General features: G+C 31.0%; 6 protein-coding genes and 2 pseudogenes across 8 annotated transcripts in view; 6 read left to right on the top strand and 2 right to left on the bottom strand.

The window, feature by feature from the left end:
* Positions 1-44, top strand: part of LOC108451595 (7-deoxyloganetic acid glucosyltransferase-like) — a 2,163-nt gene extending 2,119 nt beyond the window's left edge. The window contains exon 2 of the mRNA XM_017749271.2: positions 1-44. This exon is cut by the window's left edge and continues 925 nt beyond it. Within this exon, the coding sequence (XP_017604760.1) occupies positions 1-19 (19 nt within the window). The 3' untranslated portion in view covers positions 20-44.
* Positions 45-2,088: 2,044 nt separating this feature from the next.
* LOC108452108 (7-deoxyloganetic acid glucosyl transferase-like) lies at positions 2,089-4,532 on the top strand (annotated as a pseudogene).
* Positions 4,533-15,063: 10,531 nt separating this feature from the next.
* Positions 15,064-17,415, top strand: LOC108450592 (7-deoxyloganetic acid glucosyl transferase-like; annotated as a pseudogene).
* A 5,734-nt stretch (positions 17,416-23,149) lies between these two features.
* On the top strand, positions 23,150-25,898 carry LOC108450666 (7-deoxyloganetic acid glucosyl transferase-like). Of its 2 annotated transcripts, XM_053020198.1 has the most exons (3): positions 23,150-23,733; positions 24,375-25,225; positions 25,567-25,898. In XM_053020198.1, exons 1-3 carry the CDS (start codon positions 23,226-23,228, stop codon positions 25,615-25,617), a joined length of 1,410 nt encoding a protein of 469 aa, XP_052876158.1. In that variant the 5' UTR covers positions 23,150-23,225; the 3' UTR covers positions 25,618-25,898. The 2 variants fall into 2 exon arrangements, with proteins under 2 accessions (XP_052876158.1, XP_017603878.1); XM_017748389.2 differs by having other exon boundaries at positions 24,375-25,898.
* A 15,891-nt stretch (positions 25,899-41,789) lies between these two features.
* On the top strand, positions 41,790-43,741 carry LOC108450796 (7-deoxyloganetic acid glucosyl transferase-like). The gene is made up of 2 exons (XM_017748569.2): positions 41,790-42,464; positions 42,740-43,741. Exons 1-2 carry the CDS (start codon positions 41,957-41,959, stop codon positions 43,702-43,704), a joined length of 1,473 nt encoding a protein of 490 aa, XP_017604058.1. The 5' UTR covers positions 41,790-41,956; the 3' UTR covers positions 43,705-43,741.
* Positions 43,742-44,871: 1,130 nt separating this feature from the next.
* On the top strand, positions 44,872-47,169 carry LOC108450670 (7-deoxyloganetic acid glucosyl transferase-like). 2 transcript variants are annotated; one of them, XM_053019685.1, is made up of 2 exons: positions 44,872-45,494; positions 46,112-47,169. In XM_053019685.1, the coding sequence occupies exons 1-2, from the start codon at positions 44,987-44,989 to the stop codon at positions 47,065-47,067; spliced, it is 1,464 nt and encodes a 487-aa protein (XP_052875645.1). In that variant the 5' UTR covers positions 44,872-44,986; the 3' UTR covers positions 47,068-47,169. The 2 variants fall into 2 exon arrangements, with proteins under 2 accessions (XP_052875645.1, XP_017603883.1); XM_017748394.2 differs by having other exon boundaries at positions 46,103-47,169.
* A 760-nt stretch (positions 47,170-47,929) lies between these two features.
* Positions 47,930-49,655, bottom strand: LOC108452138 (UDP-glycosyltransferase 76F1-like). Its single transcript, XM_017749892.2, has 2 exons — positions 49,068-49,655; positions 47,930-48,987 (listed from the first exon to the last, which is right to left on the bottom strand). Exons 1-2 carry the CDS (start codon positions 49,564-49,566, stop codon positions 48,074-48,076), a joined length of 1,413 nt encoding a protein of 470 aa, XP_017605381.1. The 5' UTR covers positions 49,567-49,655; the 3' UTR covers positions 47,930-48,073.
* A 5,250-nt stretch (positions 49,656-54,905) lies between these two features.
* On the bottom strand, positions 54,906-57,168 carry LOC108489953 (H/ACA ribonucleoprotein complex non-core subunit NAF1-like). Its single transcript, XM_017794721.2, has 5 exons — positions 56,610-57,168; positions 56,202-56,525; positions 55,775-56,117; positions 55,576-55,689; positions 54,906-55,496 (listed from the first exon to the last, which is right to left on the bottom strand). The coding sequence occupies exons 1-5, from the start codon at positions 56,940-56,942 to the stop codon at positions 55,399-55,401; spliced, it is 1,212 nt and encodes a 403-aa protein (XP_017650210.1). The 5' UTR covers positions 56,943-57,168; the 3' UTR covers positions 54,906-55,398.
* Between the last annotated feature and the right edge of the window lie 14,921 nt (positions 57,169-72,089).

The following is a 72,089-nucleotide window of genomic DNA, read 5'->3' as shown; positions in this document are numbered from 1 at the left end:
GATGATTAAAAATTGTTAAAAAAGGGAAATTTTGAGATAGGGACAACAAAATGAGGGGCCTTTCCCATCCCCACTTTTTTTATTAAATTATTTCCTAGGTTCCTGCTAATTTCGAATTAAACAATTTGACCCTAGTTTCTTTAATTACCTCTTACATCCTTGTCAACTTTTAAATTAATAATCGTATTTGTTTACTTTTATACTAACAAATGATTTTCAATTGATAAGATAAAAATATTAAAAATTAGTTTAAAATATTAATATCTCGTATTAATTGATACGAGTTATGATAATCATCAATATAAATAGATATTGATTGAAACTAATTAAAATATATTAAATTTTTTAATTAAAATTGAACTTAAATTATTTGGTATAAAAATGGTAGGGACTATTATCCTCTAATGTATTATCTTGATTCTGTCCCTGCCCGAAGTAGCTAGTGAAGGGGAATAAAGATGTTTCGTATAGGAAAACTGCTTTAACGAAAACGGTGAATGAAATTGATGGTTGAAAACAAAGAAGAGATTGAGAAATCTGTCGGCGGCCCTTGCTGCAATTTCGATTGTTTTATTAAAGATATAAAAAAACATGTTGTAATAAATTAACTTGCAGTCACATGGCATGCAATAAAGATAGGGTTTTTTTTTAATTAGATCCAAGGTTATTTAATATTAATAAATTTATATTTTAATTAATTCACAAGATATGAAATGATCACTAAATTATTTAAAATTTTTATTTATGTTATTAGCTTTAAGTTTAATTGATGAGCTTCAAACAATAATTCGACAAATAGTATGGTAGATCAGTACCCATCAAAAAATAGAAGAACATATTTTAGATCTAAGTCGATCTGACAGTCAATATTGGATATCAAAGAATAAAGTTATTTAGATTTTAGTTTGTAGATATGAAAAAAAAATTGAACCGTACAAGAAAAGGGGAAGAAAACTTTTCGATTGGTGCAAACGATGCAAATAGAGAAAACCATACAACAACGATTTTAACTGTTCAGTAACTTAAATAAAAAAACTTCAAATAATTTGATGACTATTTTATAACTTTCTGAATTCGAGTGACCAATATTTATGATTTTGAAGCCTATTATTTTCATTCAAGCTTTTGTTTATTTTAATTGCATGAAATAAAAAATTACTTTTAATGAAAAATAAATAAATAAAATCATTAATTAATTTACTTTAAATGGGTGAGTTGAAAATATATATTAGAAAACAAAAATAATATTATAACCATATTTTCTCTTAAAGCTTAAAAAAATTAAAACAAAATTAATTTGCCTATATATAAATTTTAGCTCCAATAAATTATAATACAACTTTTAAATAAACTTTTTAGTTTTTTTTAAACAATTTGTCATATTCGAAAAATAAATATCACGTCAAGCACTTAAAAAAAAGATAGAATGTATTAATCTCAAAAAGAAAGGGAAAGTCATTAAGAATATAAGTAAGTGCGCCACACATCCAATCACATCTTTTGGGAAAAGAGTAATGATCCCATAACAAATGGTATCAAAGCAATCCTTGAATGCCCGATTTCACAATAAGCATATCAGAAAGTGGGATGACATAATGGATCAATTGTGACACAGTAGCTTGTGACTAGGACGTCATGAGATTGAATAGAAGAGAATGTCACACCAAACACTCTAAAGTAGACAAGATGCAATAATTCCACATAGGAATGGAAATGGAAAATAGAGTCACCAAGGATAAGTACATGGGCATGGCTAGAAGGATTGACATGGGCCTTAATTTCCTAAAATAAATTTTATTTTATGTAGGTCTTTTAAAATTTTTAAAATTTAAATTATAAGAGATAAAATTATACTTTTATCCTTGATAAAATTTTGATTTAATTTTTAAAAATTATAAAAATATAAATTATTAAAAATAATAAAGTTATATTTTTATCTATAAAAATTATAATTTAATTTCAGACATGAAAATGTTTTCTAACTTTACTGTTGGATAGATAAGAGCTTAATTGGTTTCCTGAAAATGATAAATGTAACATTTATTTCTTAACCTATAAATTAATATAACGGTCAAATCTTTTGGCCATTAAATAGCTTCCAAATTGTCGATTCTTAAGCACATAAAACTCAAAAAGCCCCTCAAAACAGATCCTCCAATTAGATGGAGCAAGATCGATCCTCTCAATCCCGTCCTCCACATGTCCTCGTCTTCCCCTTCCCATTACAAGGCCATATAAACTCCATGATTAAGCTGGCTGAACTGCTAGCTATCGCCGGCTTCAAGCTCACTTTCCTCAACTCCCACCACAACCATGAACGCTTGGTCAAGTTCAACAATATTGCTGCCCATTTTGAAAGATACCCAGGGTTCCAATTCAAGACCATAACCGATGGTCTCCCTCTTGATCATCCTAGGTCAGGGAACTGGTTCCTTGATATGTTTGAAGTTATGGAACTTACGATGAAGGAAAGTTTGAAAGAGGTACTTGTGAACCGCCAGTAGATTGCATAATTGGAGATGGGACTTCAGGCTTTGCTCTTGATGTTGCAAAGGAGCTTGGAATCCCCATTATTTTTTTTTTGTACCAGCAGTCCTTGTTGTCTCTGGGTTTATCATTCTATCCCTGATATAATCCAAGCTGGGGAGCTTCCTATCAATGGTAAATCCACTTCTTTTTCATCAACTTTGTTTATTGTACCATGTTTAGCACTGTTTTTAATTTAGAATAATACAAAGCCCTAAGCCGAAATGATTTGACAAGCATGTTGAAGAAATTAAGGAGAAAGACATTTGGAATATTCCTGTTAATTAGGTGAATTGATTTGGTTTAAGTTGGATTAATTCGGAATTTAAAAATTATAAATCATTTTATGTTTGAATGATTGTGAATTTCAATTTTTCTAAAAAGTTTAGATTATTTCAAGTTCAAATTACTTTGGGTTCTTGTCATTTAGATTTACCAATTTTACTTTTAAATTTGAGTTATTTCTGGTTGTTTTATTCCGGGTCACTTTAGGATAATTAGTTGGGTTTTTGTGTTCATTTATTGAGTCATTCTGATTACAAATCATTCGAGATTGATGGGTTTTTCAAGTTGAATCATTTCAGGATTTTTTTCATTTAGGTTTAACAGTTAAGTTTGGATCACTTTGGGTAACTTGTTCCCGTTGTTTTTAAGTTCGAGTCATTCGAAGTTGCCATTATGTTTGGGTTTAAATCATTTCAAGTTTGAGTTGTTAAATTTCTATGATTAAATAAATTTGAATCTGATATGAGTTTGAATTAATTGGGTTTGTGATCATTGACACTAGTAAATGGGTTTTTGTTAAACAATTGAAGGAAGTGAAGACATGGACCGGCTAATAACGACAGTGCCAGGTATGGAAACTTATCTTCGATGTCGAGATCTTCCTACTATATGTCGAAAACTGGACATTGAAGATTCAATTATCAAGCTAGTCGTGAAACAGACACGAAAGAGCCTTCAAGCTGATGCCTTGATACTCAACACCGCCGAAGAACTCGATGGGCCTATACTATCTCAAATACGCACCAAATGCCCTCTTGTCTATGCCGTTGGACCCTTACATGCTCAATTTAACACTAGGCTCAATGCAAAACATGGAGAATCATATGATCACTTCTCGAATACACTTTGGGAAGTTGATAAAAGCTGCATCTTTTGGCTCAATAAGCAACCAAATCGATCTGTTATCTACGTAAGTTTTGGTAGCATTACAAGCACGTCAAGGGAGCAACTTGTAAAGCTTTGGTATGGACTTCTTAACAGTAAAACGAAGTTCTTGATTGTTGTAAGGCCAAATTCCGTGATTGGAAAAGATGGTGAAGGGGAGGATGTTGTAATGGAGCTCATGGAGAAGAGTAAGGATCGAGGTTACATTGTAAATTGGGCACCACAAGAGGAAGTCTTGAGCCATCCGGCCATTGGCGGGTTCTTTACGCATAATGGATGGAACTCGACTTTAGAGAGCGTTGTCGCAGGGGTGCCTATGATTTGCTGGCCTCAGTTTGCTGACCAACACGTGAATAGTAGGGTTGTGAGTGAGGTGTGGGAAATAGGGATGGATATGAAGGATGTATGTGATAGCAAGATAGTGGAGAAAATGGTAAATGATGTGATGGTGGATCGAAAGGAGGAGTTTGCAAAATCCGCATATGAAATGGCTAAGGTAACCAATCAATGTGTCAACGTTGGTGGGTCTTCTTATAGTAATTTGGACCGTTTAATTGAAGATATTAGAATAATGAGCTTGAAAACTCACAAAAAATGATAGTTTCTTAAGCAGAACTCCCCTTCGATAGTAGCATCAATACATCCCCCAGTAAACAGAATAGAAGGGGAGCAGACTTTTATCTTTATTTTTTTCTTAAAAAGTGGACACATGATAAGATGGAGTTTTTTTTTTTTACACTATGGGTATGAGGGAAAGGATCGTATGAAACTGTGAAACCATGTCTTTTGTATCTCTTTCCAATAGTTTTATGCTACATCATTACTCTTATCCTGAATTTCAAGATTTTTATCCTTGAAAAAATCAAATCCAAATTAAAATACGTAATGAAGTAGTTATAATAACTGTTTTCCTTGTTCCACCCTACCCATTATATAAAGTTACTATTTTGCTCTATATATTTGTTGATACAACGTATAACAAAAGAAGAAGATAAGGAGGATATCAAGATGGTACAATGGAGGCCTGTTCATCTAAAGAGGTCAAGAGTCAAAACAAGAACAAGAAGATAGGATGACTAAGAAGACAATTGCTTAGAGTAACTCTAGGATGTTAAAAGAATGATCTTTTTGCATCATTCCTTAGAATATTTCCTCTTGTCCATTGGTATGACATAGCCATATAAACATTCAATCCCGCTAAATGTGTTGATGATTCACTAAATTAACTAAAATCACGACAAAGACAAGTGCACCTATCGAATAGTAATATTGCTATGGTGAGTCGGGAATATCATATCTATGAGGACTAAAAGTACTAATAATTAACTTTTTTCTATTATTTAGCCTATAAATTGAAGGGTTATTTTTAATCTAAAACTAAACTAATTACTAAGGACGCAATAGAGAATGAATTAGGAAAATATTTTAAGAAAATTAATGAAAGAGACAATACCCAGAAAAGAATCCACCTAAACTTCATTTATTATTCTGAATCTAAATTAAACGATTTATTTACTTGCATTGATCCATAGAAATCCCTAAAGTATGTTAAAATCTCTTTCGAGAATAAAAAAATTCAGCTGCTGGATTTGCTAAATTGGCTAAAGAATCTGTGAATGTTGGTGGGTCTTCGTATTATAAATTGGACTGCCTAATTGAGGACATAAGAATGATGAATAAAAATGATTAAAAAAGTGAAATTTTGACATAGGGACAACAAAACGAGGGGCCTTTCCCATCCCCACTTTTTTTATTAAATTATTTCCTAGGTTCCTGCTAATTTCGATTTAAATAATTTGACCCTAGTTTCTTTAATCACCTCCTACATTCTTGTCAACTTTTAAATTAATAATTGTATTTGTTTGCTTTTTACTAATATATGATTTTCAATTGATAAGATAAAATGTTAAAAATTAGTTTAAGATATTTTTATCTCGTGTTAATTGATACGAGTTATGATAATCATCAATATAAATTGATATTCATTGAAATTAATTAAAACATATTAAATTTTTTATTAAAATTGAACTTAAATTATTTGGTATCAAAATGGTAGGGACCATTATCAAAGTGAAGGGGACTAAAGTCTAAAGATGTTTCGCATAGGAAAATTGCTTTAAAGAAAATGGTGAATGAAATTGATGGTTGAAAAGAAAGAATTGCAGTCACATGGCATGCAATAATGATGGAATTTTTGTGGGTAAATTACACTAATAGCCACTCAATTTTGGGGTAGCTGATAAAATAATAAATTTGATTTCAATTCAGTCACTCAACTTTCAAAAATAACAAAAAAATCACTATCATTATAGACATAACAAAAAGTTGAGGTGGCCCGTTAACTTGCCATGTTGGCATCCCACGTGCAAATGACGAAAAAGAAAAAAAGAAAAAACTCAGATCTGAAAAAGAAAAATAGTGGGAAAACTATTTTTTTTCTTCTTCTCTGTGTTGACTGTTTTTCTTCTTCACCTTATTTACTTCACCTGTCTAATCACTTTGAATTGAAAGGAGAAGACAATAAAAAGAAATTGAAACCAAAATTAGGATTTAGAAACTGGAGAAATACTAAAAACCCATATCTTTCTCTCTTTATCCTGCTTTATTCTTCTTATTGTCCTTCAATATTTGTTTTTTATTCTAGTTACTTATGTATTGTTATTGACCAAAAATAGGCAAAGAAGGCTTCTTCTTCTTTTTTGTGATTTAGTATTTCAATATTCTCTGTGGAACAAAGTTTAGCCTTGGAAAAATTAGTGAAGTATATATTTGACTGTGCAAGTGCTGGGGGAGGTTGAAAGTTATCCACAACAGCAGCAACTAAGGGAAGAAGAAGAAGAATATTGGGGAAAAAAACCCTAACCCAGTTTAATGGCGGTGCAAGTGGTGGTGGCCGGAGCACTTGTCGTCAGTACTGCGGATTTGTTTATGGGGTTAGTTGTATTAGGGCCGTTAGAGTCATTGAGAGGGATTTTACAGTGTCTTCTTCTTCTTCTTCTTCTTCTTCTTCTTCTTCTTCTTCTTCTTCTTCTTCTTCTTCTTCTTCTTCTTCTTCTTCTTCTTCTTCTTCTTCTTCTTCTTCTTCTTCTTCTGTTATTAGGGTTTTTTTTCAGTTTCTGCTTAAATTGGGTGGGTTTGCACTGTAGACATCCAATGTGGCTAGTAAACTGGTCACGTCAACTAATTAACTGGCAACGTCACCTATCTCATTAGGTCTATAATAGAAACTGTTAGTAGGTAATTGATTTGTCACTTTTCGGTAAAGTTAGTGACTGTTTTGTTATTTTTTTTAAAATTTGAGTAATTGAATTGAAACCAGAGTGACTGTTTTATTAAGTATCCCGAAGTTGAGTGACTGTTGGTGTAATTTACCCCTTTTTTTTAAAATTAGATCTAAGGTTTTTAAATATTAATAAGTTCACATTTTGATTAATTAACAAGATATAAAATAGTTATTAAACTATTCGAAAGTTTTTTATTTAAGTCATTAGCTTTAAGTTTTGTTGACGAGCTCCAAGCAACAATTCGACGAATAGTATGGTAGATCAGTACCCATCAAGAAATAGAATAACATACCTTAGATGTAAGTCGATCTAATAGTCAGTGTTTGAGATCGAAGAAGAAAGTTATTTAGATTTTGGTTTGCATATACATGATGTTCAAAGTTGTTTCATAGAAAGAAATTGAAGTGTACAAGAAAAAGGGAAGAAAAGCTTTCGATTGATGCAAGTGATGTAAACAAAGAAAACCATACAACAACGATTTTAACAACTCAGTAACTTAAATAAAAACTACTAATAATTTTATGACTATTTCATAACTTTCTAAATTCAAGTGACCAATATATGAATTAACTAGTAGTTTTTATTTATGGTTTTGAAGCCTATTATTTTCATTCAAGCTTTTGTTTATGGTTTTGAAGGTTTTATTTGGTGTAATATTTTAATTATGCTCAACATTTCCAACTCACCTATTTAATTTACTTTAAATGGGTGAGTTGGAAATATTAGAAAATATGAACATCACATATATAACAAGGGTAATTACATGTTATTATTTACTATCATGATAGGTTAGCCCAGATTAAAAGTGATCTAATTTGGTTAGAATTTTATTGGGCTTTAATTATTAAATAAAGTATGGGTCAAATATATGTAGATACTCTAATAATTGAGTTCTAATCAAATTCTAATTAATGATGGGCTAATTAGAATTTGATTAGAACTAATATGCCAAGGTTATAAAGATTAGGGTTATAGTCTCCAAATTATACACAAGATATCTTTTCTAATATCCCATCATTAGGAAAAAGAGAACAGATATTCTCTAAATTTTTGTGTGCTAATTTGGAAGATCAAATTCCCAAGGCCAGGTCAAACTTCAAGGAATTCATGGATTCAGGTACGCTTCTGCATTTAGTTTTGTTTTTTATTTATTCTTGATGATTTGAGATGATAGATCCTGGTTTATTCAGTTTTATTTCAGATTTATTTTACAAATCTAACAAGTGGTATCAAAGTCTCGTCATGTTAAATCATTGGGAATTGATTAAAGTTTCTTCTTTAAACAATTGATTCATAAAATTTTATGGGTTTTATATTTCGGATATATATTGATCTTTGAAGGATTATATTAAAGTATATTTTTTCAATTTATAAAATAAAAATAATAAAAATAATTTTAAATTCTTACTTTGTAGAATTAGTCTACAATTCAATTTATGTCTACACTCTTGCATTTGTTTTATAATAAATAAAGAAAGAAGCATGAAAGTTTAATTTGAAGTCGGCCAACGATAATGTTTTGTTTTTATTTTTATTCTTTATATCGAGCACACTAATAATGCATGCCATTAAAATTTTAAGGTTTTCCTTTTCTTTTATTATTATTTTTTGATAGATTAAAAAAAGTTAACGATAAATAGGCATAACTCAGTTCATATTTATTTTTGATTATAAACATATATAATAAATACATGTTGTTTTATAAATATATATAATTATCTTTTAATTTGATTGAAAGATGAAATTAAGGTAAATATTTTGAAACAAATAAATTTATATTTTGGCTTTTAATTAAGGATATCTAATATTTTAAATAAATTAGTTGGAAAAAATATTGCCAAAGTGACCTCTTTTGTGTAGATTAGTTTATTTGAAATATTAAGATGATTATATGTTTTTGTGATTCATGCGTTTATTAATTGACCCAAAAGTAAGTTAATATTTGACATAATTTCAACGACATCTGAGTGATAATTGTGTGACAATTATAAGGTATTTTATGTGAGCAATAAGTTAGTCCAAAGATCAATTCACTGTTTGACATAATTTACTGTCAATGTTTGATTGCTACAATGTTTGATTGCTACAACAAGAGTACCGCTTACTGTTAATATTACCGTCCAAAGACTTGATATTAATGTTGTGTTTGATATCTTGATATAGGATTAGTCATTATCTTGAATTTATTGTTTACTTATGAATACTGATTTAAGCTTGTTTTTGTTCTATATTCAACTAATTCATCTTCTGCTGCCACAATATCTGCTAATATAAATTCTATACCCATGCTTAATGGGACTAATTTTAAGGAATGGAAAAGACACTTACTTATAGTGCTTGGTTGTATGGACATAGACCTTGCACTAAGGGAAGAACAACCTGTACCTCTCACTGCGAAAAGCACCCCTGATGTTAAGAAGGATTTTAAGAGGTGGGATCGTTCAAATCGCATGAGTCTAATGATCATGAAACACAGCATTCTAGAAGCCTTTAGGGGCATAGAATTTAAAGAGATTACTCAAGCCAAGGGTTTCCTTGATGAAATTGAGAAACGTTTTGCTAAAAACGATAAGGTTGAGATGATATCACTTCTGACTTCTTTGATGTCTATGAAGTATAAAGGTCAAGGAAACGTAAGGGAGTACATTATGGAGATGTTCCATACTGCTTCAAGACTTAAGGCACTTAAGATCGAGCTTTTTGAGGAATTGCTTGTTCTTATGGTTTTGGTATTGCTTCCTGCACGGTTTAATCAATTTAAAATTAGTTATAACTATCAAAAGGAGAAATGGACCCTAAATGAGCTCATTTCTCATTGTGTGCAAGAGGAAGAAAGGTTGAAGCGTGATAAGTCTAAAAGTGCTCATTTGGCCAATGCCCCTAAAGGCAAGGGCAAGAAAAGAAAATATCATATTGAAGTTGCTAAGGGCCCAGCTCAAAAGAAACAACAACAAGCTATAAAGAGTTGCTTCTTTTGTAACAAGTCTGGATACGTAAAGAAAGATTGTAACAAATATCATGCTTGGCGTGCAAAGAAAGGTATAATTCTTAATTTGGTCTGTTCTGAGATTAATTTAGCTTCAGTATCTAGAAACACTTGGTGGATAGATTCTGGTGCTACTATTCACATAAGTGTTTCTATGCAGGGTCGCCTAAGTTACAGAAAGCCAAGTGATGGTGAAAGACACATCTTTGTAGGCAATGGAAAATTGGTAGAAGTGGAAGCGATTGAGCATTTTAGGTTGTTATTAGGAACTAGTTTTTATTTGGCTTTAAAAGATACTTTTATTGTACTGTCATTTAGACGGAATTTAGTTTCTGTTTTTTCATTGGACAAATTTGGATATTATTGTTCATTCAAAAACAATCAATTTAATTTGTCTTTAAATTCAAATGTTATTGGAACTTGTTATTTAAATACTTATGACAATCTTTATTTGCTAAAAACAGTTGCATCCTATAATGAAACCTTGCATGTGGAATCACGTGGTATTAAATGCAAATTAAATAAGGAAAATTCAACATCATTATAGCATATGCGCTTAGGTCATATCTCAAAAGTTAGAGTTGAACACCTTGTGTCTGATGGTATTTTAAAGTCCATTGACTTCATAGACTTTGATGTCTGTGTCGATTACATTAAGAGAAAACAAACCAAAACCAAGAGATTAGGTGCCAAAAGATCTTCAAAAGTCTTAGAATTAATTCATACAAATATTTGTGGGTCATTCCATATGGCATCCTGGAATGGTCAACAATATTTCATAACATTCATAGACGATTACTGATGTTATGGGTACCTATATCACATTCATGAGAAATCTCAGCCTTTGGGCATGTTCAAAGCTTATAAACCTGAAGTTGAGAATCAACTCAACAAAATTAAAGGATTAAAAATGTCAGATCTGATCGTAATGGTAAGTACTGCGGTAGATATGATGGCTCAGGTGAACAATGTCCATTCCTAGAGGAATGCGGTATTGCCCTATAGTACACCATGTCAGGATCACCTAGTATGAATGGTGTAGCTAAAAGATGAAACAAAAATCTTAAGGATATAGGAAGGAGCATGATTGCTCATTCTAATTTACCTGAGTCCCTCCGGGGAGAAGCATTAAAGACAGCAGCTTACATTTTGAATAGAGTACCCAATAAAGCAGTTGCAAAAACACCTTATGAGATTTGGACAGGTCAAAAGCCTAGTCTAAAGCACTTTCACATTTGGGGATGTCCAGTTGAGGCAAGGCTTTATAGGCCACATGAAAAGAAATTGGGCTCCAAAACAGTAAGCAGCTACTTTATTGGTTATTCTGAGTGATCTAAGGGCTATAAATTTTTTGATTCCATAATAAAGAATATTTTTGATACGGGAACTGCAACATTTTTTGAGGATGTTGGGTTTAGGGGAGAAATAAGGTTAGAGACATTGCTTTTGAGGAGGAATTGGATTCTAACTCAAATCCTACTATCTCTTTTGACGATGTTTAGGTTCTTATACTTATCATTGATCAATAAGTGAATCCAGAACCTCTACAAGATAATGTTGAACAACTCCCAATTCAAAATGAGGTAATTGTTCCAGAAGAACAAACTCAACAACCTCAAGAACAAGTGCCATTAAGGAGGTCCATAAGAGAAAGGAGAAATGCTATTCCAGATGATTATATTGTATTTCTCCAAGAACATGAGAATGATAATGGAATGATGGAAGCTGATCCAATCAACTTCAATCAAGCCATGAAAAGTTCTAATTCTCAAATATGGATTGATGCCATGAAAGATGAGTATAAATCTATGCAAGACGATAAAGTTTGGGAACTTGTCCCATTACTTGAAGGTGTAAAACCAATTGGTTGTAAATGGATATTTAAAACCAAGAGGGATGCAAATGGTAATGTAGAGAGGTGCTAAATAATATACTCAAAAAGAAGGTATTGATTTTACAGAGACTTTCTCTCCAGTTTCATCGAAAGATTCTTTCAGGATAATCATGGCGCTTGTTGCTCATTTTGATCTTGAGTTACATCAGATGGATGTTAAGACTGTATTTCTTAATGACGATATTGAAGAAACAATTTATATTGTGCAACCAGAAAATTTCGAGTCAGAAGACTCAAAGAATATGGTTTGTAAATTGACAAAATCCATCTATAGACTCAAATAAGCTTCCCGTCAATGGTACCACAAGTTTCATCAAATAATTATTTCGTTCAATTTTGAGATGAATATTGTTGATGATTGTGTGTATCACAAATTCAATGAGATTAAGTACATATTTCTAGTTCTTTATGTTGATGACATTTTGCTTGCCGCTAATGATATAGGCTTATTGCACGAAACCAATAGGTTTTTATTTAAGTATTCTGAGATGAAAGATCTTGGGGACACCTCTTTTGTTTTAGGAATTTAGATATATCGAAATCGATCTCAAGGTATTCTTGGATTATCACAAAAGAGCTATATCGATAAATTACTCAAAAAGTTTGGCATGCAGAGTTGTAGACCAGGTGACACCCCTGTCGCTAAAGGAGACAAATTTAGTTTTACTCAATGCCCTAAAAGTAACCTTGAAATTCAGGAAATGCAAAAGATTCCGTATGCATCAGCTGTTGGGAGTTTAATGTATGCTCAAGTTTGTACGCGTCCAGACATTGCGTACATTGTTGGGATGTTAGGCAGATATTTAAACAACCCTGGTATACACCATTCGATAGTAGCCAAAAGGGTTATGAGATATCCAAAAGGGTTATGAGATATCTTCAGAAAACAAAAGATTACATGCTTACTCATAAGAGATCAGATCTTTTGGAAGTCATAGGGTATTCTGAATCTGATTTCGCTGAATGTCAAGATAGTAGGAAATCTACATCAGGTTTATCTGTTAGTTGGAGAAGCTATATCTTGGAAAAGTGTTAAACAAACACTTGTAGCTTTGTTCACTATGGCAGCAAAGTTTGTAACATGCTATGAGGCATCAAACCATGGAATATGGTTGCAGAACTTTGTCACAGGGTTGCGCATTTTGGAGAATGTAGAAAAACCACTCAAATTATTTTGTGACAATAAGTCAGCAGTACTGTATTCCAATAACAACAGGAGTTCATCTAAGTCAAAGCATATTGACAAAAAGTTCCTAGTTGTAAAAGAAAAAATGCAAAATGATCAAATATCCATAGAGCACATTGGGACAAACTCCATGATACCAGATCCGCTCACAAAAGGTTTACCACCCAAGGTCTTTCATGAGCACACTACTTATATAGGTGTTACATTGTTTGAGGATATCATGATTTAGTGGGAGTTTATATTTTATTTGTTTTATGTTTGTTTTCAGACATTTATGTATTTGGTTATTTTCTGATCAGAAATAAAGTATTCAGTTTATTCATTATGTTTATTATTTTGGTACTGACCTCACTTAAGTTTAAAGAGAACCAGTTGGAAATAGACATGTTTAGATCATATTGCATGTAATTTCCATCCTACACATCCATACTTGATCTATGTCATTTGGTTGTGTTAATATACGTGATCATGGATGGATTTAATTACGATATATGTAACGAAAGTCGTTTTGGTTCTATGTTAACATAATTAATGGACGAGATTGTTCGAAATACTTTTTGGATATAATAGTAAAATTTTGAGCTCATAAGGTAATATAATGACATGTAATTATAGAGTCATTAGTATATATATGTGGTCCAAGTGGGAGATTGTTGAAAAACATAGACATCACATATATAATAAGTGTAATTACATGTTATTATTTACTATCATAATAGGTTAGCCCAAATTAAAAGTGATCTAATTTGGTTAGAATTTTATTGGGCTTTAATTATTAAATAAAGTATGGGTCAAATATGTGTAGATACTCTAGTAATTGAGTTCTAATCAAATTCTAATTAATGAAGTGCTAATTATAATTGGATTAGAACTAATATGCCAAGGTTATAAATATTAGAGTTATGATTTCCAAATTATACACAATATATCTTTTCTAATATCCCATTTTTAGGAAAGAGAGAACAGATATTCTCTGAATTTCTTGTGTTCTAATTTGAATGATCAAATCCCCAAGATCTGGTAAAACTTCAAGGAATTCATGGATTCAAGTACACTTCCGCATTTAGTTTTGTTTTTGATGATTTGACATGATAGATCCTGATTTATTCAATTTTATTTCAAATTTATTTTACAAATCTAACAAAAATATATATTAGAAAACAAAAGTAATATTATAACCATATTTTCTCTTAAAACATAAAAAATTAAAACAAAATTAATTTACCTATATATAAATTTTAACCCCAATAAATATAATACAACTTTTAAATGAACTCTTTAGATTTTTTTATTTTAATAATTTGTCATATTTGAAAAATAAATATCACATCAAACACTTAAAAAAAAAAAGATAGAATGTACTAATCTCGAAAAGAAAGGGAAAGTCATTAAGAATATAAGCAAGTGTGCCACACATCCAATCACATATGTCTTTTGGGAAAAGAGTATTGATCCCATAACAATTGGTATCAAAACAATCCTTGATTGCCCAATTTCACAATAAGCACCTTAGAAAGTGAGATGACATAGTGGACCAAACACAGTAGCTTATGACTAGGACGTCACGAGATTGAATGGGAGAGAATGTCACACCAAACGCTTTAAAGTAGGCAATATGAAATAATTTCACATTGGAGTGGAAATGGAAATTAAGGTCATTGAGGATAGGTCAATGGGCGTAGCTAGAGGGGCCGACTGTGGACTTAATCCCCCTAAAATGAAACTTTTTTCATGTAGGTCTTTTAAAATTTTTAAAATTTTAAATTATTAGAGATAAAATTACACTTTAACCCTTAAAATGATAGAATTTTAATTTAATCTTTAAAAATTATAAAAATATAAACTATTAAAAATAATAAAATTATATTTTTATCATTATTATAAAAATTATAATTTAATTTTAGACATGAAAAAAATTTCTAACTTATTCTTAAATAAGAGCCTAATTGGTTTCCTAAAATTGATAAATATATCATTTATTTCTTAACTTATAAATTAATATATTGGTGAAATTAGACAACATTCTCCACCTTATCCAAAGACATCTTTTGGCCATTAAATAGCTTCCAAATTGTCGATTCTTTAGCACATAAAACTCAAAAAGCCCCTCAAAACAGATCCTCCAATTAGATGGAGCAGGATCGATCCTCTCAATCCCGTCCTCCACATGTCCTCGTCTTCCCCTTCCCATTACAAGGCCATATAAACTCCATGATTAAGCTAGCTGAACTGCTAGCTATCGCCGGCTTCAAGCTCACTTTCCTCAACTCCCACCACAACCATGAACGCTTGGTCAAGTTCAACAATATTGCTGCCCATTCTGAAAGATACCCAGGGTTCCAATTCAAGACCATAACCGATGGCCTTCCTCTTGATCATCCTAGGTCAGGGAACTGGTTCCTTGATATGTTAGAAGATACCATGGAACTTAAGATGAAGGAAAGTTTGAGAGAGGTAATTGTGAATAGTAGCCCACCAGTAGATTGCATAATTGGAGATGGGTTTTTAAGCTTAGTTCTTGATTTTGCAAAGGAGTTTGGAATCCCCATTATTATTTTTCGTACCAGCAGTCCTCGTAGTTTCTGGGTTAGTTATTCTATCCCTGATATAATCCAAGCTGGGGAGCTTCCTATCAATGGTAAATCCACTTCTTTTTCATCAACTTTGTTTATTGTACCATGTTTAGCACTGTTTTTAATTTAGAATAACACAAAACCTTAAGTCGAAATGATTTTACTAGCATGTTGAAGAAATTAACGAGAAAGACATTTGGAATATTCCTGTTAATTAGGCGAGTTGATTTGGTTTAAGTTGGATTAATTCGGAATTTAAAAATTTTAAATCATTTCATGTTTCAATTTTTTTAAGAGGTTTGGATTGTTTTGGATTGGAATCATTTTGGTTCTTGTCATTTAGATTTACTAATTTGACTTTTAAATTCTAGTTATTTTGGGTCATTTTATTTTTGGGTCACTTTAGGATAATTAGTTGGGTTTTTGTGTCCATTTATTTTAGGTTAGTGTCAAACCCAGTACAAATCATTCTAGATTGCTGGGTTTTTCAAGTCGAATTATTTCAGGATTTTTTTCATTCGGGTTTAATACTTAAGTTTGGACCACTTTAGGTAATTTGTTCCCCTTGTTTTTAAGTTCGAGTCGTTCAAAGTTGTAATCATGTTTGAGCTTAGATCATTTTGAATTTGAGTTGTTAAATTTCTATTATTAAATAAATTTGAATCTGATATGACTTTGAATTAATTGGGTTTGTGATCATTGACACTAATAAATGGGTTTTTGTTAAACTATTGAAGGAAGTGAAGACATGGACCGGTTAAAAACGACAGTGCCAGGCATGGAAACTTATCTTCGATGTCGAGATCTTCCTACTTTTTGTCGAAAACTGGACATTGAAGATTCAATTATGAAGCTAGTCGTAAAACAGACACGAAAGAGCCTTCAAGCCGATGCCTTGATACTCAACACCGCCGAAGAACTCGATGGGCCTATACTATCTCAAATACGCACCAAATGCCCTCGTGTCTATGCCGTTGGACCCTTACATGCTCAATTAAACACTAGACTCAATGCAAAACATGGAGAATCATATGATCACTTCTCGAATACACTTTGGGAAGTGGATAAAAGCTGCATCTTTTGGCTCAATAAGCAACCGAATCGATCTGTTATCTATGTAAGTTTTGGTAGCATTACGAGCACGTCAAAGGGAGCAACTTGTAGAGCTTTGGTATGGACTTCTTAACAGTAAAACGAAGTTCTTGCTTGTTGTAAGGCCAAATTCCGTGATTGGAAAAGATGGTGAAGGGGAGGATGTTGTAATGGAGCTTATGGAGAAGAGTAAGGATCGAGGTTACCTAGTCAATTGGGCACCACAAGAGGCGGTCTTGAACCACCCAGCCGTTGGCGGGTTCTTTACGCATAATGGATGGAACTCGACTTTGGAGAGCATCGTCGCAGGGGTGCCTATGATTTGCTGGCCTTACTTTGCTGACCAACACGTGAATAGTAGGGTTGTGAGTGAGGTGTGGAAAATAGGGTTGGATATGAAGGATGTATGTGATAGAAAGATAGTGGAGAAAATGGTAAATGATGTGATGGTGGATCGAAAGGAGGAGTTTGCAAAATCCGCATATGAAATGGCTAAGGTAACCAATCAATGTGTTAATGTTGGTGGGTCTTCTTATAGTAATTTGGACTGTTTAGTTGAAGATATTAGAATAATGAGCTTGAAAAAACTCACAAAATGAGCTTTGAACCACCCAGCCGTTGGCGGGTTCTCTTCATTTTAATTTTTTTTATTGCAATATCTCTTTAAACAAAGTAATTGAATAGCAGTAAAACTTTTAAAAATATCCTTACATGATTGAATATCTTGATCAATAAAACTTTTAAAAATATCCTTACATGATTGAATATCTTGATCAATTACAATCACCCAATTTTTTTATTATTAACCTTAAAAAGATGTACAACAATAGTTTCTTAAATCGTATCAAAATATGCCAATAAAATAGGTAAGTTACAAACAACTCAATTGCAAACTGAGTTGTGACTAACTAAGTAATTGACGAATGATGCAAGTCCCAAGACCCAATTTCAGACTAATGGATGTGATGAGTTCACATTACCTCAAAGCCCAACAATAGTGTCAAAAGTCAAACAAATCAAATCAAAATTCAGTCAAAAATAATATTTGAGGATGAATCTTTTCGAGAAAAGGGGGAATGATTTATGTATGGATAGGATGAAATTTATTAAACTTCATTCACCGATGGTGCCAACTTTCAAGTTTAGAAAATCAACAAACTTGCAACGCCTTTTTGGATGGGATCCAAGCATTTCTGGGTTACGATGCCTTCATGGAGTTCAAAGCTTATCTAACCTGGATTTGATTGCGTTTCAAATTGTGTCAAAATCCAAATTTCTTTCCTAACGTCTAGAGTCCTAAGTCAAATTCTCGACTTAAACAAACTTTACGATCCACTTCCACATTCATCCACCTCAACCTTTATCAATGACACTAACATTCTCACCCTTTGACACTAACAACTAGAGTATTATCTTCATAAAATGAGCTAACATAAAGAAGTAGCAAGTAGCAAACATTATGAATAAACAGAATACTTAAAAGTAATAAGCATGCAAAAGGAGAACTCCCCTTCGATAGTAGCATCAATACATTCCCCTAATAAACAGGATAGAATGGAAGCGGGCTTTTATTTCTTTTCTTAAAATGTGAATGCATGGTAAAGAAGGTTTTTTTTTTTTTGGCACTATGAGTATGAAGTGGTTATAATAATTATTTTTCTTGCTCCGCCCTACTCGTTATATAAAGTTATTATTTTACCCTATATATTTGTTGATACAACATACAATAAGGGAGGAAGATAAGGAGGAGGTCAAGATGGTGCAATGGAGGCCAATTCACCTAAAGAGGTTGAGAACCGAAACAAGAACAAAATAACAAACTAACCAAGAAGACAATTGCTTAGTAACTCTAGAGTGCTAACAAAAAGGATCTTTTTGCATAATTCCTTAGAATATTTTCTCTTGCCCACTGATATGACATGGCCAGATAAACATTCAATCCCGCAAAATGTGTAAAGGATATTTATAGGCGTATATCGTAGGACCTTATCAGTACGAGATTATTGTGCCTAAATGAACTCTTTGTCACATAAAGAGTGCATTCATACTAAGAGAATGTTAATACTTTAAAACGGGTGGGTGGATGGTTCCATCTAAGAGGAACGAGTGGTCTATTGAAGCGTTACTTCAAATGAAGTCAACAAGAGGTCTATGATGCATCTGATATTGATACGTGTTCAAGTGACAGAGGAGTATAGCAACATTAAAAGAGTAAAAATATAAAAATATGTTTGAACCTAGAATTACATAGTTAAGACTTAATGGTTTCTGGCAATGTTTTCATAATCGAACCCGATCAGACCACCAATTTTTAATTTAATTGATTCAACTGATTAAATCAATCGATTCAATAAAAAATAAATTATAAATATAAAATCCAATTATTTATAAATTTTGAAATCTCATTATTAAAGTTTTGTTAATTCCACTTTAAGATTATATATATATAGCCTATTGATTAAAAATTTATAAATCCACCTTTAAAGAACTTAAAAGTTCCTTGCGAATATGCAACTCATCTCTTTGACTCTTTAGACTTATAAATTTCTCTTCCACTTTCTTTTGTCATTCCTCTTCTCATTTATTCTAACTATTCCTTAAAATACCCAAATCTCTTTCGTATCATATCAAATCTCATGTTTTTCTTTTTCTTTCTTTACATAAAAAATATTATTCTAATCGATTTTTTTCAAGTTTCTAAACCCTGTTTAATTGAGTTTTAATTGGTTTATAACAGTTTACTTGTTATCTATTTTAATAAAGAGTGTTGATTGATCATATTTATCAATTTTCAATCTAGTCAATTTAATTAATCAATATAATTCAATTTTAATAACATTAATTTTGATTTCTAGTTGATGATATAAGAAAATAAAGATAAATTAATTGTTAGGAATTTTTAATTTTTAAGGTAAATTTTTCATTCCTTTTTACTTGGGAGGTTGTCCCAAGTAATCAAAATTATGTTTAAAATATTAAAAATAATTAAGAAAAATCAAAATGAAACAACGTATGGTAAAATGAGAATGGATATATTTAATAAATTATAAAATTAAATATTTATGATGGAACGAAATAGATAATAAAATAATTAAGATTTAACAATATTTGCTAGGTGTTGTTACATTTTCATCACAATGGAGAGCAATGTTATGTTGGCTTTACTTTTTGGACCAACAATTGAGAAGTCGCTTTTGTTTGGGATTTTTTTTTTTTTTTTTCAGAAATGGTGCATGAAAGTGTTGGTGAAAATGGTTAAATTGGCTAAATCATGTGACATTGTCAGTGGTCCTTATTATTGCAATTATGTAATAAATAATTGCAGTCACGTGACATGCAATAAATATGTAATCTTTCTGACAAGTTTTAAAAGTACGAGTTTGACAATGTTGTCATTAATTGCAGGCTGATTTGATGCAAATGCAATTTTTTATTTATAATAATTGTCTCTGGTGCTCAATCTTTTAGAATATCTTGAATCTCCATTAGGGTTATCAAACATACGTAAAACTTCAAGAGTAACAATGTCTATAATTTTATTATTCTCTTTAGGAATATATCTTAATAACCATTTATTTTTGTTAGAAAAGATATGTTAAATTCTCCTTGTTAAAGTAGAGTTAGTTTTTTCAGACTTATTACCACTAATAGTTGCTATAACTTTGATGCTATCAAAATAAATGGTAACATCATAGTATTTTTTTTTTTTAAGCATGTGTAAGTTATCTAAAATGTCCCAAAGCTCAGCAGCTACAATTGAACGCTTCCTCAAAAAATAATTATTCCTAGAATCCAATTTCCTTTCCTATTACATATTACTCCACCTGCAGCAGAAAAATCAGAAATAGAATTAACGACGCCTTCAGTATTAAGAAGAAAACCCATATGTTAATTTTGAACGTTCAGAAGACTGTTGCGGATCCTTCACCAAGACTTCATTATTGACTAAGGAATATTGCTTTGCCCAACTGTAAGAAACCTTAATAATTTCCTCCAGATTCATTGATTTTCCTTAGAAGATGAATAGGTTACGATTTTTCTAAATGCACCAAAGTATTATCCCGAATAAGCAAGCCCAAACCAAATCTCTCGTGTTATTATCTGATTGGTCCTGTAGATTCGAGAGCAACCATTCTAAAATATTACCTCTAAAGATTCATTTATTTTTATTGGGGAAAATGATTTGAGTCCAAATATCCTTTGAACATGGACGGCCCCTAAGAACCAGTAAAACATCCTCCGTATAATGACCACAAAGATGACACGACTCATCGTGACCAATTCCCCTTCCAACCCTTTCAGAGTTGGTTAAAAGTCTTTGATTTAGGATTATCCAGATGAACATGTGACGGTGTACCAATGGAGCCCGTGGAAGGGACAAAAGAAAGAGGGTACATAGTGGATTGGGCTCCACAGGAAGATGTCCTGGCCCATGGGGCTATCGGTGGGTTTTAAACTCATAGCGGACGGAATTCGACTTTGGAGAGCGTGACAGCAGGGGTGCCCATGATTTGTTGGCCTTGCTTTGCTGACCAACAATTGAACAGTAGGTTTGTGGAGGAAGTGTGGAAATTAGGATTAGATATGAAGGATGTGTGTGATAGAAGAGTTGTGGAGCAAATGGTGAATGATTTAATGGTGGAAAAAAGGGAGGAGATTTTGAAATCAGCTGCTGAATTTGCTAAATTGGCTAAAGGATTTGTGAATGTTGGTGGGTCTTCGTATTGTAATTTGGACTGTCTAATTGAGGACATAAGAATGATGAATAAAAATTGTTAAAAAAGTGAAATTTTGAGATAGGGACAACAAAATGAGGGGCCTTTCACATCCCCACTTTTTTTATTAAATTATTTCCTAGGTTCCTGCTAATTTCGAATTAAACAATTTGACCCTAATTTCTTTAATTACCTCTTGCATCCTTGTCAACTTTTAAATTAATAATCGTATTTCTTTACTTTTATACTAATATATGATTTTCAATTGATAACATATAAAATAATCACTAAACTATTCGAAAGTTTTTATTTAATTCATTAGTTTTAAGTTTGGTTGACGAGCTCCAAACAACAATATTTAGACGAATAGTATGGTAGATCAGTACCCATCAAGAAATAGAAGAACATATCTTAGATCCAAGTTGATCTGGTAGTCAGTGTTGGAGATCGAAGAAGAAAGTTATTTGGATTTTGGTTCGTAGATATGAAAAGAAATTGAACCGTACAAGAAAAGGGGAAAAAAGTTTTCAATTGGTGCAAGCGATGCGAACAGAGAAAACCATACAACAACGATTTTAACTATTCAGTAACTTAAATAATAACTTTAAATAATTTTATGACTATTTTATAACTTTCGAATTCGAGTGACTATAAATTAACTAGTATTTTTATTTATGGTTTTGAAGCCTATATTATTTTCATTCTAAGCTTTTGTTTATGGTTTTGAAGGTTTTATTTGGTGTAATATTTTAATTATGCTCAACAATTTCAATAATATTAATTTACATTAATTACATGAAATAAAAATTACTTTTAATGAAAAATAAATAAATAAAATCATTAATTAACTTACTTTAAATGGGTGACTTGAAAATAAATATTAGAAAACAAAATAATATTATAACCATATTTTCTCTTAAATTTAAAAAATTAAAAAAATTAATTTTCCAGCCCCAATAAATCATAATACAACTTTTAAATAAACTTTTAGATTTGTTTTTAATAATTTCTCATATTTAGAAAATAAATATCATGTCAAGCACTTTAAAAAAAGATAGAATATATTAATTTCAAAAAGAAAGGGAAAGTCGTTAAGAATATAAACTTATGCGTCACACATCGAATCACGTGTTTTTTGGGAAAAGAGTAATGATCTCATAACAAGTGGTATCAAAGCAATCATTGACTGCCCAATTTCAAAATAAGCTTCTCAGAAAGTGGGATGATATAGTAGACCAACTATGACACAGTAGCTTGTGACTAGGACGTTACGAGATTGAATAGGAGAGAATGTCACACCAAATGCTTTAAAGTAGGCAAGATGCCATAATTCCACATTGGAATGGAAATGGAAAATAAGGTCATTGAGGATAGGTATATGGGCGCAGCTAGAGGGGCTAATAGTGGCTTTAATCCCTTAAAATAATTTTTTTTATGTAAGTCTTTTAAAATTTTAAATTATTAGAAATAAAATTATACTTTAACCCTTTAAAATGATAAAATTTTAATTTAATCTTTTAAAATTATAAAAATATAAAGTATTAAAGATAATAAAATTATATTTTATTATTATAAAAATTATAATTTAATTTCAACCCGAAAAAGATTTTCTAAATTCGGACAGATAAGAGCCTAATTAGTTTCCTAAAATGATAAATATATCATTTATTTCTCAACTCATAAATTAATATAATGGTCAAATTAGACAACAATTTCCACCCTATCCAAAGACATCTTTTGGCCATTAAATAGCTTCCAAATTGTCGATTCTTTAGCACATAAACAGATCCTCCAATTAGATGGAGCAGGATCGATCCTCTCAATCCCGTCCTCCTCATGTCCTCGTCTTCCCCCTCCCATTACAAGGCCATATAAACTCCATGATTAAGCTAGCTGAACTGCTAGCTATCGCCGGCTTCAAGCTCACTTTCCTCAACTCCCACCACAACCATGAACGCTTGGTCAAGTTCAACAATATTGCTGCCCATTTTGAAAGATACCCAGGGTTCCAATTCAAGACCATAACCGATGGCCTTCCTCTTAATCATCCTAGGTCAGGGAGCTGGTTCCTTGATATGTTTGAAGATACCATGGAACTTAAGATGAAGGAAAGTTTGAGAGAGGTACTTGTGAATAGTAGCCCACCAGTAGATTGCATAATTGGAGATGGGTTTTTAGGCTTTGCTCTTGATGTTGCAAAGGAGCTTGGAATCCCCATTATTTTTTTTCGTACCAGCAGTCCTTGTTGTTTCTGGGTTTATCATTCTATCCCTGATATAATCCAAGCTGGGGAGCTTCCTATCAATGGTAAATCCATTTCTTTTTCATCAACTTGTTTATTGTACCATGTTTAGCACTGTTTTTAATTTAGAATAACACAAATAAAACCTTAAGTCGAAATGATTTGACAAGCATGTTGAAGAAATTAACAGGAAAGACGTTTGGAATATTCCTGTTAATTAGGCGAGTTGATTTGGTTTAAGTTGGATTAAATCGGAATTTAAAAATTTTAAATCATTTCATGTTTGAATGATTTTGAGTTTCAATTTTTTTAAGAGGTTTGGATTGTTTCCAGTTAAAATCATTTTGGGTTCTTGTCATTTAGATTTACTAATTTAACTTTTAAATTTGAGTTATTTTGGGTCATTTTGTTTCCGGGTCACTTTAGGTTAGCTAGCTGGGTTTTTTGTTTCAATTTTCAAGTTGAATCATTTCAGGATTGTTTTCATTCGGGTTTAATACTTAAGTTTGGACCACTTTGGTTAATTTGTTCCCGTTGTTTTTAAGTTCGAGTCGTTCAAAGTTGTGATCATTTTTTAGCTTAGATCATTTTGAATTTGAGTTGTTAAATTTTTATGATTAAATAAATTTGAATCTGATTTGAGTTTGAATTAATTGGGTTTGTGATCATTGACACTAGTAAATGGGTTTTTGTTAAACAATTGAAGGAAGTGAAGACATGGACCGGTTAATAACGACAGTGCCAGGCATGGAAACTTATCTTCGATGTCGAGATCTTCCTACTTTTTGTCGAAAACTGGACATTGAAGATTCAAGTATGAAGCTAGTTGTAAAACAGACTCGAAAGAGCCTTCAAGCCGATGCCTTGATACTCAACAGCGCCGAAGAGCTCGATGGGCCTATACTATCTCAAATACGCACCAAATGCCCTCGTGTCTATGCCGTTGGACCCTTACATGCTCAATTAAACACTAGACTCAATGCAAAACATGGAGAATCATATGATCACTTCTCGAATACACTTTGGGAAGTGGATAAAAGCTGCATCTTTTGGCTCAATAAGCAACCGAATCGATCTGTTATCTATGTAAGTTTTGGTAGCATTACGAGCACGTCAAGGGAGCAACTTGTAGAGCTTTGGTATGGACTTCTTAACAGTAAAACGAAGTTCTTGCTTGTTGTAAGGCCGAATTCCGTCATTGGAAAAGATGGTGAAGGGGAGGATGTTGTAATGGAGCTTATGGAGAAGAGTAAGGATCGAGGTTACATTGTAAATTGGGCACCACAAGAGGCAGTCTTGAACCACCCGGCCATTGGCGGGTTCTTTACGCATAATGGATGGAACTCGACTTTAGAGAGCATTGTCGCAGGGGTGCCTATGATTTGCTGGCCTCAGTTTGCTGACCAACACGTGAATAGTAGGGTTGTGAGTGAGGTGTGGAAAATAGGGTTGGATATGAAGGATGTATGTGATAGAAAGATAGTGGAGAAAATGGTAAATGATGTGATGGTGGATCGAAAGGAGGAGTTTGCAAAATCCGCATCTGAAATGGCTAAGGTAACCAATCAATGTGTTAATGTTGGTGGGTCTTCTTATAGTAATTTGGACAGTTTAATTGAAGATATTAGAATAATGAGCTTGAAAACTCACAAAAAATGATAGCTTCTTAATAACTCCCCTTCGATAGTAGCAACAATACATCCCCCAGTAAACAGAAAAGAATTGGAGATGACTTTTTATTTTTATTTTTTTCTTAAAAAGTGGATGCATTATAAGATGGATTTTTTTTTTCTACACTATGAAGCGGTTATAATAATTATTTTTCTTGTTCCGCCCTACCCATTATATAAAATTACCATTTTACCCTATATATTTGTTGATACAATGTACAACAAAAGAGGAAGATAAGGAGGAGATCAAGATGGTATAATGAAGGTCGATTCATCTAAAGATTTCAAGAGCCGAAACAAGAACAAGAAGATAGGCTGACCAAGAAGACAATTGCTCAGAGTAACTCTAGGGTGCTAAAAGAATAATCTTTTTACATCATTCCTTGGAATATTTCCTCTTGTTCACTGGTATGACATGGCCAGATAAACATTCAATCCCGCTAAATGTGTAAAGGGTATTTATAGGCATATGTCATGAGACCTTATCAGTATGAGATTATTGTCCTAAATGGACTCCTTATCATATAAAAAGTGTGTTCATGCTATGTTAATACTTAAAATGGGCGGATGGCTCCCTCCGAGAGGAACGGGTGGCCTGTCAAAATGTTACTTGAAATGAAGTTAATAGGAGGTCTACGATGCATCTGGTATTGACATGTGTTCGAGGAACAAATAGGTATAGCAACATTAAAAGAGTAAAAATATAAAAATATGTTTAAACCTTGAATTACTTAATTCAGATTTAAACCTTGAATTACTTAATTCAGACTTAGTGATTTCTGACAAAGTTTTCATAATTAAATTAGTGATCAAATTGATGAGACAACCGATTCCTAATTCAGTTGGTCCAATTAATTGGATCAATCGATTCAATAAAAAATAAATTATAAATATAAAATCCATTTTTTTATAAATTTTGAAATCTCAAAGTTTTGTAAATCCACTTTAAAACTATATATTGCCCATTGATTGAAAATTTGTAAATCCACTTTTAAAGAATTTAAAAGTTCCTTGCAAATATGCAACTCATCTCTTTTACTCTTTAGACTTGTAAACTTCTCTTCCACTTCCTTTTTGTCTTTCCCTCTTCTCATTTATTCTAACTATTTCTTAAAAGATCGGTTTTTTTCTATTCTTTTCTTCTTCTCAAATACTCAAATCTCTTTGGTATCATTTCAAATCTCGGATTGTTCTTCTTTTCCACCAAATCTTAAGAGGCAAATCTGGTTGTAACATGGTTCACAAGATAGGACTCAAAAATAAAATAAAAATTGATAAAAAAATTAATTAAAAACATAATAATATAATACTAAATAAAATATTGGTTTAATCGATTTTTTAAAGTTTTTAAACCTCGTTTAATTAGGTTTTAATTGGTTCATAATAGTTCGTTCATAACAGTTCGCTTATTATCTATTTTAATAAGAAGTGTCGGATCGTTAAATCTATTAATTTTCAATTCAAACAATTTAGCTAATCAATACAATTTAATTTTGACAACATTAATTTCTGATTTCTAGTTGCTAATATAAGAAAATTAAGATAAATTAATTGCTAGAGAATTTTTCCTTTTACTTGGGAGGGTTGTTCCAAGTAATCAAAATTATGTTTCAATTTCTTTTAAAGAATTATGTTTAAAATATTAAAAATAATTAAGAAAAATCAAAATGAAACAATCGTATGGTAAAATGAGAATGGATATATTTAATAAATTATAAAATTAAATATCTATGATGGAACGAAATAGATAATAAAATAATTATTAAGATTTAACAATATTTGCTAGGTGTTGTTACATTTTCATCACAATGGAGAGCAATGTTATGTTGGCTTTACTTTTTGGACCAACAATTGAGAAGTCGGCTTTGTTTGGGATTTTTTTATTTTTTTTATTTTTTCAGAAATGGTGCATGAAAGGGTCGATGAAAATGGGTAAATTGGCTAAATCATGTGACACTGTCGGTGGTCCTTATTATTGCAATTATGATAAAATCATGTTGTAATAAATAATTGCAGTCACGTGACATGCAATAAGATGTAATCTTTCTGATTTCTTTTTGCAAGTTTTAAAAGTGCGAGTTTGACAATGTTGTCATTAATTGCAGGCTGATTTGATGCAAATGCAATTTTTTATTTATAATAATCAAAACTATAGGATTATAGTAAAGTATTTATAAATAAATTGTGTCTAGTGCTCTCATCTTTTAGAATATCTTAATCTCCATGACGGCTATCAAACATATATAAACTTTCATCATTTAATAGGGTTTTTTTTGTTAATAAGTATGTAATTTTGTTATTCATTTTAGGAACATATCTCAATAATCATATCTTTTCGTTAGCAAGAATATGTTAGAATCATCTTAATTAAAGCAAGATTAGTTCTTTGAGGCTTGTTATCGCTAATAATTGCTACGACTTCGAGGTTATCAGAATGAATGGTGATTTCATCATATCATTGTTTTTTAAGTATGTGTAAGCCATCTAATATGTCCTAAAACTCAGCAGCCACAACTGAACACTTCTCCAAAAAGCGATTATAGCCTAAAATCTAATTTCTCTTCCCATCACATATTACTCTACCTAGAGTGAAAAAACCAGAAATAGAATTAACAACACCTTCAGTATTAAAAAGAAAACCCATACCAGATTCCAAACGTTCAGAAGATTGCTATAGATCCATCACCAAGACTTCATTATTGACTGAGGAATATTGCTTTGCCCAACTGTAGGAAACTTTAATAATTTCCTCTAGATTCATTGATTTTCCTTAGAAGATGAACAGGTTACGATTTTTCCAGATGTGCCAAAGTATTATCCCGAAGAAGCAAGCCCGACTGAATCTCTCATGTTATTATTTGATTGGTCCTGTAGATTCAAGAGCAACCATTCCGAAATATTACCTTCAAAGAACCATTTACTTTGATTGGGGGAAATGAATTGAGTCCAAATATCCTTCGCACATGGATAGTCCCTAAGAACATGTAAAACATCCTCTGTATGGTGACCACAAAGAAGACATGACTCATCATGACCAATTCCCCTTCAGACCTTTTCAGAGTTAGTTAAAAGTCTTTGCTTTAGGATTATCCAGATGAACTGTCTAACTATTTGAGGGCCCGAAATTTTTCGAACACTTTTCCAAGTGTCATCCTTTGCATTCCAAGACTCCTCATTTAGCATCTAATATGCACTTTTAACTGAGAAGACATCGGTAGTAGTTTTAGACCAAGAAAGAGTATCTACCCCTGCTGACTCTATGGGAGGTAGAATGCTAATGATACATTGGATGACTTCTTCTGGCAACCATACCCAAAATAAGTCAAAGTTCCATGTACCATTTTCCATTACCATCTCATTCACTTTACAATCAGAACAGAGATTCACGTGACTTGGGACATGATTAATTAAAGGTCCCACATTATGTACCCAAGCATTCTCCCAGCAACGAACAGCCCGTCCATTACCCATTGACCAAATCATATTATTACACAGTAGAGGCCAAACATTGACCACAGATTTCAACATGAAGGAGCATCTATGTCTCATGATACAATCCGGCATAGTCTCATTAATTCCATACTTTTTGTAATAACTCAAAATTTACGGGCATCAAAAAAGTGAGTTGTTTGGTCTTCATTTTAGTAAAATAGATTCGTAAATATTTATTAAAAATATTTACGAAATTAGTTGTGAGTTTAATTAGGTTATGGTTAGGTAAATCAACTTAAAATAAGAGTAACTAGGAAAAATGATTAAATTGCAATAGAGGTGAAAGTTTAATTATAGATTAAAGAAAGTTAAAAGGACCAAATAGGGAATTATGCCATTTTCAAATATTGAGGCGGTTTACTATAGAAATATCAAAGATATTTTTATTAAAATATATTATATTATATTATATTATATTATATTGTATTATATTATATTATATTATATTATATTATATTATAAACAAAAGAAAGAAAAGAAACATAAACAGAATAGCAAACAAAAACAGAGAAGAATAGGGAGAAAAACAAAGGAAGAAAGAAAAAAATGGGAAATTAGGGTTTCAAGCTAATTTGGTAAGTCAATTTAATTCATTTTCTTGTGATTTTTGAGTTTTTATGATCTTAGAACAAAATACTTGTTAGAATTAAATGACCCAAATTCTTATTTAAATAAAATACGATGGAAAATAAAATAAAAGTAAAATCCATATAGAACTAGACTTCTTTTATTTTATTTTAGAATAAGGTTTTTAAACCTTATTAAACTCCATCTATTTTATACTGATTAGGATAAGGTGTTTCAATCCTACTAGAATATGGCTTTGCAAGCCTATAAATCGACATAGTCTATTCCTCTTGTATTTGATTCAAATTTTTCGACATAGTGAATTTTTTTCTCCCCTACCCGTGATTTTTTCCCGAAAGGGTTTCCACGTAAAATTTGTGTGTTCTTTATTTTATTTATTTTATTTTATTTTATTTTTCATAAATTGGTATCAGAGCTTCCGGGTTATTCATCTCAATTACAATATTGGCGTCTTTGAAGTATGAAATTCTGCTGTTGGATCGCAACACCAGATTTGCGTTGTGGCAAATTAAGATGCAAGCAGTTCTTGCACAGATGGATCTGGAGGATGCCCTGCTAGGGATAGATAAGATGCCTTCGACATTAACAGATGAAGAGAAGAAGCGTAAAGATCGAAAGGCATTAACACAATTACATCGCATTTGTCCAACGAAATTTTGCGGGATGTGATGAAAGAGAAAACCGCCATTGCATTATGGAAGAGGCTAGAATAAATATGTATGTCGAAAACTCTAACAAGCAAGTTGCATATGAAGTAGCGTCTTTATGCTCATCGTTTGGAGGAAGGTGCGTCGTACACGAACACTTAATGTTGTTTAAAGAAATTCTCTCAAACTTAGAGGCCATGGAGGTTCAAGATGATAAGGAAGATCTAGGGTTGATTCTACTTTGTTCGTTGCCCCGCCTTATTCAACCTTTAGAGACACGATTTTATATAGCCGCGAGTCTCTCACAGTTGATGAGGTTTATGATTCTTTAACCTCGTATGATAAGATGAAGCATCTTGTGGTTAAACTCGACTCTCAAGGAGAGGGTCTCATTGTTCATGGGAGACAAGATCGAAATGCTGATGATGATCGTGGTAGGACACAGGAACGGAATCCTCGTGGTAAATCTAAGGGTAGATCGAAGTCTTCAAATAGAGGTAAAACTTGTAACTTCTGCAAGAAGAAAGGGCACATTAAATCTGAGTGCTATAAGCTACAAAATAAGATTAAAAGGGAGGCTGCGAATCAAAAGGGAAAACAACCAGAAAATTCCGGTGAAGCTAATGTTGTAGAAGACTACAGCGATGGTGAACTTCTAGTTACTTTTGTTAATGATTCTAAAGTAAACGAGGAGTGGATACTTGATTCAGGCTGCACCTTCCACATGAGTCCCAATCGAGATTGGTTTACAACTTACGAAACAGTATCTGAAGGTGTTGTTTTGATTGGAAATAATGCTTTGTGTAAAATCGCAGGTGTTGGAACAATTAAAGTTAAGATGTGTGATAGAGTTGTCAGAACACTTAGTGACGTGCGGCATGTTCTAGAATTGAAAAGAAATTTAATTTCGTTGAGTACTCTTGATTCAAAAAGGTACAGATACACAGCTGAAAATGGGGTTTTAAAGATTTCCAAAGGGTCCCTTGTTATGATGAAAGGGCAGAGAAAGATTGCCAAGTTATATGTTTTACAGGGTTCTACTGTTACTGGTGATGCAGCTGTCGTTCCTCTTCCTTGCCAGATGATGATATTACTAAACCTTGGCATATGCGCCTAGGGCATATGAGTGAGAATGGCATGGCAGAATTAAGCAAAAGAGGACTTCTTAATGGGCAAGGAATTTACAAACTGAATTTCTGTGAGCACTGTGTTTTTGGGAAGCAAAAGAGAGTTCGATTCACTAGAGGAATCCATAACACGAAGGGAACGTTGGAGTATATTCATTCTGATCTATGGGGCCATCCAGAGTGCCTTTGAGAGATGGAGCTAATTATATGCTAACCTTTATTGATGATTTTTCCAGAAAAGTTTGGGCGTTTTTCCTGAAGCAGAAAAATGATGTGTTTTCCGCATTTAAGTCTTGAAAAATTATGATTGAAAGACAGAAGGGAAAACAGATAAAATACCTCCGCACAGACAATGGCTTAGAGTTTTGTTCTGATGAGTTTAATAGATTGTGCAAGTTAAAAGGGATCATGACACACTGGACAGTTCGTCATACTCCACAGCAAAACAACGTTGTAGAACGAATGAACAGAACGATCATGGAGAAGGTTCGATGTATATTGTCAAATGCCAACTTACCGAAGGCATTTTGGGCAGAAGCGGCCTCATCTGCATGTTTTTGATCAACCGATCTCCATCCGCTGCCATTGAGAAAAGACTCCACAAGAGGTATGGTCCGTAATCCCGCTAATTATTCGATTTAAAGATTTTGTGTGTCCAACGTATGCTCATGTTGATAATGGAAAATTGGAATCGAGATCTATTAAATGTATTTTTCTTGGTTATAAAGCTAGTGTAAAAAGGTATAAGTTATGGTGTCCTGAAAATAGAAAACTTGTGATTAGCAGATATGTTGTTTTTGATGAAACTGCTATGCTACCTAACTTATCTCTTAAAGACTCTTCCAATAAAGAAAATCAAAAGTAGGTGGAGCATCAGATTAATACAGAGTCAACTCCTCAAGCCAGAACAAAAATTGAGAATAGAGTTACTTCTTCACCACAATACTCTATCGCCAAAAACAGAACTAGAAGAGAAATTAAACCTCCAAAGAAGTATGCCGAGGTTGATCTAGTTGCTTATGCTTTAAATGTGGCTGAAGATATAGATGCGAATCAAGAGCCATCTAATTATTCTGAGGCGATTAGCTGTGAAGACTCAGAAAAGTGGATGTTTGCTATGCAAGAAGAGATGGAATCACTCCACAAAAACAGAACATGGGACCTTGTGAAACTTCCTAAAGGTAAAAAGGTTGTTCGTTGTAAATGGGTGTTTAAAAAGAAAGAAGGGACTCTAGGAGTTGAAGAACCCAGATATAAAGCAAGGCTTGTTGCAAAGGGTTACAGTCAAATTCCAGGAGTGGACTTCACAGATGTGTTCTCTCCAGTTGTTAAGCATAGTTCGATTCGAGCTTTGCTTGGTATTGTGGTCATGCATAATTTGGAGCTAGAGCAGTTAGATGTAAAAACTACATTTCTGCATGGATAACTTGAGGAAGATATTTACATGCAACAACCAGAGGGTTTTATAGTGTCAGAAAAAGAGAACTATGTTTGCTTGCTGAGAAAGTCCCTTTACGGTTTGAAACAGTCACCAAGACAGTGGTATAAGAGGTTTGATTCCTTTATGACTTCTCATGATTTCAAAAGAAATAGTTTAAATAGTTGTGTTTACTTTAAGAAAAACAGTGATGGTTCTTTTGTGTATCTACTTCTTTATGTTGATGACATGTTGATAGCAGCAAAAGATAAAGGAGAGATAAGAAAGGTTAAAGCCCAACTAAGTGAAGAATTTGAGATGAAAGATTTAGGACCAGCAAAGAAGATACTTTGTATAGAGATTCTTAGAGATAGAAAAGCAAGTAAATTGTACCTAAGTCAGAAGGGGTACATTGAGAAAGTTCTTTGCAGGTTAAATATGCAGAGTGCTAAGCCTGTTAGTACTCATTTAGCAGCCCATTTCAGACTTTCATCGGCCTTGTCTTCTCAATCAGATGATGAGATTGAGTACATGTCACATGTTCCATACTCTAGTGCAGTGGGATCTCTCATGCATGCTATGGTTTGTTCACGTCCAGATTTATCATATGCAGTCAGTGCAGTTAGCAGATATATGGCAAATCCTGGTAAAGAACATTGGAAAGCAGTTTAGTGGATTTTAAGATACTTACGAGGCACTACTGATGTTTGCTTACAGTTTGGAAGAACTAAAGATGAAGTTATAGGGTATGTTGATGCTGATTTTGTTAGAGACCTTGATAGAAGAAGATCTCTCACAGGTTACGTCTTTACAATCGGAGGTTGTGCAATTAGTTGGAAAGCCACTTTGCAAACTACAGTCGCTTTGTCTACCACTGAAGCTGAGTACATGGTGATTACTGAGACTTGTAAAGAAGCTATTTGGTTGAAGGGACTATTTAGTGAACTCAATGAAGACCTTCAAATTAGCACAGTATTTTATGACAGTCAGAGTGTCATCTTTCTTACAAAAGATCAAATATTTCATGAGAGAACAAAACACATTGATATTCGGTATCATTTTGTTCATGATATTATTGCTTGTGGTGATATTGTTGTTAGCAAAATTAGTACTCATGAAAATCCTGTAGATATGATGACTAAGTCACTTCCTATAACCAAGTTTGAGCATTGTTTAGACTTGGCTGGTGTTCATTGTTGAAGTTAAACCCTTAAGGGGTTTTATGGAAGAGGTGGAGAACTTGTGTATTGAAAGTTCGCGATGAAGAACTTGTTCATTGAGAATTTGTGTCAAGATGGAGATTGTTAGAATTAAGTGACCCAAATTCTTATTTAAATAAAATACGATGAAAAATAAAATAAAAGTAAAATCCATATAAAACTAGACTTCTTTTATTTTATTTTAGAATAAGGTTTTTAAACCTTATTAAACTCTATCTATTTTATATTGATTAGGATAAGGTGTTTCAATCCTACTAGAATATGGCTTTGGAAGCCTATAAATAGACATAGTCTATTCCTCTTATATTTGATTCAAATTTTTCGACATAGTGAATTTTCTTCTCCTCTGCCCGTGGTTTTTTCCCGAAAGGGTTTCCACGTAAAATTTGTGTGTTCTTTATTTTTTTTATTTTATTTTATTTTATTTTTCACAATACTATTAGGTATATATTGAAATTTTGAAAGTTAGTAGATTTTAGATATAGTTTATGTTGAATTAATTGATGAATTAAGGATTTAATTGATAGAAATTCCAAATTAGAATTGGAAAAAGGATTAAATTGTGGAATAAGTTATAAGTTTTTGTAATAAGGACTAAATTGTAAGAAATTTGAATTTAGGGTTTTGTGATGAAAATTTTAGGTTAAGTTAAGTTATAAGTAGAAATTAAGTCAAAATAAGGTATAGATTGTGATAAAATGAAAATAATTTTGGTTAGGGATTAAATTAAAATTAAGGTAAAAATTGAATAGAAAATTTAAATATTTGATGTGAATTGATGTTGTATTGATAATTTTAACTTATTTAATATTCATAGCTAACATCTGTTGGAGACATCGACCAAGAAAGGAAAGGAAAAGTCGACAATGAATGATTCGAAATTACAGTTTGTATTACTATAATTCGAATTTAGTTATTATTTATTTTTGAATTTTAATTAATGTGTGTGGTAAGTGGAATTGAGGTAAGAAATGTTATTGAATTGTGAATTATGTGAATATTAGAATGTATATTGATTGGAAATTGAAAGTTATTTGAATTGAATTAAATAAGTTATTGTGATACTGAATTGAAAATATGAGAATTTGTGATTTGTATGAATTTGATTGAAATTGAATTGAGAATGTGAATTGGAAACCCTATTAACTAGTCAGGCTAAATCAGATATAGTTGGCATGCCATAGGATTGGAAATGTTCAGGGATACTTCAACCTCGAGTCGATGAGGCACTATATGTGTCGTAATATTGCTTCGGATAATTCTGATGAGGCACTATGTGTCGTATTATTGCTTCGGATTAAATCCAATGAGGCACTATGTGTTGTATTATTGTTTCGGATTAAATTCGATGAGGTACTAAGTACCGATTCACTTCGACAAGGCTGATAAGGCAAAAGGTGTCGTACTGGTGTGCTTGGTTGGATTCATGTATCCGTCAAAGTCCGAGTCAAGTTAATAGGGGTAAATGAAAAAATTGGAAATTAGAATTAGTATTAAATGAATTGATAAACCGTATGATTTTGTATATGAATTGGAATGAGATATTGAATTGAGATATGAAAACGAGATGTTTGAACCATAGGTTCATGGAATGGATTTTTGATATAGTGAAATAATGTATGAATCAAAATGGTTGAAATAGCTATTGTTAATAAATGAAAGTTTAGTGCATATTTATTTATTTATTTTGCTTTTAAAATTTGAATTATAGTAATACCACTGAGTGTATATACTCAGTGTACGGTTGTTTCCGTGCGCAGGTTAGTTGAAGTCAAAAGTTCCGGATCAGCACCCAAGCCAATCCCAAACTCAGCAAAGTGGTGATGTATATTCTCTTTTGTAAAATGGCATTTACCTAGGTTGATTGTATAGGTCATTTTGAAACATGTTTGTGAATGGTATTATAAATTAACCTTGGATGGTTATATACAATATAAATAAAAAGTTAAGATTATGAAATGGCATGTTTGGGTTATTTTGGTATGGTATTTGAATTGGATTGAATGAAATCAGTTGAATTGATTTGGATAATACATATGATATATTTATGAAATGTATGTAAATTATCTGTTTAAATTTCATATTTGATTTGATATGTCAGGTAATACCTCATAACTCTATTTCGGCGACGATTTAGGGTTAGAAGGTGTTACACTTTTCTCTGAGAACCCTAACCTATAAAGCTTCAGCCTTGGTGATAAGACTGTAACTAATTTTCATCATGAAGGTTTTATTTTGATCGCATAGACAATGAAACCCAAGACCTCCACGTGATCTAGGTTGGCAAATGGAATCCCACCCAACTAAAGTCATTTCCTTTTTTCCATCAAAAACACCCCAGATGAATTGCCTTGTCATTTCTTTGATTAAATCACAAATGCCCTTCGGAATCAAAATAGATTGCATGAGATAGCTCAGAATAGTCAACAGAACTGTTTGTGCTAAAGTGACCCTCCCTGCAAAGGAAAGCTTTTTAACGTCCCAGCTAGATAAGCGATTACGAACTCTTTCCACCAAGAAATCCAAAGTGCTTTTTGTAACTCTTTGATGAAAAAGAGAAACTCCTAAATAATGCCCCATATCATTAACTTCTTGGAAACCAAAGATACTATTAACTCCCCTCTTTAAATATTCCTTAAATTAGCAGAGTAAAAGACATTAGCCTTCCTAGCATTGACATTATGACCAGAAAGCTCACAAAAGTTATCCAAAATTTTTTTAAGAAAACCACTGTGCTCCAAATTAGCTCTATTAAAAGTCACTAAATCATCTGTAAAGAAAAGATAGAGTTTTGGCCCTATAAGTTATAATCGAATAAGGCTCCACTCTTCTGACAAAATAGTCGAATGAAAGCAATGCCCCAACCACTCTATGCAAACGACGAAAAGGTATGAAGACAGGGGGCAGCCTTGAGGAATTCCCCTTACAGGCTTGAATTTGGAAGTTAGAGCTCCTTTCCACAAAACCTACATGGTAGACGTCGAAATAACATTCATAATAACATGAATAAAATAAGAAGGAATACATGCTGCATTGAGTGAAGTGTCTACGAAGTCCCAACGTATACGATCATAAGCTTTCTCCAAATCAATATTGACAACCATCTATGAAGATTCTTCTTAGTTTTCATAGAGTGTAAGACTTCCTGTGCAATGACTATATTATCAATGATATTTCTTCCAGCTATAAATCTTGCTTGTTCTTGACCAATAATCTTCGGAAATATGCTTTTAAACTTGTTTGCAATGACCTTCATTACCAACTTATAGTAAAGATTAATGGGTCTGAACTGTGAGAAATTTTCAAGATTTGGAACTTTGAGGATTAAGACAATAAGAGTGTTATTAAACTTTGAGTCAATAATTCCATCTTCAAAAATCTTCCTCACCCACTCACAGATAGCTCATCCTATATTATCCCGCTAAAAACCACCACTTCCTAAAGCTTTCAGTTAAGCCATATTAAAAAGGATCATCTTGATTTTTTCATTAGAAATAGCCCTCCCAAGGAAATCAATATCCTCTTGGTTAATATTCGGAAACCCACTTAAAGGTAAATTCCTTACCGGGCCAAGAGCCTTCCATAAAGATTCTGAAAGAATTTAACTACTTATGTTTTAAGGACAACAGTTTCAAAGATCCACCACCCATCTGAATTACATAAAGCAGTAATTCTATTGAAATTCCTTCTCTAAATTGTACGTTTGTGAAAATACTTGTTGTTATGATCCCCCAGTTTTTACCACTCGCATCTCAATTTTTGTTTCCAAGGTATCTCCTCATGATAAAGAATATTTTCAATCTCTCCCCGAACCTCCAATTTACACTAGGCCAGATAATTAGTACCAAACAAGTCCATCGCTGGTTATAAATTGGAGAGCTTATGGGTTAACTAAATTTTCTGGTGATTTTATATGGCCATAAACACATTTATTCCAATCTTTGAGTTTATCAATGAAACCAGCTATCGTACTTGGCATATCTCCATAAAAAATCCAATTATCTTTTACAAATTTTACAAAATTTGGGTGCTTCAACCATCTAGCTAAAAATTGAAAGGCCGGTAGAGATTAAAGTCTAAACAAAGTTTTAGAAAGAGAGGCTTATGATTTGATTTAATTCTGTGTAGGTGAGTAACCAAGCAGTTTGGAAAGGACTCCGTCCAAGCTTCATTACCCAAAGCCCTATCTAGTCTCTCAAAAAGATTACCCCGATGCCAAGTATAAGGATGGCCCTAAAAGCCCAAATCAAGAAGTTGAGCCTTATCTATAAAATCACCAAAAAGCGAGCATTTGTATCCTTTCAAATGAACGCCTTTTTTTTCTTCCGAAAAGAGAATGGCATTAAAATCACCAATGGTAAGCCAAGGATAATGCCCACACAGAATAGAAAGACTTAAATCTCTCCAAAATTCTTTCTTTTTCTATCTATCAAGACTGTCATAAACAAAGACAATAAATATAGGTTGGGATTAGAGAAAAGAACAAATACGAGCCAGAATAAATTGAGGTTGATTACCAACCACCTCTAGATTAATTGAATTTTTCCAACCTAACCAAATACCATCAGAAAAGCTAATCGCTTCCACTCAATGGGATTTTTCAAAACCCAATTTAGCAATGATAGCATTAGCTTTAGCCCCACTAGCTCTAGGCTCAAAAAGGTTGACAATATCTGGCTTATAATGACTATTATATTCATAGAAGATTCATAGGAATTTATCATTTGCACACCCCCTGCACAATCCATGATAGGATAGAAAAAATCATAATAAAAAATTATTAAAAAAAGGGAAAAATAACTTACCTTAGTGACGACCGGTTATAGAATTATCCAATCGCTCTCTTTCTTCCAACGGCACGTCTTTAACCAGTTGCAGCTTGCCCACTCCTCCATAGATAAGTTGCTTCGTCCCTTCACTTTGGACCACGAAATAAATCCCTCTCTGACCTTGTTTTTCCTTTAGATTGTACATATACTTTAATAGTGAGACATCAAGCTATATATCCCTTAGCCCATATTTGATTATGAATCCAATTATCAACCACTAAGAGCTTCCAACTAGCTAGCTAGATGCCAACAATTAGAATTCAGCAAGTTCATGACAAACTGGTGAAGAAGTAAGAGAAACCATGCCTCTAACAAATACAATGGCAGATAGAATCTTGGCATTCCCCCTTCGTAGTTTGGCCTAAGCATGAAGCTCAAATAATACTTCTTATCCAAAACGCTAAATTCATATTTATGATGCTTTTGAATAAGCCCTCTTCACCTTAACACCCTCTATATTTCCCACTCTATGGTAATACACATATACTCTCCACGTGCAACCATCTTATCTATAACCATCTACTCTTCAAGGATTTTCCCTTTTTTACTCTAAGTCATTGCAATTCCCCTAAGAACCATTGTCGTTGCCTTATTTTCGACGGTGGAAAACCTACCCCTGCCCCTTTGCGATGAAACTCTACCCACTATTCCTCATCTCCTTACTAGTCTAACCATGTTTAACTTGTCGAAACGGCAAAAATGACGATGAAAAGTTAAAAATTTCAAATCGAAACCATCGAAAAGGAACTTCAAATAGCATAATAGCAAGAAAACTTTGAAACCCTAAAATGACAAAAGTAATTTCAAAAAAGACAGCAAACCAGATTTATAGAACTATTGAGCATACTTAAACGCACCGTTTTGAGAAAAATAGCCATAACCATGTCATATAACCACTTATGTAGTGTCAAATGCTCCATATCATGGCCACTTTTCTTAAAAAAACTATGTATTTATGACAGTTACTCTAGAATAACTCTAGTGCTTCTTTGTCTTCTCTGATAGAGTAAGTTATTTCCCACCATCAGATGCTTAGTTAAAATAATGTCTCACGGAATGCTACTTTGTAACTTCCATTCGACTTAGAAGGGTAATTGTTATACTCCTTCACCATTCAAACACGTGTCAGCATCAGAAGTAGCATTGACCTCACTGATGACCCTGTCTGAAACTGTGCCTTGACAGACTACCCACTTGGATTAAGGTAGTGCTAACATCTTGCGCCCTTGACCACTCGTTCTCAACACTCTTAGGTAAATCCATCCACTCCCTTCAAAAAGGACCAGCCACCCGCTTTTTAGGTCCTCAAATGTGAATACGATTATGTGGGAACCACTTGAGTGTAACAACCTCGAACTAATTAAAGGAATAACGAAATGGACCCCACGATGCACGTCATACACATACATTGTATGAAGATAACTTTCCTCATAGCAATCTACTACGTCACACTAATAGATAATAGCCTATCCATATTTCAAATAGGCCTAATTTTTTTTGTCCAAGCTCATTTTGAGTCTTAATATTCTTGTTGAACCTTCTTAAATTTTGGAGGATCTTCAAGCTGGACAAATAATTTGGCTCTTGAACATGTATATTTGAATCTAACTTTTTTTTTTAATTGTACAATACTTATTATATGATTTATATATACAAAGATAAATATAAAGCCTTAATTAATAAAAAAAACTTAATGATTTGATTTAATATTTTAGATTTCACTCAAAAATCATATTGTCAAAACTCAATCTCTGACTTTTTTATAAAAATAACTCAAATAATTTAATTAATTATCAAAATGACCCAGCTTTTTAATTAAGTACAAGAATGACTTGAAATCTACAGTAAAAGTTGGTGGACCAAATGATTTGATGCGACCAACATGCCACGTCAGCAGGGAGCATAAAAAAATTAATTTTTTTGGCGAAGCCATGTAGAATGGCGTCACCTGTATAAATACCAGGGAAATACTAAAATTTCTGAAAATATGGAGAGACTTAAAAAAAATTAGTCATTTATTAAATATATTTTTAATAGTATAAAATATTTAAATATTTTAAACTATCAAATTTGTTATTAGTTTTATAATATTTTAAATATTATTTAATTTGTTTTATAATATTTTAAATTATAATTTTAAATTATCTTTAAAATTTTAAAACCGTTTGAATATATTTCAATTTTTTTAAATTAATCATAAAAATAAATAAAATAAAATAAATAAATAAAGATAAAAGACAAAACATAAAAAAAAGTAGTAGCAAAGTGTCGTGAATCTGGTGGCGCTGGTTAATTTCTTTTAAGTCCCTTCGTATCTTTAAAAATAATTTAAAAATCATAATTTAAAATATTATAAAATAAATTAAATAATATTTAAAATATTATAAAACTAATAACAAATTATTATAAAACTAATAACAAATTTGAAAGTTTAAAATATTTAAATAATTTATATTATTAAAATATATATTTAATATTTAAAAATAATATTTAAAATTTAAGAAAATTTAAAAATAATTTTAAAATTTAAAAAGTAATTTCAAAATATATATTTAAAATTTACAAAAATATATATATTAATAAAATATTTCAAATATATATTTCAAATTTTTAAAGTTAATAATAAATAAATAAACATAAAAGACAAAACATAGCTCCATTAGAAAATGGTTAATTTTTTTTAAGTCCCCCACATTTTTAAAAATTTCAATATTACCTTAGTATTTATAGAATGGTGCCACCAAAAAATTAATTTTTTTTATGTTCGCTGCTTACATGGCATGTTGGTGGAGCCAAATCATTTGGCTCCACCAACTTTTACTATAGATTTCAAGTCATTCTTGTACTTAATTAAAAAGATAAATCATTTTGATAATTAATTAAATTATTTGGATTATTTTTATAAAAAAGCCCTCAATCTACTAAGCTAGTATAAGGCAAATAAATTAGGAAAGAACACTTATTAGTAAAAGGAGCATGCTTTACAATTTAAAAAAATATATATATGTGGCATTGTTTTGTTTTGGGACACAGATGGGGCACTGGTTGGGGGCAGAGGATTTCCCTCCCAATTTCCCATGTATAATTTTGTATTTCATACCATCAATAATTGAATAAATTTATTTAATTAAATAATTTAATTGATTCGAAAATTTTTCACTCAATCTACTCGATGGAATATTCACTTCTACCTTATCCATGGCCTAGAAGACATCGTTTGGCCATTATCTAGCTCCCAAAACCTTCGTTCTTGAGCTCCTAAATCTCAAAAAACCCCTCAAACAGATCCTGAAATTAGATGGAAAAGGATCGGTCCTTACAACCTCCTCCTCCACATGTTCTCGTCTTCCCCTTCCCATTACAAGGCCATATAAACTCTATGATTAAGCTAGCTGAACTGCTGGCCCTCGCCGGCTTCAAGCTCACTTTCCTCAACTCCCACTACAACCATGAACGCTTGGTCAAGTTCAACAACATTGCTGCCCACTTTGAAAGATACCAAGGGTTCGAATTCAAGACCATAACCGATGGTCTCCCTCTTGATCATCCCAGGTCTGGGAATTGGTTCCTTGATATGTACGAAGAGGCCCTGGAAATGAAAATGAAGCCAGGTTTGAGAGAGATGCTTGAAAATATCAGCCCACCAGTGGATTGCATAATTGCAGATGGGTTTTTAGGCTTTGCTATTGATGTTGCAAAGGAGCTTGAAATCCCCATTATTTATTTTCGTACCAGCAGTCCTTGTAGTTTCTGGGTTTATTATTCCATCCCTGATATAATCCAAGCTGGGGAGCTTCCTATCAAAGGTAAATTAACTTCTTTTTTATCAACTTTGTTTTCGTTTCAACCATGTTTAGAACTGTTTTTAGTTCTGTGGAGGGCATTCACTCCATAATGAGAAGTTAATGAAATGTCAATAGCTGAGCAATCAACCAGACCCCAACAATTGATAGTATTGTTCTCGTCATCCGTGGAGAGCCATGTACGACTCACAAAAGAGGACACTTCCTAAATTAAACTTTTAATGTTATTTATTATACATGATGACACTAGTAACTAGGCTTTTGTTAAACTATTGAAGGAAGTGAAGATATGGACCGGTTGTTAACAACAGTGCCAGGCATGGAAACTTATTTTCGATGTCGAGATCTTCCTAGTTTTTGTCGAGAAACTGATATTGAAGATTCAATTATCAAACTTTATGTAAAACAGACACAAAAGAGCTCTCAAGCTGATGCCTTGATACTCAACACCGCCGAAGAGCTCGATGGGCCTATACTATCTCAAATACGCACCAAATGCCCTCGTGTCTATGCCATTGGACCCTTACATGCTCAATTAAACACTAGACTCAAGGCAAAACATGGAGAATCATATGATCACTTCTCGAACACCCTTTGGGAAGTGGATAAAAGCTGCATCTTTTGGCTCGATAAGCAACCAAATCGATCTGTTATTTATGTAAGTTTTGGTAGCATAACGAGCACGTCAAGGGAGCAACTTGTAGAGCTTTGGTATGGACTTCTTAACAGTAAAACGAAGTTCTTGCTTGTTGTAAGGCCGAATTCTGTGATTGGAAAAGATGGTGAAGGGGAGGATGTTGTAGTGGAGCTTATGGAGAAGAGTAAGGATCAAGGTTACATAGTAAATTGGGCACCACAAGAGGCGGTTTTGAACCACCCAACCGTTGGCGGGTTCTTTACGCATAATGGATGGAACTCGACTTTGGAGAGCATCGTCGCAGGGGTGCCTATGATTTGCTGGCCTTACTTTGCTGACCAACAAGTGAATAGTAGGGTTGTGAGTGAGGTATGGAAAATAGGGTTGGATATGAAGGATGTATGTGATAAAAAGATAGTGGAGAAAATGGTGAAAGATGTGATGGTGGATCAAAAGGAGGAGTTTGTACAATCGGCAGCCGAAACGGCTAAGGTAACGAATCAAAGTGTTAATGTTGGTGGGTCTTCTTATAGTAATTTGGATCATTTAATTGAAGATATTAGAATAATGAGCTTGAAAACCCCAAAAACTATGATAGTTTCTTAAGGAATGAATTTATCTCAATATGAATTTATTCATAGAAGTTAGCAGTAACTGCTAAAATTTTGTTTCAATCAAATACCTTCATATGGTACCAAAAAATGAGAGGTCTTCGGTTTAGTTTTTATTATTATTTATTATTGTAATATCTCTTTAAATTAAATAATTGAAACGTATTAAAAATCTTTAAAATATCCATGCTTGATTGAATATATTCACCAATTATAATAACGAAATCTATTGTTTACCCTTAAAAAGATGTATAAAAATAGTTACTTAAATTCGATTAAAAAAACTACAATTTAGTCATTAAACTATTTAAAGGTTTTCATTTAAGTTACTAGACGGTTAAAATTTTGAAAGCTCTCTTTTACTCTCTCGTTTACCGTTCAAATTTTTTTTATGAAATAACTTTGGACGTCACGAATATGAGAATTAAAATTCAAACAACCTTTTTCTTCGATCTCCGACACTTGCCGTCAGATCGAATTGGATCTAAAATATGTTCAAATTGTTGCTTGGAGCACACTTATGGAACTTAAAAAAAAAAAAAAACTTAACAACCCAATGACTTAAATAAAAACTTTTAAATATTTCAATGACTTAAATGAAATGTTTCAAACAATTCAATGACCAAAATAAAAATTTAGTCATAGTTTAATAATTAATGATATAGTTTACCCTTAAACAAAATATTTTAAAGCAATAAGCGTACAAAAAGAGAACTCATCTTCAATAGTAGCACCAATACACTCCCCTCAATGAGCTTGTGTAATTTGGCCTCAATTTCTTTAATTAGAGTATCTCTTTAAACAACTAAGTGAATTATACTAATAACTCTTCAAAATTATTCTTAGTTAAATATAATGACGAATAAATTACAAAAATTAAGTGAGATAGTAAGAACCTTTCCTACATTAATTAGTGATCGAGAATTTAATCTTTGTTCTGAATATAAAATTATTTTAAACTTTATAATCAATATTTACCTCTTAATGAGCCTAAAAAACGTATAAAATTAATTATTGAGTTAACTACGAAAAATATATATTGACGAATAAATATTTGCTAATAAATCAAAAGGTTAATTGTGATGCTGTTAATATTGAATGGTCAAATTAGTAATAGTATTGTTTTTATCCACAAAGTCCTACTTTTTGACTTAAATTTCTCCTATCCGTGTCCTAACAGACATTGTTGACCATTCAACAGCAGCCCCCCAAAACATTGATCTTTAAAGCACTGAAAAACTGAAAATCCCCGTCAAAAAACCAATCCTGTAATTTACATGGAAATGGATTCTCCTTCACAATGTCGTCCTCCACATGTTGTCATCTTCCCTCTCCCATTACAAGGCCATATAAACTCCATGATTAAGCTAGCTGAACTATTAGCCCTCGCCGGTTTCAAGCTCACTTTCCTCAATTCCCACCATAACCATGAACGCCTGATCAAGTTCACCAGCATTGTTGCCTATTTTAAAAGATACCCAGGGTTCGAACTCAAGACCATAACCGATGGTCTCCCTCTTGATCATCCCAGATCAGGGAATTGGTTCCTTGAGACGTATGAAGAAGCCATTTTAATGAAAATCAAGCAGAGTTTTAGAGAGATGATGATTAATAGCAACCCACCGGTAGATTGTGTAATTGCAGATGGGTTTTCTGGATATGCTATTGATGTTGCGAATGAGCTTGGTATCCCCATCATTGGTTTTCGTACCAGCAGTCCTCGTAGTTTCTGGGTTTATTATTCTATTACTGATATAATCAAAGCTGGGGAGCTTCCTATCAGAGGTAAAATCAACCTTCTTTTTTTATCAAATTTGTTTTCATTTCAATGATGTTGACTACTGTTTCTAATCTAGAATAGTTGGAACCATAATCCCAAAGTATCTAAATCTCATTTAAAGCTAATTAGTAAGAATGGCATGGTAATCAATTGGATAATTTGGGTCACTCTTGGTTGGATTAATTTGTATTTTAAGATTGTTGATTCATTTCGAATTTGGATATTTTAATTTGGGTTATTTTGAATTTGAGTGATTTAGAATTTGAGTCATTCGGGTTTAACTCTTAAGCTCATGTCATTGTTGATTTCAAATCCAAATCATTCTGGATTTACAGTAAGGTTTTCGAGTTGGGTTTGTTTTGGTTTTTCTTCATTTAGATTTAGTTTTTGAATTCAAGTCATTTTGAATTATTTGTTCGAGTCATTTCTAATTTGAATTATTTTTAATATGAGAAATAAAAGGTTTGAATCATTCAGGTTTACAGTAAGGTTTTTTAGGTTGGGTCTAGTTCTTGTCTACACTGGAATGATTGATCTCCTAAAACAAGTTTTAAATGTCAATGCCTATACATAAGCTTGCTTAGGTTGATGGGTTTTTGTTAAAATATGAAAGGAAGTGAAGACATGGACAGGTTGATAACAACAGTGCCAGGCATGGAAACTTATCTTCGATGTCGAGATCTTCCTAGTTTTTGTCGAAAACCAGACATTGAAGATTCAACTGTTCAACTTATTGTTAAACAAACACGAAAAAGTACTCAAGCCGATGCCTTGATATTCAACACCACTGACGAGCTCGACGAACCTATACTATCTCAAATACGCACTAAATGCGCTAACATCTACCCCATTGGACCCTTACATGCTCAATTAAACACAAGACTCAAGGCAAAACATGGAGAATCATTTGATCAATTTTCGAATACCCTTCGGGAAGAGGATAAAAGCTGCATTCCTTGGCTCGATAAGCAACCAAATCGATCTGTTATCTACGTAAGTTTCGGTAGCATTACAAGCACGTCAAGGGATCAACTCGTAGAGCTTTGGTATGGACTTCTTAACAGTAAAACGAAGTTCTTGTTTGTTGTAAGGCCAGATTCCGTGATTGGAAAAGATGGTGAAGGGGAGGATTTTGTAAAAGAGCTAATGGAGAAGAGTAAGGATCGAGGCTACATTGTCGATTGGGCGCCGCAAGAGGTGGTCTTGAACCACGAGGCAGTTGGTGGGTTCTTGACGCATAGTGGGTGGAACTCAACTTTGGAGAGCATCGTTGCCGGGGTGCCTATGGTTTGTTGGCCGTACTTTGCCGATCAACAAGTGACTAGTAGGGTTGTGAGTACGGTGTGGAAAATAGGGTTGGATATGAAGGATGTAAGTGATAGGAAGATAGTGGAGAAAATGGTGAACGATGTGATGGTGGATCAAAAGGAGTTCGTGAATTCGGCAACAGACATGGCTAAGGTAATCAATCAATGTGTTAGTATTGGTGGGTCTTCTTCTAACAATTTGGACCGTCTAATTGAAGATATTAGAATGAAGAGATTGAAAACCACATTCGTAAGGAAAGAATTTACTTAAAAATATGTTTGAGGGGTGTTTTAATGTGATTTATGTTCTTCTATCAAAATTTAAAGGCAACGAATCATATATATATAAACTTCACTTTATCTGTTTATGCTATCTCATGCGCGGGTTTTTTTACTTGGGGATAATGATTAATTTAGTTTTCAATGTTAATATTTTTTTTTTTAATTTGACATTATCTTTATTCTTATTTTTAAGTTAAATTTAACCTTTAATCTTTTAAAAAATTTAAATCATTTTTTTTAATAATGTTGTTGTAGCGACCTAGACTTAGATGGCAATTTAGATGTAATTCATACGAACATGACATCAAGGGCGAAGCCAGAACAATCTTTTAGGGGGTTGAATGAAATTTCAATTTTTATAGTCTATATCTTTATAACTTTTAAAGGATTAAATTTAATTTTTATAATTTTAAGAGGGCCAAAGTACAATTTTACTTTTACTAATTTAAAATTTTTAAAAAAATTTAAGAGTTTTAATAATAATTTTATATTTTAAGGGGGATCGGGGTCCATGCTAGCCCCCCTCTAGATTCGCCACTTTATGGCACTATTTGTTTTATATGCTAGGTCAACAAAATAACTTAAAATTTATAAAATACTCAAAATTCAAAAGAATTTATAAAAATTCATAAAATTCAAAGAAAAATTAGTATTAAGTACATGTGGATTATTATGCAGATTTTCATGTTTAAAATTTTAACATTTTACTCAGTATTTTTGTTTTAAAACAATAATTCAACTTTTGTGAAAGATTGATGGTTAAATTTGATTTTATTTTTTTAAGTTAAGAGTTAAATTTAACTCAAAAGAAAAATAATGAAGGTCAATTAGAAAATATATAAAACTTGAGATTTAAATTTAATGTTATTCCTATTATTATTTGAGTAACCAAATCACTAAAACAAACAAGTAGCATAACATTAGAAATTGGATAAAATTAACTAAAGCTCCCAAAGATTTTATTAACTGGGGATTGAGAGGCTTATTCACAATCTTTAATGAGTATGAAAAGTAAGTGATTCCAATGATAAAATGTGATAAACCAAGCTATCTAGTGCTTGTTTTGAAGACCCACTTTCACTCAAGCAAAGATTTGATTTCTCCTTTAAATTCAACATTCTCTCCCTTATATTTTCCCCATCTTTGTCCACCATTAATCTTTTGATTGTCTTCTCTATTTCCCCTCTCTCAAGCCCTTTCTCTAATTGCAAACCAATCCCCCAAACCTCACTCACATACCTTGCATTAACCTTTTGGTCAGTGAAACAAGGCATGCAAACCATAGGGACCCCTTCACAAATACTCTCCAAAGTTGAATTCCACCCATTGTGGGTCCAAAAAGCTCCCACAGATGGATGAGCCAACACTTGTTGTTGAGGAGCCCATTTAACAATATGTCCCTTCCCCCCCAATGTTTCCAAGAACCCATTTGGCAATGGTTCAACCCAGTTTGAACCATGGACTAGACCTGGCCTAACCACCCATAAGAATGGTTGGTTGCTATTAGCTAAACCCCAAGCTATCTCCAAGAATTGGGTTTCACTTATTGATGCTAAACTACCAAAGCTCACATAGATGACTGATTTAGGGTCTTGTTTATCTAACCATGAAATACAACTTTGGTCATGTGTTAACAAACTGCTTGAAGTAGTACTTGAAGTGACTGCAAAGCATTTATGGAATGGACCAATTGGAAAAAGTGGAACCCCAAGTTTTTGGTGAAGTGTTGCAAGGGAAGTCCCTTCTAGTTCTTCAAAAGTGTTCCATATCATACCATTTGATGCTTTGCTTTGTTCCACCATGCCAACCACCACATTGTAAAGATCTTCAGGGTCATCTGTGTGGATCACTGGGAGGTCTTTTACTCTTAATGGTGGAAGTTCAACTATTGGCTCCTCTAGCTGAGAATCTGCCGTTGAATAATATGACCGTCACATATACGATGCTATAATCATTTTTATACGCAAATATATATACTCATATACATACCTTGTATAGGAAGGTACCCTTTTTCCCTTAGGAGAGGAAAAGAAGAGAAAACACAAAAGGAAGAGGCAGCACCAGTCCTCAATACCATCCTAGGAACCTTAAGTTCATTTGCAACATCTTGAGTGAAGTAAAGTATAGCATCGGAAATCAAGCAAGCAATCGGCTCCTCTGAAGTATCGGACAACAAATCAGCCAAGCAATCACGAAAAGGCAGTCCACATATCGCATTGAGCATCGAGACGAAAGCGATGAGATCTTTCGTGCATCGATTGTTTTCAGGCAAATCTTCGGAGATGATACGGAAAGTGAAGTGAGGGTAGTTTGAAGGGTTGGGAGAGTTGAAAGTAGTGTGGATAATGGTGATTGAGAACCCTCTTGAATGAAGAATGTTTGCAAGGTCAAACATGGGATTAATGTGGCCTTGTAATGGTAATGGAAACAACACTAATCTTCTGCCTTTCCTTTGCTCCATTTCAACACTGTTGATTTGCCTATCCATTGCCCTACTTTTTTTCACTTGGCCTTAAAAAATTGTATTTAGATCTCTTGTCTAGTTATCAACTTATCAATGTTAAGTCATTTTATAAAAGACAAAATGGCAATAAAAGTTGAACCTGAGTTGTCCTTTTTACTTGATTTTCACATTCAATGTTTTTATTTTATCCCTAGCACATGCTTAGTGGTGTGCATACATGTGGTGCTGTCGTTGGAGGCCGCCGGCCTTTTGTTGCATGGTTGGTTTTATTCCTTATTTTGATGGTGTTGACGGCTAAGGTAGTGGGCTTACTAGGGTTTTGTGAGGTTAAACTTGGGTTTTGGTGACCGTTTCTAATTGCATTTGAGAAGCCGAAATTACTTTTCCACCACAAAAAATAAAGAAGAATAGTTGATTTTTGGGTCAAAATTATATATTATATTATATTATTTAAATATTTCATGTACCATTATATTATATTATTTAAATATAATTTATCATCAAATTAAATTATTTAAGTATAATTTATTATTAATAAATTATTATTACATTTAAGATTTTAAAATATTTAATATACCATTAATTTTGTAAATAATTTATATTAAATACTTTAAAGTATTTAAAATTTATACTTTGTTTACCCTTATATTAAATTATTTAAATATCACAAAACTTAATTAATTTTAACTTTCTACAATCATGTTTAAAAATGACATTTTAACCTTCAGCCACATTCTTTTAGAACACTTTTTTTCTGTACTATTCAACTGCGAGCTAGATCAAACAAATCAGTCAGATTGGTTGTATTAAGAACCAGTCTGGGTACTGATCTAAATAAAGGGTTGAATCGATAAAACCACGAATCGGTTAAACCAATTGAATTGACCAGTTGGATCGATTGACCAAGCATCAAACTATTTTCCTTTATTTTTTAAATTATTAATAATCTATTCAATTAAACTGAAGAAACTAATTGAATTAATAACAAATGATCTGATCAGTTCAACCACCAATTTGATTCTAAAAACCTTACTTAAACATATAAAAAAAATTACTCCATAGTTCCAACTAGAATTGACACATTTTCTAAGCTTTCTTATCTTTTAAACAAGATTTGTTCGTCGTTTCTCAACTCTAACTTCTGACATTCTCCAATTAATCTTTATAAATCTACTCACTTACGATTCTTTAACCTAAACTTGAATATTCACCTTGATTCCATCTAAAAATAGTTTAAAATTTTCAAATTTCGAACTTTAAAATTTAAATCTAAACTTTCCAATAATCATCAACTCAACTTTGGTTTCTATCTATAATCATACTTTGCCACGATATATTTCTTATCCAACGACGATAGCAGTAACAGGCGAAAGAAAAGGGTCAGTCACATATTACTACTTACACAGAAGAAGTATACATTTGAAAAAAATTCATGAGGGCTACATCTTTATTTATTTGAAAATGTTTTGATTTCAACATGTTTTGACTCTCTTAATTTTTCTTCCTCATGCTTTGAACCTTTGATAGCCATTGCTTTCAAAACAAATTTCAAAGATGGATGAAATTACAAAGTAAAACAAAGGGGTTTTTTTTCCAAATCTTCTAAGAATCAGTAGGACCAATGAACCTGAAATTTTCAAATGGAGATCTCAATTTATGGCACTACTCTTCAACCACTCTCACTATTTATTTTAATGGATGGAAATTAGATAATTAAATCTCTCTTTTATTAATTTAGTGTTTAAAATTCATTAACCAAGTCCTTGGTTTAGTTGTTAATTTTTTTTTTTATGTTCATTTGAAATTTTAGTTAAGGTTTAATTCTGAATAACTTAATCTCTCTCTTTCTTATGGAAAAATATTCTTTAAAATTTAAAATAAATGAAATAATGTCAAAATTAAATCAGACTTATCGGTTGAATTAAAAATTGATGATCTGACTTGTTAAATCAATTACGTAAAACTAGATATAAATCAAATTGATGTAAACAGATAAAAATGAAAATCGAAAAAATAAAAATAAAAAACACTAGTGAATGATTTTTTGCCTTCTTAAAGGAAGTACAACTAAAATTTAGTTGATTGTTAGCTGATTTGTCAACACCACTTTTTTTTTAAGGCAATTTAGTGACAGGCATACCAAAAACGAAAATTTTCCTCTATTTATTTATTTCTCTAATTTTACAAAAAAAAATTATTTAGCCCTTTATTTAATTCTACATCTCTTTTAACTTTTGAACTTATATTTTTATCAAATCACCTCAAAATAAATAAAAAAGTTGAGAGTTTGTTAACTTTGTTGATATGATATACATGTGGATTATCACGTAAATAACACGTCATTAAAAAAGTTAAATTTTCCATTATTTTGGAATAATTTAACAAAAAAAAATTCAAAGGCTAAAAAATAGAAATTAAACGGATGACTTAAGTAATTGTTTTTGGTGAAATTATAGAACCAAATAAATCATTATGTTATTTAGAACAAATATTTAACCTTTAACTTAAGATTCTATACTAAAAATATTCATGGGTTAAGTCGAGTTAGGGCTAAATATAATAAATTGAATTTTAGTTTATTTGTAAACACCTGTGAAGAAAAAGTAAATCCCCTACTTATAAGGCAAGGGAAATCTCCTTCTTATAAGGTAATTGAGTGACACGCATACCAAAAACGAAAATTTTCCTCGTTTTTATGTTTAAGCTTACGAGGGGCATAGATAGATTAAAAGCGTTAATGGATTGGATTGTTCGAATTGAGGTTAAGTATACTTTATATTTATTCAAGTTTGATTTCGCTTGAAATATAAACGTAAAATTTTATTTAGATTCATTTATAATAGTAAATGATTAACTTAAATTTATATTAAGTTTACTCATTATTTTTATTTTTATTTAAAAATTAATAGATTGCTTTAATTTAATATTTAATAAAATTTTCATTTATTAAAATATTTACATGAACATTTTAATATTTTTTAATATTTACATTATAGTATTATATTATTATAGATTTAATTTTTATGTGTTATAAATTATGTAATATATAAAAATAACATAATATAATGTATTTAAAATTTAGAAAACAAGTTGGATCGAGTTGGACTAAAGTTCAAACATTCAATTTTGAGTCTGATCCATATTTTAAATGAGCTTATTTTTTTTGTATAAATTCATTTTTCAAGTATAATATTATTATCTAAACTTACTCAAATTTCAAACAAAACTTCAAGATTGAAACAGTTCTACTCTACTCTTGTTGCAGTTTTCTTTTGGACCAAATATTGAGAAATTTTTTCTAGCTTTCTAACACTACAAATTAGGTTAAAATTATCACCATAAAACAAGAATTACCCTTTGATTAAAAGATTTATGTTTAAATTACTTGTAAAGCAATTTAGTGAGTGATGCCAGAAACAACTTCATTTTTACTGCAAGTGTTTAACCTTACGTGACATAGGATTCTACACTCCTATGGCTTTCTTGCCTTCTTCACCAAATTTGCTTGTAAATGTTAGGAATCTTTTTCCTTTTAGTGTAATAACTTTTTCTTTTCTAATTTTTAAAAATTATTTTAACTCTTTATTTATTTTTTATCTTTATTTAATTTTTAAATTTATATTTTTATTAAATTATCTCAAAATGAATAAAAAATTAACGTTTTCTAATTTTATTGTCGTTGCATGCATGTGAATTCTTGTATGAATAGCATATCAAGATTTAAATAATTTTTAATTTTAAAAATTTAAAAATTATAAAATTATTTTTAAAATTAAAATAATTAAATTCATTAAAATATAAAAATATATTTTAAATTTTAAAAATTAATTAAATGCAAACGTACCATCTTTGTAGCAATCCATTTTAAGGTAATTTGTTAAAAATATAAATTCAAGAGCTAAAAAAGTAAAATAATAATAATAATAAGTTAAAATGATTTTTTTGTTAAGTTGAAAGGCCACAAAAATCATTATACGTTTTTTTTCAACACGGTAAATTAGATTAAGATTATCATCATATAACACAAATTACTCTTGAATTACTCAATCGAAAAAATATTTATGTTTAAATCTTCAATTGACACTAACTCTAGTTCATCCTTACACTACCCTTTTTCAAAAAATCACAATTGGGATAATGAAATTGAAAAAGAAAAATTTATTTACGTATAAAGTGGTTACACTCTTAAAGTACTAACAACGCAAAAAAACAGTATTACGCACAGCTCTTCAAACAATTATACGATAAGCAATCCACTTGAAACTATTTTAGTCATATGATCATAACATTATTTTAAAATCTCAAAACATGAAGAAATTTTACTTTTTAATCTCAGTAGAACAAACTATATATTAAGCATAATTCCTCCAATTTATTATAGATCATTCCACCAACTAAAATTAATTCTACCGAAATTAAGTTGTCCCATTTTAACTCAAGCTTTATTGTTTAATGCAAATAAAGTTGGTATATTTAATGCAAATACTTAAAATGAAGACTGTAGAGATGTTTGACTAGGTCAATACTGCAGCAACACCAAGGAGAAGAAGCTGTAGAAACAAAGATTTATCCATTGTTTATTCTTTTCAAAAAAAATTTGAAAAAAAGAAAGTGCCCAAAAATTAAATTTAAATTAAGTACCAAAAACCAAAAATAAAATAAAAATGGGTTCCAAATTTAAAATTTCAGGCTAAAAACGTACGGCAAATTTTATCCCATAATTATTTTTTTTTCCAATTTATTTTATTTTATTTTTTAATTATCACTTTCAATAATGTCATTGTCCCCACCACCGCTACTTCACGTTGAAGCAAAGCATGCAATTTTTTCTTTTCTCTTTTTTGCTTTTACTTTTTATATCTATTTAAAGTAGTCCTATTTGATTTATTGCTTTTGGCAAAAGGATTTTCTTTTCTTAATTTTGGATTTATTAGATTAAGTCAATTAATTGCTTGCTATGAGAAGATTTAGTCTTTAAGAAGGATAAAATAATATTTAATCCTAAATTTAGTCTCTAAATTTTATTATTATTCGGATTAGTTCTAACACTCTAATGTTTTACCACGATATCACTTAATTCTTTTAAATAATATGATATAATCTCAATGTATTAAATCATCAAATAAACAAAAATTATGAAAAATATTTTAAGGACCAAATTAAATAAAATTATCTTATCCAAAAAATTACAAGAAATATGTACTTTTAAGAATAATTGAACCTTGTGAGTAGATAGACAAAATTGTGAAGGCAAAATCTTATTGTCATGTTCCATTTATTATCATATCCTTCAATGAAGGACAAGCATGCAATTAATTGTTAAGGAAAGTACATACAAATTAGAACAAGCATTCCAAGCAAGATAATAAATAATAATAAGAATTTCTTATTATTAGTAAAAATATATTCTTCCAAAGGGGATATTACAAAGAGGGGTCTGGATTTTTTCTTCCTTCTACAATTTTCTCCCAAATTTCAAAGGCAGTAAATCCAAATTACCCTCATAAAATTATATAAAATATTAAAAAAAACCATTTATTACAACCAAAAAAAACCCATTCCTTCCCCTAATTCTTGTTCCTATAGAGTTAATCACCCCCAGAAGCTGCAAATCTTCAAATCTCCTTGAAAGATAGAGAAAAAAGAACCCCATAACTTGTTAACTTAAAAATACTATTTTATTTTATTTATTTCTAAACTACACTCACATTCTTGAATTCTTCTTTATATATATATATATATATATAAAACCAAAATACCATATACCCTATCATAAAAGCTACTACCCTACTATCTTTTTCCATCAAAATAAACACTATTTTGAGAGAAAATTTGGAGAAAATTTGGACTAAATTTTCAGTAAGTCCATTCTTGAGGCAAGTTTAAGCTTCCATCTGGTCTATAATTTCTTCTTGCTTGTGTCAACAGTGCATTTCTTCTTGCTACCAAAGCATCTACACAAAATTTGAACAATAAGAACATTGGTTTTAACATAAACAAGGAATTTGAATCTTTGGAGTTATAGTTTTATACCATAGTTTGATGCAAAAGTGGGATTGAATTGAGGTTGAACATGGTTTTTGGTATCATCGAAGTTGAGATTTAGAGCTTGAACAACCTTTGCTGGTAGTAACACTGTTGAACAGCCTAAAGAACAAAGCCAAGAAAAGAACTTAGAAAAAGATCCCTACAAAATGGAACATGGAAGTGGTCTAATTTATGTTTTTAGTACCTGATTTCTTTCTAGGTTCATGAGTGGTGGTGTTGGTGGTGTTGCCATATCTGCGAGGTATAAACACACCAGTGCCAGTTGATTCCCTTTTGACACCACTAGATCCACCAAGAAACATAGCTCTCATCCCATTTTGTGAATGTTTCTGCTGTTGGGGCTGAGCTTGAAGTGGAGGCCATGAAGATTGTGGTAGCCCCAGTGGTCTCCCACCAACAACATTGTTCCTTAATCTAGTCTGAATCTGGTGCTGGTGCTGGTGCTGGTGCTGGTGCTGTTGCTGTTGCTGGTGCTGTTGTTGAACCTGTGCTTGCCAGTTACTTGCCTTAACTTGCCTTCCATTAAACTAAAAACACAAAAAAAAGACCATAAGAACTTGAACCCAACAATCCCCAAAATACAATTTTTAAAATTTTACTAAAGGGTTTACCTGATTGAAAGGAAGGGTTTGGTCTGAATACAAGCTGTTTGTGGTTGTGTTGTTTTTCATAAAGGAATGATTTTGGGGTTTGGATAAGGTTCTACCATGGTTAAAGTTGGTATATTTAGGCACTTCATTGCTCATTTTTAGCCTAGCAACTTGACCAGCAGCAGCATAAATGAGATCCCAAGTGTCATTTTGAGGACCAAAAGGTGTTGTTGGTGGAGATGGTACTTGAGAAGGACCATTAGGACTACCGTTGCTTGAAGATGACCAACATCCACCGAGTCCACTCAGTGTCGACCTTGGTGAACTCGCTAAAGCTCCGTTTTTCTAATTCAAAACAAGAAACCCAAGTTTAAAATCTGTTCAACAATCAACATAAACGAAAAAAAGAAGAAAAGAACTTTATCATACCTCGTTTTTGTCCATGGAAAAGGTAGCAGGAACAGTAAGCTTCTGACTCGTTGAGTAAGCGAGCCGTCGAGTCAATCCAGCAAGAAACTCATCTTCATCACTACTTTCAGTCTCCGTAGACCCAACAACAGATTCAACGGGTGAACTCAAAGGCGACAAGGAGTCAAACTCGTAAGGGAACTCAGAAGGGAAACCATGACTAGATACCAACAACTCAGTACCCTTTTTTCCACCGATTTCGTTCTCGAATTTCCCTTTCTTCATAAGAACATCATCGTCGGTTAAAAACTTCGCCGGCAACCAAAACTCAGCATCGTCCATCAACTCAGCCATGACCAAGAAAAACAGAGGAAAACAGGGGAATGAAAGGAGGTGAGGAGGAAAGGATTTGCTTGGGAGAGAAGATTTAATAATGAGGACCCAAGTTTGGGTTTTGAAAGAGAGAGGGACCCAACCAAAAAGAGAAGAATGGAAATGGAAGGAAAGTGAGAGGAGATGAGTAGAGAATGTTGAAGACAAGCTGTGCTTTTTATTAAGGTTTCAGGGTCACTTTGAGACAGAGAAAAAATAAATAAAATTTAAAAAAGATTTAAAATTTAAAAGGAAAAAATCAACAAAATAAAAACAAAAAACCCAAACTTGGAAATAAAAATTGAAGCTTTTAGTGGGCAAATTGCCAATGGAAGATGTGAAAAACAACTGGAAAGGGAATGGCCCAGTGGTTGGAGACATTTGTCCTGTTTTCCAACACACCTGACATCTGTCTTCTTTTGGTTTAATTTACTAACTTAATTAACAATTAAGAGAGTAAAGTTCTTCTTTGTTTTTTGAATTTTTTTTAAAATTTTAAATTTTGGTGACCAATAATTTGTTTTTTTTTTTTTTTGGGTTTGGGGCAAGATTTGATGTTTCTTAGTGGTTAAATTTTACTTGCTTACATCAGATTCTCTTTGTATTAACCCTAAAAAATCACATGATTTGATGGGTTTTTTTTTAATTTTTTTCAAAATTTGAATGATTAAATTGGTTAAAGAGATTGGGAGATTTTGGTATGGAATATTTCAAAATATATCCTAATCTTAACTTCAATTATTAAATTTTGAATCAACTATAATCGAAACATTATAGCAAAAGTCAATTTCGAATAATTTTAAAAACAACTTACTCGTTATGAATATAAATTTCAAGTCTGAGTAAATCTAGAGACAATACATACATGATTTACATAAAATGGGAGCTAAAGGTCAAATAATATTAATTTCGGATACAAGACTTGAAACAATTAAAACAAAGCATTGCGATGGTCCCTGCGAATGCTCACGCAATGTGATTTCTGCCTAGTGCTCTGAATGTCAAAATAAAGAAATTCAACCAAGCGCGGATAAACAGCGGGAGTAAATATGACTCTCTTAAGATAGCCAAATACCTCGTCATCTAATTAGTGACGCACATGAATGGATTAACGAGATTCCCACTGTCCCTGTCTACTATCCAGCGAAACCACGGTCAAGGGAACGGGCTTGGCAGAATCAGCGGGGAAAGAAGACTCTGTTGAGCTTGACTCTAGTCCGACTTTGTGAAATGACTTGAGAGGATACTTAAAGGTCAAAATTTTCAAAATAGTTTAATAATGGCCATATCTTTTTTAAGTTGATCAAATAAAGGTTTTTTATACAATTTACCTAAGTTTTTAGTACCAAATCAAGTGAATATTGACGCATTTAGAATGGAATATATGATAGCTGAGTGAGATATTATTTGAAAATAAAAACTTAAATTGAAGTCCACTATATTGTATTTGAAAAGCTTTTATTTAAACACCTTTGAAAATGTTTGGTACTTATTTGAGTACTTTCAAAAAGATTTAATCCTTATTCAACATTTTGAAAAGTTTGGTCATTTTGTGAACAACTCGTAAAAGGTTTGATCCAATTGAAGCATTTTGCCTTAAATAATTTGTGTTTGCTAATGTTTTCTTGGTGATGGACGGAGCCTGGAGACAATTCTTTGAAGAAGATAGACTGAAATCAAAGGTCGAGCATTCATACAAGATGAACATGAGTTTTGAAGTGTTACAACTTATGTGACACACTCTCAAAGCTCACATCAGCAAAGTTGGAGTGAGCAAACAAGCAAGCTTAGGTTAATCAATCATGAAGCTAAAATCTAGATAGAAAGAAAATGAAACATATTTGGATACTTATACCTAGTCCTTAGAGTGCTCAAAAGGCTAGCTAAAGATTGTTTATTAAGCAGTCGTCTAGTCATTTCAACACATTAATCTACTTGGTTATCAATTTGTTGGTTCTACAACCTTGGTTGCTCAAGGTCTCCATGTCAAATCATCAATGGAAACTTAATTTTACTTGTTGAAGGGAGTTTGGTCTCAAATTGTCAATAAAATGTATTGTCCTCTTGTCAGGGTTTTGCCTCTCGTACTTACCATGGATGCAAAGTTAACAAATATAATCCTCAATTGGTGGTTCAAACCCTTGCAAGTGTAATATACATAATTAATGTTTCGCACAATACCGACACCTCTCCTATGAACTTTTAGGTCATGTCTCCACCAACCAAGGCTTTCCCTAAACTTCATGAACCCCTCTGAGCTATCCTCGCAGTATGGGAGACAAAACCTCCGCGTTAATGATCCATAAGTAGTGGTGTATCAACGTTGCAATTTAGAAAGCCCGATGGAGGCCAAATGCATGCAATTGCGCTTGGGAGTTAGCAACTTTAAAAGCAACCCAGTCTTGGATAAAATGAGTAGCAAATGCCATAGCATGAGTCGTTGGGACATCATCCGCACGCCAAAGGAATAGGTTTCGGTAATACCATAAACTCTAATTACCTTTAACTGTATTAAATAATATATTTAATTTTTTATGATAATAAATAATAAAATGTAATTATTTTTATTATATCATATTTATAAATATGTTTGTGAAATTCAAAATGTTCCACAAAATTAGTGATCTTATATCTATACCTTCTTTATGAAGATAATGATGTGGGTATTTGGGCAGCTGAAGTGCTCATGATTTTGAATTTGGTATAAATAGAATTAAGTAAGCTAAAATTATGAGTAAATAGGGATGGATCAATGACCATATTATTCTTACAACACGTATTTTATGTTATCCACTCATTCTTATCTTCTTTCTATGTTATTATGCTATAAATATAGAGCAAGAAAATGAAAGTAAAGGAAATCAACCATGTTAAGGAATAACATCTATATAAAACTTTACAACTATATATTTTAAATGAGATTACACTATGTTATTTTACTTATGTAAATTTATATAGTAATTTTTTGTGGTTGCTCATATTCTTATATTACAAAATATGAAAATTATACATAAATTTCAATTCAATCTATGATGTAATAAATAATTTTTAGTTTTATTTATATAGAAATGTGATTAGATGATTGAAGACGACGATTCCATAATTATGCTAAGAGATATAGAAAGTAACTTAGTGGTGTGTTAGAGAAGGAAGAAAGAGTTTGGGGAAGTTTAACGAGAGTATTTGTAATTATCATCCCTTGCTTCATGTCTAATAAGAAGTATTTATAGATTTTCTATCTGATCCTTAAGGACCCCGATATCAATATGCTTTTAGAAGCTATTGAGTCATAGGATATTTGTCATCTTTTTTTTTTTCATGTCTTGATTTGATTTGATGAGGTTCACATGTAGAGTATGTAAGAGATAAGTATTATTGATTATACTAGACTAAACATTTTTGTAAGTAAAATATTTTTAGTCGTTGAACCTCTTTAATAAAGTGATTTATTCAACGAGATCCTCTAAAGACAATAAATTTTATACAATAATATATACATAATTTCTTTTTTGAAAAATTATTCTTAAATTCAAATCTTTAAATTAATATTGTGCCATGATTACATTTTTATGATTTTTGATAAATACATAGTTAAATTTGTTTTTCTGTCACCAATGTTATGTACAATGGTAGACAGCTTATAGCTGCAAAGGGTATAGGGTCAAAATCATGAAAAGATCAAGTAACTCGCAAATGAAGTAAGTTTGATAGAACATGAAATGAAATGAAATCAATAGGCAAAAAAAGCTTTATCTAAGCTATATACCCATCTCATCCAAAAGGAATTTCAGTTTCCACCCCACTGTCTTCTCCTTCTTTGCTGATAATTGCAATATATATATATATATATATATATATATATATGGGAAGAAATTCACTTATACAGATATTTTATATTCTATTCATATAAATCATGCACATTAAATTTAGTATAAATTAAATATCTTTAACTATTCTTTTTATGAAAAAGGATTTCAACTGTTAAATATATATTAATACAAACCGACATGATAGAGGAATCAAATTCATTCCAAAATTTACATGCATGACGAGTATACATACGTTGATAAATTTAATATTTCAATTGTTAAAATATTAATCATATATAAAATTACAGAATCATAAAATTACTTAAATTTGACAGCATAAGTGGATTCCTCCCTTATATAGTAAGAGTTTTAGTGTTTGTATTATAAAAATAATAATAATATTTCTCACTCTTTCTTTCCTTCTTTTAAATTTACGACTACAATTAAAATTACAAATCATACATATTTGAATTAATTATAATCAAAATAAGTACTACAAAACGAAACTAAACTAACATTCAGAGCCAAATTAAACCAGTTTTAAAGATAAATAAATATAAAGACAACCCAAACATGATTTATACAAAATGGAAGTCGAACTTGGTACATTAAGATTTCTATAGTATAAATTGTATGAGTTTTAAGGGTTTCAATATTCGAAATTACAAGTTATAATTATACTATAAATTACAATCTATCATTACAAATATTACTTAAATTCAAAATGATAATTCTAAGCAACTCTTGAAACCTCAAAATTACGAAAGTGATCAGTCCTCATGGCTAATTGGGTTTTCAATTTCAAGTTTTTAAACCATACAATTGGCTGACAAAAATCAGTGATGGCACACTTGCACTCAAAAATTGCAAAGTGATCTTCTTCTACCCCTTAAAAGGGTTCTAATAAACGGCTATAATTAAAAGTCAAAGTCTATAGTTTAATTTTGGTATAATTGCAAAATTTGGAACCTCATTATAATAACGTGTAAATCACTTATTATTATCAATTGCTAATTGCTTAAATTTGGGTATTTTCACCATCATTTTTAACATCCTTCTAGCCCTATCAATGGTGAAATTAGTGGAGAAGTGGGCAATAATGCAAAACAGCAAAATAACTCTTCAAGCAATGGATTTAGATATAAAATTAACATGCATATATGTTTATATGTATAAATTTTTATTAATTATAAAAATATTAAAATATGAAAACATTGTTATAATAATAGATAATAATCTCTTTAAGAAAAATAATTTTTTCTTATTCGAGTTAGTGTTGAATTGATTTGTGATATCAAACTCATCAATAAGTTTTATTATAGTGTGTGCATATATAAATATATATATATATATATATATATAGCCAATTTTCTATTATAAATACTTAACAAAATTAGCATAAGTGACTTAATATGTTAATAATAGAATTTTGATTTGGTAAAATGTAAGGGTTTTGACTTACATTCACAATAATTTTAGAAAAAAGCATTTGAAAAACAAACTTGCAATCATTGAGAAAGTCTAGTCATATTGGTCACCAAGTGGGGCAATTAGATATATCCTCCATGTCAAGTAAATCCTCTACACACACTTATATATATATGGATATAGATATTCAAAAAAAAATTGTAACAATATTTTCTGGAATTACTATTGATTGGACAACATCTATAATATTCAAACTCTTTTTTTAATAGGAATGTTATCTAGAAGAGTTGTAAAATGAACTTGGATCCCTTTTGCAATATATATTATTTTTCATTGGGAAATATGTGGATAGATCAATGATGCTTAAAAAATAAGAAAATACGATAATTAAAGGTGTTTATGAGGTTGACAGCAACTTCAATATTAAAAAAATTTCAGGTTTAAGTCCGATTTAACTTGACATGTATAAATAATTTGTTTTATTATTTAAAATTTTAAATTTAAACCAAATCAAGTAGGTGAAAAGTTAGTAAATTTTTACTCAAATTCGATCAAAATAAATTAAGCTTACTGTGGTGCCAAACGAAACGTTCTTATGGAGAATAGGACTAAGGAGGTAAAAGTAATAGGAAAGCCCTTATATTAGGAATCAGATTGTATTTTGTTCCCTCTATGTTAATTCAAACTTCATCCATTTGTACTGTTAAAAACTGGCATGACAAACGAAATAATTAGATAACAACACATGACATGCCACGTGCACAATATATTAATATACTGAGATCAATTTTTAATAATAAAAATTGATAAAAAAATTAACAGAATTATTAAATATATATAAATTAATTTGTCCAATTCATAACATAGAAACCGTAGTTTCACTGGTCTAAGGGTAATTAGTGTCCCACTTTTTATAGGGTTTTGCATGATTTGCATGTAGTAGGTCATAGTGAGAGTCTTCAATTACATAGGCAAATGGTGCATTGATCAGCCGCATTTTATGGCCCTAATTAAAGCACAAAACATAATCATTAAGCCATCCCTCCATGCATTATTTGTTATCATTAGGTTTTTTCCTTCTTTTCAAGTGTGTTATTTATTTATTATTATATTAGTAATTTATAGCAAAAATTATCAAAAATTAATAATAATAATAATAAAGAAACAATGAAATGCTGAGGAAATATATCTTATAATCATATTGTTGGTGCCACAGATCCCATCACACACATAAATCATTAATAAAAGTCATATATAGTAGACAAGTCACCCACTCCACTCTTTCATAATTAATTTAACTATAAGAAAAAAAAGTCAAGAAATTCGGAATAATAATAATAACTGCAAGATTATTTTAAAAATAAATTTTTATATGCATTACTTTTTTTATAAAATAATATTTAGTACATTATCTTGGTCTTATAGACAAGGGTAAAGTTAGAAAATTTTTTATTTTCGGAGGGTCAGGCCCTTGTCTAGACCTGATCATGGGTCGGGCCACTCGACCTGTCTGAAATATGGGAGAGTTTGAGTAAAAATATAGGCCCGAAAAATAAACTTAGACAAAAAAATAAGACCCATTTAAAAAACAGGGCGGGCCTCGAGTAAGGCATTTTTTGGCCCGAATTCACTAAATGGTCTATTTTTTTAATATTATTTTCTTCCTATTTTGCTATCATTTTACTATTATGTTACTACTATTTTTACTGTTATTGTTTGGATATTGCATAAAACTTATTTTATTATTAATTTTATTATTATTTTAAAGGCATTTGCTTGTTAGATTGCATCTATCTTAGTGTAATTTAAGTATACATATAAATTTATTTTTAGTTTGTTGAGAAATATTTATTTTGATGTTTTTAGCATTTTTGATGTATTATATATTTTTTTAAATTATATAAAAATAATATAAAAATTAATATGGGCGGGCCGAGTCGGGCCCAAATTTTAACATTTTTATCCCGGTCGGACTTGGGTAAAATTTTAAGTCCATTTTTCGGCCTGGGCCCGGGCCTAACAAATGAATCTAAATTTTTAATTGAACCCGACCCGATCCATGCACACCTTTACCCCTGCCAGCCCCCTGATTCGCCGCTCCTTATAGAATTATAGAAAAATATTTAAAAAAGGTGAGCATTTTTTTAATATGACAAGTAGCCTTGCAAAATTAACATATGTCTATTTAATTTTAATATTTTACTATACAGTATAGGATATTTGTTAATCTCTTTAATCTATTTGTGAAATTTAAAATTTTATTTATAAATATAACAATTTTAAAATATTTATAGAATTAAAAAAGTACACTGTCAATTTATCAACTGTATGTAAAATTATACATAATTAATATATGACAATTAAAATCACATAATTTTTAGGTACTCTTTAATCTTCCCTGCCTAAAATAAAGCAATAATGGGCCCCTAGACTTTGCCAGCTAACCTAGGTATCACAAAATCCCCGTGAACTCGCTGGTGGGAGAATCAAAATCTCTCATTGTGCAAATATCATAGAATCTGAATCTTTGATGACGTGGCACCAGTAAAGATCCGGCAGCTTAACTGTCATTATGTCTTTACGTCCTTTACCTTATCACTTCCCCGCCCTTTTTTCTAACGGCTGTCGTTTTTTCCACCGTCACCGTCGTTTTTGGCCGAACCGCATACGTAATTTTCGAGACAAGTGGTGACGGTGCCGTTAATGTTCCGGACTTGAAGTTGAGTATTAAATTTGGTTAAGCAAATTTCCCGCCAAAGAAAGTGTAAAAATTAAAAAATAAATTATTTAAAGAAAATCTAAAAAAAAAAAGTGTGGTGGGAGCCAATAAGGCTGAAAATGACAGCGTCGTTAGTCAAAAGGCGGGAAAATTGGAAATTATTAAAATTTATCACTTTATTTTGATTTTATTTTTTTGAATTTAGATTTTTTATATCCAATAATTAAGTTTAGAGTTAAATAGGCTTTAATAGAGAGATAAAAGCTCTCTAAGTTATGTTACTTTTCGGGATAAAGCAATATTTAGTGTCAAGTCATATTTGGTATCATTTAATGACATTATTTTAAAAATTAAGTGATGATGTGATATTATCTTAAAATACCACGTCACTACATGAATCAAAATTGACAGACTTACTAAGTTTCAATCCTATTATGGACTAAAAAAATTTCAAGAATCGAGTTGAGAAAATTTATCAATTTTAGAGACTAAATGTTGATATATCCGTTTCTTCTTAGTATAAAATCTTTCAATATCTAATAATCACATTTGGTCTTGACTAAATTTAAAGTCAAGTTGCGTTAAATCCTCCTGAGTGTTTTTTTTTTTTGGATACAGCCACACAAGCACACAAGTACACAACGCACTGCCACAAGCAAACTTACGGATTAAACCTTGGTCTCAAGCTTAAATAAACTCACTTTTTGCAAATGGATTTACTAATTAAATTCAAAGTGTTTTATTTTTAGAACTTCTAAAACCTAATAATCACATTGAATCTTAATTGATTTTAAAATTGAGTCGAATCAAATTATTAGATAAAAGACAAAATTATTCTAATGTTGTGGACCTAGTAAGAGGCGACAAATGTCATCGAACTCCTTACACGACATGATAAATAGTAGACCGAATGTTATTATTATCGTCTTGAAGGTTGGAATCTAAATATAATGATAAATACTTTTTATCATTTTAAATATGTCCAATGATTTATATTTTAATTAAAAAAATACTACTTTTATTTTAAATTAGGTTTTCCACTCATGCTTACTTTACTTCAACTTTCAGCAAAATATTTCGAATTTTCCGCCGAAAAATTAGTCTGGTATATATCGTTTCACGGTCTCTATCAAATTCCAAATAATCAAAATTAAAAATTTATTTGAAAATAAAATCTAAAATCAATAAATTTATATTTTAAAAATCTCGTACCGTTTTACTAAATAAATTTATAAATTTATTTTAATATAAAATCTAGTAACTAAAATATATTTGAAAACACACATGAAATTTAAATATAAATTTTTAATAATTTTCTTTGATAAATAATTTTGATAATGGAAAAATAAATAAATAAAATATTAATTGTGAATAACTTGATTTTCTTTTAAATATTGTTTTTTTTCTTTGTCTTTGTCCTTTTGGTGAGGTGATATGTGATTCTTTTGAGGGTTTGGAATTTCGAAATTTGAACTCAACGGTTAGATTTATTTTGCATCTATTTCCCACTAAAAAAATTAAATAAAGGAGAAAATTACAATAAAATTTTCGGTAAATTATATAGTTAGTTATTTAATTATTAGTATATTTTCTGTCAATCATTTAACCGCTTGTGATAAAAAGAAAATTTAAATAATTGGATTGTAATTTTCCATAGTTATAATTGAGTTACTAAAAGAAGAAATTTAGTAATAGTTGAGTGACTATAAGTGTTGTTTATTCTTTTAATTTTTATATTTTTTTGAATTGGTTAATTTTAACCCTTACATCTTTTGAATTTTGTAATTTCAATTTTGACCCAAAATGATAACAGTTAAATTCTATTATTAGTTGTATACTATTCATAAGTTGTAGATTTAGTCCATATTCTCTTATTTGATTAATTTCAATCATTATATTTTCTAAAATTTGAAATTTCAATCCTAACTCAAACTATAACTATTAAATTAGTTAACTAAATTTTTTTTAGTATTACGTGAAAATAACAAATTAACATGACATTACTATGTGATAATATGTTTGTCATAAAAATTTTTGAAAATGATATAATTAAACTTAATAAATTTAATAATTACCATTTAAAGAAATCACAACTTACGCGTGATCGTGGACTAATAACAGAATATAATCAAAACATAAAGTAATTAGATTAAAGCTATATGGCTACAATAATAAATAATAAACTTAAACTTAGTTAGTTTGTATAATATTATTTAGAATTTTCCATTACTTTAAAAAGAATTGTACATCCCTAGTGCTCCATGCTTTGTTGCCTACTAAATAAATTTTCTAGTATATCCCTTCATCTTACATTTATATTAAAATATTAGTGTGGAATACATAATTCTATAAACCATAGACGATCCTCCAAACTTTTACAAAATAAATTTAATTGGATATTTAAATAATATAAAACCCTTCATTTTAATGTTGTGCTTTGTTTAATTTCCCACCAATATACCATTGTAACACAGTGTAACAGTTACAAACCTTAACAAAAGGCCTTTGCATTAGTTGGGTGGGGGCACATTATTTTGAAAGAGGATGAGAGGGAAAGGAAGTTCAGGTTGCAGATTCAGATAATTACAGATATTCAATTTATTTTTCTGCAGATTTGAATAATATTCAAATTTAGGTTTTAAAATTATTAACCATTACGAATTTGAAATGGATGCATATAGATATTTGGATATTCATTATTTGAATCTGCATAATTTATTCAAATAAAAATATAGATATTGAATTTGTTATGTTGCTAATCATATAAATATTGAAGTGTCGAATTTTATTAAAATTTCGTAATTAAATATAATTAGGTGAGAGTAGTACTAAGATGAGAATTGAGAAGGTTGTTAAAAGAAATTTTGTGTTTAATTATAAAAGGAAATGTGTACTATATAATTAAGGGCACCTACCCATACTATACATTGAGTGAGTTTTAAGCCTTTTCTTCCATTATAATCATCAATAATTTTGGCTTGCTCCAACATGTCATGTAAAAAGACTAACTTGATGGGGGGTAGGAGAAGAAAGATTCTTTTAAATCTAACGTAGATTTTTATCTTAGGGTTAAAATATAAATTTATTATTATATCGAGTTTAGTTCATTAAATTTTAATTCGATTGATGTAAATATGATTGTTAATATAAGAAGATGCGAGTTTAAATATGCTGAAGTACATTATTCTCTTATTTATGAATTAAGAATAAATTATGGTTAATTTTAAATAAAAAAACATATATCATCATAACTTATAATAAAATCATTAAAAAATTTGATTAATCAAATAGAATCCCTTTGTTGTGAAATTGAAAGCTTATCGCAAGAAATATCTATACCTAAGCCATGATTTTGCCTTCGAAACTTTTGCCACTTTGATTTCAAAATTTGAAAAAGAAAAAAATAAAAACCCTCGTGGACCCTCATTGTCACATGCATAGGATACCATTGGATTAGATTTGTAAATATTTATTTCATAATATAGTTTAAAATGCCACTACACTAGCTTGCTACGCAGGGAGTCACATGCTGAAACTTCAAGGAAAATGCATGCTGTGGTCATTGGTCAAATTCTTGAAAGTTGTGTTTGTATTCTTTTTTGTATTTTTAAAGCAAGAAAAGCCTTTTCATGCAAGAGATTTATAGAAAATAAAGTTAATTGCAATAAACATCTCAAACTATAACTTTCATTTTACATTAGTCCTTAAATTTTAAATCATTCTAATTATATCTTTAAATTATCGAGATTATGTCAAGTAGGTCCTTTTGTTATTAAAATTGTTAATTTAACTGTTTAATAACATGTCAAATCTTATGTGATATAATTTAAAATAAAAGTTTTAAGAAAAATGAATTTTGTGACAATAGATGTTTTAAAAGCTTAATTTTGAGGTTTTGAAAATTTTACAGAAGCTTTATCGTTTCCTTTATTTTTATTTTTACTTTTAAAAGTTGTGCAACAACGCTATATTTTTTTCAAAATTTCCATTTTAAATTTAGTTACATAAGATTTAACATGTTATTTAATGATTTTAGTAACAAAAGGGCTTAATTGATATAACATCGATAGGTTAAAGATGTAAATAGAATGTTTTAAAGTTTGGGGACCAATTTAGAATGAGAGTCATGACTTGGAAATGTCTGATGCAATTAACATTAGAATATATGAATGGATTTATTTGATATTTTGTGATTGAAAATTTCATAAGTAAGATTTAAATATTAATGCGATGTTTTTAATACTTTATTTTAATATTTTGTTACATTCTAATAGAATGTTTGTTATCCTTTAAACCCAATTAACAAAATTTAATTTTTACTAACAATATAATTTTATAAGTCTAAAAATCTCACTCTACCTTATATATTAAAAGAAAAGCGCTTAAATGCATCAATACTTATATTCTCATTATTACAATAATAACGATACTAATAATATACAAAAAGAAATAACTCAACTTTATGCTTATCCAATATGTCTACACCTTTTTTCCATGACAATATGTCTTCATCATAAATAAAAAATGTTGAATGAATAAAAAAAAAAGATAAATATTGGTGGAAATATATATTGATTAAATATAATTTAACCCTAAAATTGAGGTAATTTATTTTTAGTAAAATAACAAAACAATGTAATTTTTGTCATTTTATTTAGATAAATTTTAATATCTTTATCACAATTAAATAAAGTCTTTAACATTTATTTTGCACTAAAAATCCAACTCTTTAACATAAATTATTATTTATTTGAAATAAAATTTATGGGAGTACAAATTAAAGGATATAAGTTTGTTGATAAACTTGATCAACGGATGTGAAGATGAAAGAGTCAAGAGGCAGAGAAGAAAAGGACCCAAAAAGGGGGTTTGGGTTGTCCTCCCTCAATAGGGTCTTCGAAATTGTATTTTAGGAGAATTTTTCGGGTTGGATTTTAGGTCGAATCTCAGGTCGAGTTATTTTTACTATCGTTATAAAACAACGTTTATCTGGATACAATAAAAATTTTAAAATTATTTAAATAATAGAATAATTCCTTGTTTAATTTTTTATAATAATTTTAATATTTGTCTTTGTGTTCCAATTATAATTAAAAAATGTGAAAAATTGTTGTGCTAAATTTTAGAATCTCTTTTATTCAAAGGCTTTCTTTTACATGGGATCAATGCATGCATCTTTGTTTTACCTTTTGACTAAGATCATATTTTTATAGTTTTATAGATTTCCCAACCTCTTTTTAGTTTCTACTTAGGTTATGGTTATGGTTATGTATATATTTTTTTGATGTGGATTAATATAAAAGTTTACAATTTCTCTAGGAATTAAATTATCATTTTCTATTTTTAAAAATCAAAATTAAATTTAAAATTTTAGTGGCAAAATGTATTTGTACTATTAGGTTAACTTTAAACTCTATAATTTTTAAAGGGACTCAAGGAAGATTTTCTATGTTGAGAAGGCTAAGGCCCTTGTTTGCCTCATAGTGTCACTCTTGAATATGAATATGTGGATAGAAAAAATATTGCTATAAGAGCTATGCCTACAATTTAGGAGTTCGGTTCAATCCGACATTGAATTTAGTTAACGCTTAATATGATTATTGAATATGAAGAGTCTCAAATAAAATGAAAAAAAAAAACAATGTGAATATGTTGGTTACTATCTTCATGCTTAATTAATAATTAATGCCAAAAATTATAATGGATAGTTTGGTTCATGAAATTTTATGTTTTTGGCGATGATGTAAAATTCTGGAACACAACTATATGTTTGGATTTCAAACATTCCCAACAAGGTCAAGGTTCTGGAATATAAGAGATAATCTCAATTTCACATTTTCCAAGTAAATCCACGTACCACATTCAGCACAAAATATGAAATTTTTTGGACAATTTTATCCTTTGCTTTTATAATTTATAATTATTCAATGAACTTAAAAGTAGTTTTACCAATTTTTGGAAGGCTAAGGCCATTGCTTCCCCCTTTTATTTGCCCTTGCATGTGCGGCTCATACCTAAAGTTATCGGATATTCTTAGTACTCTTATTAGATCTATCAATTTTGACTCAAACATGAACACCTGGCCTAACCAACCTAAATTCAAACCCGAGCTAAATTTGATAATAAAAAGTTAATAACCTAAACTTGGACAACTAGAGCCTAAAATTGATTAAAATCTAAAGACAACAACTTATTAAAATGACTTAAACTTCAACACAAATCCAAAACAACTTAAACTCAAAATGAATTGAGATTACTCAAAACTAAAATTAACCTTAACCAAAAATCGAAAATGAATCTAAAATTTTAAAACTCAAACAACTTGATTCACTCAAAAACCAATTCGGAAAAATTTTTATCCATCCTTATCAAACACACAACATACTTTAAAAAAACAAAATAAATGTATGAAAACACGTTCACATGCTACATAGGTAAACATCACTTTTAAGACATCACAACTTCCACGAAAAAACATAAAAATCGAATGAAAACAACCGATCCATTGTATTTATATATCTCACTCCATCATGATAAGCATACATCCAAACTTGTCACCACATCAGCTTACCAATATGAAAAATTTAGATCACAAAAAAAATAAAATAAAAATCATTTACTACTATTTTGTTGATTTGTACTATTATCTACTCAATCAACATTTAAAATAATAATAAAATTTTGGATCTGATTTAGATTTTTTTTCCTTTTTGGGGATTGTTTACACTGAATTTGGACTTCAATCTTCAATAAATAAAACTAGAGAACGATTTTGCAAAAAAAATGTCTGAAAATTGTTTTTTTTTTATAATGTTTGTGAAATGTCTTTTTTGCAGTGGATCCACATGGTTTTAAGAAACATCTTGGTAATAAAAATGGGTAATGGAAGATGAAAGAAAAAGAACATGAACAACTGATATCCATGTGTCTGTTTGGAGTAACCTAAGTCAATTTTATTTTATATGTACTGTTTCCTTGTAAGTTCTTGAGATGAAAAATCTCAGAACATTCTTGATTATAAAACTTTTGTTTTTTGGCATCAATAATTAATCATTTAGATCTTTCATTTCCTTGTCTGTAAATCAAACATCTGATTAGAAACAGCTGTTTTAACAGTTCTTTGATAATCTCAATGTTAAATTTGGAACTTCTTATAATCATTTATATTGTAAG

This window comes from Gossypium arboreum, chromosome 10 (genome assembly GCF_025698485.1).
Source record: "Gossypium arboreum isolate Shixiya-1 chromosome 10, ASM2569848v2, whole genome shotgun sequence".
Taxonomy (NCBI): Eukaryota; Viridiplantae; Streptophyta; class Magnoliopsida; order Malvales; family Malvaceae; genus Gossypium; species Gossypium arboreum.
This window is presented reverse-complemented; position numbering and strand designations above follow the sequence as displayed.

Coding starts and splice junctions, on each gene's coding strand:
- LOC108489953 (XM_017794721.2), bottom strand. CDS start 56,942: ATGGCTGAGTTGATGGACGATGCTGAGTTTTGGTTGCCGGCGAAGTTT. Junction 56,526..56,609: donor TTTCCATGGACAAAAACGAG/GTATGATAAAGT, acceptor GTTTTGAATTAG/AAAAACGGAGCTTTAGCGAG. Junction 55,497..55,575: donor CACTTTTGCATCAAACTATG/GTATAAAACTAT, acceptor AATTTTGTGTAG/ATGCTTTGGTAGCAAGAAGA.
- LOC108450796 (XM_017748569.2), top strand. CDS start 41,957: ATGGAAAAGGATCGGTCCTTACAACCTCCTCCTCCACATGTTCTCGTC. Junction 42,465..42,739: donor TGGGGAGCTTCCTATCAAAG/GTAAATTAACTT, acceptor AAACTATTGAAG/GAAGTGAAGATATGGACCGG.
- LOC108450666 (XM_017748389.2), top strand. CDS start 23,226: ATGGAGCAGGATCGATCCTCTCAATCCCGTCCTCCTCATGTCCTCGTC. Junction 23,734..24,374: donor TGGGGAGCTTCCTATCAATG/GTAAATCCATTT, acceptor AAACAATTGAAG/GAAGTGAAGACATGGACCGG.
- LOC108452138 (XM_017749892.2), bottom strand. CDS start 49,566: ATGGATAGGCAAATCAACAGTGTTGAAATGGAGCAAAGGAAAGGCAGA. Junction 48,988..49,067: donor AGGGTACCTTCCTATACAAG/GTATGTATATGA, acceptor ATTCAACGGCAG/ATTCTCAGCTAGAGGAGCCA.
- LOC108450670 (XM_017748394.2), top strand. CDS start 44,987: ATGGAAATGGATTCTCCTTCACAATGTCGTCCTCCACATGTTGTCATC. Junction 45,495..46,102: donor TGGGGAGCTTCCTATCAGAG/GTAAAATCAACC, acceptor AAAATATGAAAG/GAAGTGAAGACATGGACAGG.